A 72,089-nucleotide genomic window follows, 5' to 3' on the forward strand; every position below is an offset into this window, starting at 1 on the left:
CTCAGTGAGACCCGGGTGTGGCAGTAGCAGCAGCCAGTTTATATTCACAGCTTGGCTTCCCCTGGGAATCTCCTAGCTCAGCACAAGAGCAGCCATCTCAGATTGCTTTATAGCTCAGACAAGGCACCCTCAGCAAACATAGGTCGGGGCTGACCTTGGCTTATACCACCCAAGAAACCCCAGGGCCTGTACTCCCAGTGGGCAGCTACAGGCCACATCCCAGCACCACCACCCTGCCTCTGCACAGCTGACCCTCCATGGAGGGCAGTGTTTGGTTGTCAGTGGTCACAGCAGCTGACTGGCCTGGGTAAATCCCTCCCATTGATCTGCCAAGAGCAACCAAGCCTCAACTATGAGAGGAAAATGTACTCACATGAAGGGTACCCTTGAGTATGCAGCTCGGGACACAGGGGAAGCTGTGCCACTGGACCCAATGGCTCACCTACTACATTAGGCCACACTTCCAAGACACAGAGTCAAAGAAGCTCTACCTAATATGTAGAAAGAAAGAGAGGACGGTTGCCAAAATGCTGAGACAAAGAAACATGGCCCAAAGGAACGAACAGATGAAAACTCCAGAAAAACAGCTAAACGAGACGGAGATAACCAATCTGTCAATTGCAGAGTTCAAAACACTGGTTACAAGGATGCTCAAGGAACTTAGTGAGGATCTCAGCAGAATAAAAAAGATCCAGTCAGAAGTGAAGGATATACTAATTGAAATAAAGAACAATTTACAGGGAAACAACAGTAGAGTGGATTATGTGGAGAATCATATCAATGATTTGGAACATAAGAGACCAAAAAACAACCAATCAAAATCACAAGAAGAAAAAAGAATCCAAAACAATGGGGATAATGTGAGAAGTCTCTGGGGCAACTTGAGCAGGTCCAGCATTCCCATGACAGGGGTGTCAGAAGGGTTGAGAAAGAGCAAGAAATTGGAAATCTTTTTGAAAAAAGGAATGAAAGAAAAATTTCTGAATTTGGTGAAAGAAATAGACATGCAAGCCCAGGAAGCATAGAGAGACCCAAACAACAAGGATGCAAAGAGGCCCACTCCAAGACACATCATAATTAAAATGCCAAAGGTTAAAAGCAGGAAGAGAGAAGAAGTTAGTTACCTACAGGAGAGTTCCCATAACACTGTCAGCTGATTTCTCAAAAGCAACTTCACAGGCTACAAGGGATTGGCAAGAAATGTTCCAAGTCATTAAAAGCAGGGACCTATGCCCAAGATTGCTCTACCCAGCAAAGGTATCATTTAGAATGGAAGGGCAGATAAAGAGCTTCTCAGACAAGGAAAAAGTAAAGGAATACATCACCACCAAACCATTATTATATGAAATGTTACAGGGACTTATTTAGGAAAAAGAACACCAAAACTATGAACAATAAAATGGCAAAACATACATAACTACCAACAATTGAATCTAAAAAACAAACTAAATGAACAAGAAGAACAGAGACGGAATCTTGGATTTGGAGAGCACTTTGATGGCCGCTGGATGGAAGGTGGGTGTAGGAGAAAATGGGTGAGAGGTGAGGGGATTAAGCAGCACAAATAGGTAGTGACTGAATAGCCATGGGGATGTAAGGTACAGTGTAGGGAATGATGTAGTCAAAGAACTTCTACTCGTGACCCAGGGCCATGAACAATGGTGGGGGCATTTCCCAAGGGAGTGGGGTTGCTGGGTGCAGGGGAGTGAAAGGGGACAAAACAGGACAAGTATAATAGCATAATCAACAAAATATATTTTTAAAAATGGTACATACGTCAGTTCACCTGGGCAAACTCTTAGGGCACACGTCACTTACTGTATTTCGCCGTGTACAATGCACAGATTTTCGCCCAAATTTTTCAGGGAAAAATAAAGGTGGACATTATACATGGGTAGTTCCGGAAATACCTTGTATTTCTTCTTCTGTTTTATAATTACCTGTTACATAAAACTTGTTATACTATAATATGTTCAAAACTTAATGCTAAAATTCCTTTAGAGCACAAAAAACAAGTATCTAAATACAAAATAAAAAATGGATTTAAGAATTGAAACGAGCAGGTCCATTTTTAGTTTTCTGAGGAAATTCCATACTGTTTTCCACAGTGGCCGACCAGTCTGCATTCCCACCAACAATGTACTAGGGTTCCCTTTTCTCCACATCCTCTCCAACATTTGTTTGTTGATTTGTTTATGTTGGCCACTGTGACTGGTGTGAGATGGTACCTCATTGTGGTTTTAATTTGCATCTCTCTGATGGCTAGTGATGCTGAGCATCTTTTCATATGTCTCTGGGCCCTCTGTATGTCTTCCTTGGAGAAGTGTTTGTTCAGGTCCTTTGCCCACTTTTTAATTCAGTTGTTTGTCTTCCTGGAGTAGAGTCATGTGAGTTCTTCATATATTTTGGAGATCAGGCCCTTGTCTGGGATTATACCCTAAGAACCCTGAAACACCAATGCAAAAGAACCTATGCACCCCAATGTTCATAGCAGCACAATTTACAATAGCCAAGTACTGGAAGCAACCTAAGTGCCCATCAGCAAATGAGTGGATCCAAAAATTATGGTACATTTATACAATGGAATTCTACGCAGCAGAGAGAAAGAAGGAGCTTCTACCTTTTGCAATGGCATGGACAGAACTGGAGAGCAATATGCTAAGTGACATAAGCCAGACAGTGAGGGACAAATACCATATGATCTCACCTTTAACTGGAACATAATCAACAAAAGAAAAAAGCAAACAAAATATAACCAGAGACATTGAAATTTAGAACATTGTAACAATAGCCAGAGGGGAGTGGGGAGGGGATAGTGGGGAGAGGGGTCTATAGGAGCTACTATAAAGGACACAAGGACAAAATCAAGGGGGAGGATAGAGGTGGGGGAGGGAGGTGGGACTGACTGGGGTGGGGTGGAGGGATGGGGAGAAAATGCAGACAATTGTAACTGAATAAAAATAAATTAATTAATAAAAATAAATAAATAAAGCCTTCTGTGAGACCCTCCCTGATCACAGCCCCTTGCTAGCTATCTCCCCTCACATTTCCTATATAACCAATATCCTGAAATTGGGAATAATCATTGCCTGTTGTGTTTTTACAGTTTTACTAACTAAATGCATCCCAAAACAATATATTGTTTTGCTTTTCCTGTTTTTGAACTTTTTAATAAACAGAACCTAGCTGTTTGTATGTAAAAAAAAAAAAAAAAAAGAATTGAAATGAAAGATTTCTTTCAAAGTTTCAGCCAAAAACCTGGGTGCACATTACACTGGGCAAAACACGGTGTATAAATGCCTGGCCCAAATGCCTTGGTCTGCAGTGCGTCTTTCTCTCAGCCTGCACCCATGGGCCTGAGGGAGCTCCCGATGAGTGTGGGCAGGGGAGGGAAAGCCGTGGCCTGGTGTCCAGGTCATGTAGCATGATAGCGAGGCACCACCAGGAAGTGGACCTCTGCAACACGACAGACCATCTGGGGGACATTCGTGAAGGACGGATGGTCAAGAAAAATCTCCCATGGGAGCACATACCCCTCATCATTAATTTTGATAGGGAGCATAAATGACCAGTTATGCAAATGTATGATTTCTCTCCTCTGGCCAACATTTTACTTAATTTTTATTATTATTTTTAAAAATACATTGATTTTTAGAGAAACAAAGGAGAGACAGAGACAGACAGACAGACACAAACAGCGACTTGTTCCATTTACTGACACATTCACTGGCTGATTCCTGCACGTGTCCTGACAAGGGATCCACAACTTTGGCAGATGGGAAGATGCTCTAAACACCTGAGATACCCATCCAGGGACGGCCAGTATTTTCAATGAATATTTGGAAACTTCACTGAAACATGTTAGTTGATTTGACAACAAAACTGGGGAAGAGGTATGCAGAAAGACCTCTCTCTCCAGGGGCAAAAACCCAGGAGACACGTGTCTGTCCTGTGATTCCTATCACAGGGTGACCTCACAGAGGAGGACACAGGTAATCAAGTGGACCAGATGACACATTCTGTCCTTTCACTTCTATAAAAGGTATAAATGAAAACCACACACACACAACAGACATACTCACAGACACAGACAGCAGTACGGTTGAATACAGAGAAAAAGGGGGTGAAGAAGGATGAAGGGACTAAAGGGGTCAAACCCCAGGGGACAGAGGAGACCAGACTTTGGAGAGTGAGCACACAGAGTGGGCAGATGTCACATTACAAATTGACCACCTGAAGTTTATGTAACATTAACCAAAGGTATCCCAACCAATTTCATTCTAAAAAAAATTAAAAGAACTTTATTGGTCACCTCTGAATTACAAAAAGAGATGCTTTCTTTCCTTCAATAATAGAAGTATGTTTTGTTTACTTACGTTTGTTCACTAAGGACCAGGCAGGTGATGGGTGGAGACTCCGTAGTAGGAGGGATGCTGCACGGTTTCACCATTGGACAGATAATGAGCAACAGTGTCTGTGAAAATAAAGGAAAACTAATCAATAGAGTTCTAAACCAATTTCTGCTTCCAGAGTCCAGCCAATCAGGACACCTTCTGTGTCTTGGGCCACAGCATCATCTGATGCACGAGTGAGGCCCGCTGGGGCCACCCATGGGCTTCCTGCTCTCTAGTTCCAATGTCTGCGGTGACGGTAGAGACGTGCTGAGGAGTTTGTGAGTGGCCCACAGATGTGGACGTGGGACTGTTCTTTATAGTCACATGGGACGGTCTCTCTGATTTATATCCAAGACTGCACATTCAGCTTGAAGAGCTTCAGGAAAAGCCTTGTGTTCTCAATGGTCGAAGCCAGATGTTGGAAATCTGGGAATAGTTCATTGTAGAGAAGTCACTGATACTGGAGTAAACTAGAATAATTCAAGACTTGTCAAAGAATGGAGAATGTGCAAGAGGAAACACACAAGGGTAAGAATGGCAGTGACCTCTCCTGTGGCTGTGGCTGTGGCTGACCTGACTCAGGTCCCTGCAGGGCCCTAAAGGTGAGGGACAAAGAGGGAACCATGAGGAAGTGTGGTTCATTTCAAGAACTACGAGTTTTAGAAATATATACCAAAAGAGAAATATGCACTACATCTGCTAATAATCAACAATGTACATAATGTTAAAAAGAAACAAATTTGAGCCCTGGCTGGTGTGGCCCAGTGTATGGAGCACCAGCCTGAGAACTGAAGGGTTCACCAGTCAGGGAACACGCCTGGGCTGTAGGCCAGGTACCCAGAGAGGCAACCACACATTGTTTCTCTACCTCTCTTTCTTCCTTCTCCTTCTGTCTAAAAATAAATAAATAAATAAATCTTAAAAAAAAAAAGAAACATAAATTGGGCTTAAATGAAGTTTATTAGTTTGGGCCCACGAGGCAGAGACTCTGCATTTATATCTGCAGCTGTATCTGGACCAAAAGATGTGGCTCTGAATGTTTAGGGGATGGTTGGCTCAAGAAAGCACTCAGTGATGGCCCAGAAACTGTCACATGGGAAAGCTCCTGCTCCTTCCCTTGATGTGGAGGCGGGATTTCAAGAGCTTAGGGGCACTGGAATGATGGACTGGGTTTATCATTTAAGTCCTATTTCACAATCAGGGAGTGTCCAAATGCCATACTTTCCATGAGGACATTGAGAAATACATTTAGAGAAAAAACATAAAATATTTAAAGGCCTCTGGGATCACCCTTCTCTCAAGGTCACACCTAATGTACAGCTGTGGGGAAGGGCTTGATGGACAGCAGGGAGAGAGGTATGAGAGTGAGCAAAAAATAGGAAGATGAACTCACACAGAAAACACTTTGGTGTTTGTGGCAGAAGGGGGAGGAGGAGAGAGAAGAAGGGCATAGGGGTGAGAAATGGTAAAAACCAAAGACTTGACTTAAGATACTAAACACACAAAAGAATGTACAGATGTAAATTGTGCACCAAAGCCTGTGTCATCTTGTTAAACAGTGTTCCCTCAATAAATTCAATAAAGAGTAAATAATCGTCTGGCAACAAATTGGGTCCCTGGGTAGCAGGGGCCAAATGGCCTTGTCTCATTACCAAACTCTCAGTAGATCTAATCACCTAAAAGACAGCAAATAAAAAACCAGGAAATGAGTCTGACCAGAACTAAGCTGTGGGGTTGGTAATTAACCCCAGATTGGCTAGAAGTGAAGACAGCAAGCCTCCCACATTCCTATGTGATCTGTGTAAGTAGAAACATCCTGGAGGAAGTGAATAGTGGTGTAGCTGGAACCATAAAGATATTCAGTCTGTCCCTTAACCAATACCCTGTCCTGAGACAGTTACATTTTTAGAATTCTTCAGTGAAGGAATGACCTGATCCTGTGGACGACACCCCAGCAGACAACAGAACATTACTACTGTCAACCTTCCTTCATGCCTGACTTTATCCCCAAGAAAATGAGACCCTTCCCCAGGGTGACTGTGTATTGGAGAGAAAGCAGAGAAACAGTTAATCCACAGACAACAGGACCCTGCTTCTGAACTGCACTTGGACTAGGAATCCAGAGTCACCGTGTCCCTGCACTAACACCGGGAACTTTTAGGGGAGCTGACCAATGGAATTTTAGTCAGGACCATTTGGAAGTGGGTCCAATGTCATTGGGCCCAACTTGTCATCGTCCCCTCGATCTAGAATGCATAAGAGAAGTTGACATAGCATCTGAAAGATTCTCCCCACTGGTTTACTCGGCAGTGAGGGTTATGTGGTGGGAAAGTCTAAACAGAAGCCATGAGAACTTTCTGCACCCAGGACACTAGTGAGTCAGAACCTGTACACACGCCTGGGTGGACGGCAGAGGTTTGTGCTCTACACAGGATTCAGAACATGCACAAGTGCTGATTCCACCATACAAACATTCCACTTCTAATTAGACTGGTGCAAAAAAAAAGGAACGAGCAGGAGAGAAAGGGGAGGAGAGGAACAGGAAGAATGAGAAGACAGAGGAGAAGGAGGATAAGAAACTTAGAAAATGACAGTAAATTGAGGCAGACGTTACCTACACGTGACTCTAACTGCTGCGGCAGCCACGTGGTTACCCTGGTTGAGCAACCTCAGTCCAGGCATCTCCTGGTACCTGTATGAACCTAGTGATGTGCACATGCCTTTCCAGTCATGTGAACCAAAGGTCACCAAAGTTGTTTATACTCAGCCGGGAAGACCTGCACATCCTTCACTGTCCCACCTCGGGGCAGGTCTCCTCTATAGCCCTGTGTCCCCACCTAGTCTGCAGAGGCCCTGCTGCCTTTTCCATCCACAGCTCGTCCCTCCTGCTGCTCCACGAGGAGGGTGAGGTGACGCCGCCTGGACCCGTGACTGGGTACAGTGCTGCTAGGACTTCCTGACAGACACTGAGGGTCAGAATTTCAGAATAAATCTGATTCAAATTCAGGGTGGCTTCTCACTCAGTGAAATATTTATGGTCCAGTGATACTGAGTAGGACAGGTACAGCTACAAGGTAAACAGTCATTTGTGGAATGCAGCCCCTCCTGGAACACAAGATGAACAGGCCCAGCGTCCAGGGGGCCTCATTCCTCCACTGCACCAGGGTCTCCAGCCCAGGTGTGGGGGGAGCTGAGAAGCTGTTCAGTTGGAGACGCGCCTACAGAGACACAGAGGGCTCTGGGACAGGGGCAGCCTGCTGTGCCAGCTGCCCCGTGTGTTGCTGCAGACTTGATGGTCCTACAGGTTTCATTTGTGTATAGAGGTTCTATTTAGAGACTTAGGAGGACCTGCAGGAGAATCCCAGGGTAGATGCTCAGGAGTTTCAGCCAAGGTCTTGACATCACACACAAATAACTGCTGTGCTTTGGTTAAAAAAAAAAAACAAACCACTTGGAGTTATTTGTTGAGTAAAAATTGGCAAACATACTTCATCGCTGAAAAGGCAGCAACATGAGTAGGTCCACTACCTGCTTTTCTCAGAAATCATTTTCTCCCAGTGCACTAGAATCTCAGTGTCCCCAACCTCAGTCCCTCATGTCATCACTGAGAAAATGTGTGGAGGACGGACCACAGGGTTGCAAGCCCTCGAAGATGTCCTTACCTCTGAGTCTCAAAGAAAGAGCAGACACTGGGTCCAGATGCTGGGGAAGCTGATACTCAGGGGTTGCTGGGCTGTGGAGACCTGGGCAGGAATCTGTATCAGCAGGGGTCTGATCTCTGCAGGGTCCTCTCCACAGGGACCTGCAGGGAGGCAGGGCTTCCAGGCTCGGGCTGAGGTCTATCTGGGCATCACAGATGCATTCATCCCTTCTGAAACCCAAGCAGTCCCACCTGACAAGAGCAAAAATTCAGGGCTAAGTACAGCCATTGCCCTTCCAATTGAACTGTGATTTGCCCCTAAGCACTTCCTTGGTTTAACCAGGGCCACCAGGTTACCATGGAACCTGAGCTGTCCATTGTGACCTGTGTGATGTCACCCACAGAATCATACAGAGGACATGCACAGGAAGACCCCAGCACCCACTCACACTGGTCCCCAGAGGACAGCACCTGGGAAGACCCTGCAGGAGGAAGCAGCTGTGTCACCAGTGGCCCCAATGCTATGGGAGCCCACGCTGCACAGTGAGTGTCTCTCAGCCTCAGCCCCATGGGGCCCCTGTACTCTGTACAGGGAGGACAGAGAATCGTGTGGATGTGGATGAAATGTCAGAAAAGGGACAGCGGCAGCAGGACAGGCCATCTGTGCACATCCATGAAGGACAGTGGGTCAGGGAAACCCCTCCAGAGGGACATAAGTTCAGGCAGTTCAGCTCATCACTCCCTTGGCTGGGGAGGACTATGCCCGGATGCAGCATCCTAGGCTGGTCCACGCTCTGGGCTACAGTCTGTGTCAGTGATCAGGGGCCTGGGGGAACGTGATGCTGAGCATGCGGGCTCTGGACTCTGGGGGACAGGGGGGACAGGTCTCCTCAGTAGGCAATTGGACCCTGAAGACATTGTGTGTCAGGTGAGGCTGGGGCAGTGAGGCCTTGGAGAGGAAGATTTCCATTATCATGTGGACAGGGGGACACAGTCTGTCATTTCACTCAGATGTGGGATATGACACCAAAAGCCACAAAGATAATAAACACAATCAAAAACACACTCACAGATGCTCACACACTCACACATGGAATGGTGGGTACTAGAGGGGAAGGGAATGCAGGAGCACAAGGAGGGTAGAGGTCACATACAGCATAATGAAACAACATAGGACTTTTGGGGTGACCACACAGTAGAGAACGTAGGTGTTGTATACATGAGGTTCACACCTCACATTTTATAATGTTATTAACCAATGGCATGTACATGGACGACAGTGAGGTGACTGCCAGGGAGGAGGTTGAAGAAGTGATGGGGACAAATGGTGAAGGAAGGAGACTTGATTTGGGTGGTGAGCTCACAGTACAGGGTACTGATGGTGTGTTGTACATTGTGTGCCTGAAACCCGTGCAGTTTTGTCAATTCGTATCACTCACTGAATTCAATAAAAAGGAAAAAATATACAACAATAAAAAAATAGAGACATTGTTCTTTTTTAAAATAACACAAGACTGTTTTTGTGTAGTTACCTCAGTTCACTAAGGATCCAGTGGAACATCTGTTGAACTTGGCAGTGGACAGTGTTGTATGGTGTTTCCATCAGATATTCAATGAGGAAGAGTTTCTGTGAAAATAAAAACTTACAAAGCCTAAGAGTTAAAAAGGCAATTTATGTCAGACAGTCAAGAAGACTCTGTATGTCGGGGTGAGGCATCATCAGAGGGTGATGAGAACTGCATGAGGAGGATCCACTCAAGTCCCTACAGCACCCTGCAGGTGAGGGACATGGACTGAACCTTAGGAAGTGTGCGACACTTTCTGAGGACTTTCTGACTTGTCCAGTTCATACACTCACAAGTAGCGGAGTATGCGTGGGCACGTTTCCTGGTGGGGACAATGGAAGGAACACAAATGTCCATCAGAAGGACGTCACACATTTGAGTCAAGCACGCCGAGTTGCTGCGTTCATAGCTGCAGCTTGGCTGCTGGAAAGGTCTCTACCTGTTTGTTAGCACGTGTGGCTGAAACATGCATATGAAGATGGCCCACTGTGAGTTACGAAGGGCCCACTGTCCTGTGGTTTCACGTAAGGAACAGATATCACAAGCTCAGGGACGCTGACGTGCTGGAGTGGAGTTGTCATGGGGCCCCACTCACCACTCTGGCAGCTTCTAGAAGGTGTACCTTTCACTGTACATTGAGAACAAACCTGAGAGAGGGCACATGGCATCTTTGGAGACCTCAGTGCTTACTGTTCTCTGAAGGCCCAAGCACAGCGGGGACTGCTTCCACCGCACTGCAAACTCTACCTGTCGTCATAGAGGCTGCATCGCAGGGGCGCAGAGGCCAAAGTGCTTTGTACGCCTCCAGCTCCAGGTAGCTCTGGCTCCTGTCACGGCTGGCAAAGAGAAATCAGCACTGAATCAGTCAGAGTGGCTCTGAACTGCCATGCAGTGTCATTAATCACAGTGTTTCTCGAAGTATAAAAACACAGGAAGCCCACCAAACTCCATGTAAATTCTTACATGATCTGCAGGAGCAGAAATGACCTAGAGAAATGTGTAAGTCATCCCCTTAAGCAATTTTCAGATCTGAGCCAGTTTACATACCCTGGAATGATGGGGAAACCAGTCTAGGCAGGAAGGACCTCCTACACACACGACAAGTATTTGTGCTGCTTATGTTCCAGACTTCTCCTGAAGGAAGGACAGCCAGCCTTCTACACAGTCACTGTGTATTTGTGGGGAAGGAAATAATTGTACAATTCATGGATTCCATCACAGGGGTTCAGAAATGACATTGTTCCCATGAGATCCAAAAGTTGACTGGGACCCAACATCAAAGAGAAGACATTGAGGGCCAGCTGACCAGTGGGGTTCTGGCTCAGGTCTAACTTGTCTGTCCCAGACCCATCCTGATGTCCTTCCCTTGTTCCGGAAAGCACACCTGAGACAGATGTGGCACCTGACACATCCCCACACTGGACCGCAGGGCAGTGAGGTGCTGGGGTGGGAAAGTCTGAATGGAAGCTGTGAGAACTGCCCGCACCCAGGAAACTAGTGCGTCAGAATCTGCACACACGCGTGTGTGGACGGCAGAGGTGTGCGCCACCGTCAAGGATGATAAAGATACAGGGATGCTGATTTACACCACATTCTCATTCAACTCATTATTTGGCTTCAACAACAAAAAAATTAAACTAAGAGAGTGACGTCGATGAGCACACATTTGCACACAGGCCAGTCCCCCTGCTGCTCCGTTACGAGGATGTGGTCCCACTGCCTGCACCCAGCAGGGAGAACTGTACAGCTCTGCTCTACACTGGACACACATAGGGTCAGAAGTTGTGGGAAAATCCAGCTAAAACTCAGGGCTCTTCTCCCTTAGGGAACATGCACAGTCCCGTGTGCTGAGCAGGACAAGAAATGGCTTCACGGCAAACAGTGACTCATAACATCCGCTCTCTCCTGCAACCATCCTGGAGGCCCAGCACCCAGCGGTCTCTGGCTGTGGGATGCAGCGTGTTTCTCAGGACCACTGTCTACACCACGCTGTGCAGTGACCTGAGCAGCTGCGCAGTGAGAGTGGGACCAGGAACATGCAGGGCTCTGGCACAGGCCCAGGTGCTGTGCCAGCTGCTCAGTGACCCGGCCCATATGTTGTCCCAGATGTGGCGGTCCTACACGTGTCACTGGTGGACAGGCACTCTGTTTGGAGCCTCAGGAGGACCTGGAGGGGGTCACAGAGCAGATATACAGGACTTGGAATCCAGGACTCGCTCGCACAGAAAAAAGAATGACTACCTTTGAGTAAGAACTTGGTATTTCTAACTTCAGTCACATTTGGCAAACAGTTCTTTCATGAAAATGCGGCCGAGGAGTGAAACCGCCGCAGGCCAGCACTAAAATGCCAAAGTATTTGCCCGGCAGAAACGAAGGATGCAAGGACCCTGATCCTCTGTCACTGTGGTGTCACAATGAGAAAGCCTGGGGACGATGGACACAGGGCTGCAGCCCCTCTAGGAGGCCCTGACCTTGGGAGTCAGAGAAACAGCATGGCCTGGGCCCAGACGCTGCCAAACCGTGTCCTCGAGGTCACTGAGTGGAGAGAGTGGCACAGATGGAAGTCCCATTCCAAAGCTCCACAGGGACCCTGGCTCTGCAGGGGCCTGGGAGGAGCAGGAGCCCCAGACGCAGGCTGAGGACCATCTGGGAATCACGGGAGCCTTCATCCCTCTGAGGCCCAAAGCAGTCCCACCTCAGAGGGGCACACAGTCAGGGGAAGGGGCCCTCATCATCCCTCAAAATAACCTGAGATTTGTCCCACAGGGATTCCTTGATTTCAAAGAATAAACGCTGGACCATGGCCACCAGGTTACCATGGAACCTAAGCTGTCCATTATGACCTGGGTGTGATGCCACCCACAGGGAGACTACCGTGTCCATTTAAAGTGGTACACAGTGGTACACGGTGGTGATGGCAGCTTAGGAGACATGCCACAGCTCTTGGCACAACCACATCAAAACTATAACTAAAATATAGACCAACCGGCATTCAGAACTGTCAGAAATCAAATTGAATGGAAGTCTAACAACTATGGAATTAAAGAAACCACATCCATCCAGACTGGTAGGAGGGGTGCATGTGGTCCTACATCCACGTGTGGTGGATAAAAATCCGGAGGGATATCTCGGGAGCGAGGAGTCTAAGTCCCACACCAGACCACACAGCACAGCATTCCGGTGCCAGCAAGAAAAGTCCCCACAATTTCTGGCTACAAAAACAAGTCGGAATGAGTCAGTGGAAGAAACTTCTGGAGCCCCAAGCAGTTCCTCTTAAAGAACCCACACACATACTTACCTACTCAGACTCACTCCCTCTGACCTCCAGCATTTGGGTATCAGCTACAAAGGCACCAGTGGCATATGGGAGAAACTGAAGTGTCTGGCATCAAGGCGAGCAGAGGGCAATGTCCATTTTCTAAATGCTTGCCCCCAGAGATGGCAAGCTGGTGCATATCTGAGACTCCATCTGCTTGGCTAATTCTGTTTGACCTGTCTGGACATCCCCAGAGACTCTGCCCCACCCAACTTATGGGCCCACCCAAGATGCCTTTGCACGTGAATGGCTGGCCTGGCACAAGCTTCACAACTTCCTAAATCCTCTCCAACCAGCAGCAGCTGAACTCAGTGAGCCCCAGGCTTGGGTCTAGTAGCAGCCAGCCGAGATTCACAGTTTTGATTCCCCCGGGAATCTCCAAGGCTAGAACAAGTAGCAGCCATCTCAGATTGCTTTAGAACTAGGCCAAGGTGCTCTGGGAAAAACTCAGGTGTGGGCTGACCTTGGCCTGGGCCACCCAGGTTACCCCAGAGCCTACACACCAGTGGACAGCTACAGGCCATGTCCCAGCGCCATCACCCTGCCCCTACACAGCTGACCCTCCACAGAGGGCAGAGATTGGTCACAGCAGTGGTCACAGCCAGTCCTGGCAGCTGACTGGCCTGGGTAAATCCCCTCCACTCACCTGCCAACAGTAACCAAGGCTCAACTACAAGAGGAAGGTGTACTCAGCCCACAGGAAGGGTGCACCTGGAGTACCCACCTTGGGATATAGGGGTGGCTGTGCCACTGGACTCTACAGGACACCTACTACATGAGGCCACACTACCAAGGCACAGAGTCAAGCAGTTCTACCTAATACATAGAAACAAACACAGGGAGGCTGCCAAAATGAGGAGACAAAGAAACAGGGCCCAAAGGAAAGAACAGAGGAATCTCCACAAAAAGGTAAGTGATATGGAGACAAGCAATCTATCACATGCAGAGTTCAAAACACTGGTTCTAAGGATGCTCAGGGAACCTAGTGAGGGCCTCTCAGTGACGGCCCAGAAACTGTGACAAGAAAAGGTACTGCTCCTTCCTTTGATGTGGAGGCGGGACTCCAAGAGCTTAGGGGGACAGGCATGATGGAGTGGGTTTGTCTTTTAAGTCCTGTTTTGCAATCTGGGAGTGTTCCAATGGCACACATTCCACCAGCACATTGAGAAAATACATTTTAGAGAAAAAAGAAAATACGTGAAGGCCTCTGTGATCACTCTTCTCTCAAGGCCACACCTGGCATGGGAAACTGAGGCCTCTCAATAATAAAATCTAATGTGACAGGTAGAGAGCAGGTTCACAGCTGTGGGGAAGGACTCAATGGATGGCGAGGGGTGAAGGGTACGAGATTGAGCAACTAAAAGAGAGAAGGATTAATAGTCACAGAAAACATTTTGGTGAGTGCTCGGGGAAGGGGGAGGAGGGTGGAGGAAGAGGGAATAGCGATGATAAATGGTAAAAACGAAGACTTAATGTAGTAAACACACAATAAAATAGACAGATGTCGTAAAATTGTGCACCCATAACCTGTATCATTGTGTTAACTAGTGTTACCTCAATGAATTCAATAAAAAGCAAATAATTGTCTGGGGAGAACTTGGATCTTGGGGCAGCAGGTGTGAAAGGGCCTTGACCTATCACTAAACACTCGGTAGATCTTATCACCTAAGAGAGAGCCACTCAGAGCACCAGGAAATGAGTCTCACTAGAACTCAGCTGCAGGGTTGGCTCAGTCATCCAAGGGATCCTAGAAGTGAAGATAGCAAGCCCCCCGCACTCATATGTGATATGTATAAGCAGAAACATCCTGGGGGAAGTAAACAATGGTGTAGCTGGAATCATAAAGACATTCACTCTGTCCCTTAACCAATACCCTGTCCTGAGACAGTTACATTTTAAGAATTCTTCAGTGAAGGAACAACCTGATCCTGCAGACAAAACCCAAAGAGACAACAGAACATTTCTACTGTCCGCCTTCCTTCATGCCTGACTTCATACCTGGGAAAATGAGAGCCTTCCCCAGGGGGACTGTGCTTTGGAGAGAAAGCAGAGAAACAGATAATCCACAGACAACAGGACCCTGGGTCTGAGCTGCACTTGGACTATGAATTCAGTGTCACCATGTCCCTGCACTAACACTAGGAGCTTCTGAGGGAAGGCCAACAATGGAGTTTCAGCTCAGGACCATGTGGACATGGATCCAAATGTTGCGGGGCCCATCCTGTCATTGTCCTTTCACTGTAGAAGGCATAAGAGAAATAGACATAGCAGCTGACAGATTCCTCACACAGGTTCACTGGGCAGTGAGGGCTGCTGTGGCCGGGAAGTGTAAACAGAAGCCCTGAGAACATCCCGTACCCAGAAATCTGCTTGGACAGCAGAGCTTTGATCCTCTATAACAAAAATTTAGAATATGCAGGAATTGGACTACCACTTAACATTCCACTTCTAATTTGGCCTCTGGAAAAAAAATAAAAGGAGGAGGAAGAGTAGGAAGATAAGGAAGAGGAAGGAGAATGAGTAGGAAGAAAAGGAGAAGAAACAACTTAGAAAATGACAGTAAATTAAGGAAAACCTCTACTACAGGTGACTCTAACTGCTGCAGCAGCACTCATGTGGTTAAGGTGGTTGAGCAACCTCAGTTCACCCATCTCCTCTAAGCCGCAGCACCTACTGATCTGGCAGATGCCTTTCCTCCATCTGCATCCAAGGGTCAGAGAAGTTGTTTTTAATCAGCCTGCAGGGCCTAACCCTAGGCCCTAGGCATAACCCTAACCCTAACCCAACCTCAGGGCACGTCCTCTCTGCAGCTCTGGTCACTACCTAACCAGCAGAGGTCCTCCTGCCCTTTCCATCCACAGGACACCCCTCCTCCTGTTCCACAACAAGGATGATGTAATGCCTGGACCAGTGAGTGGGCACAGTACTGCTAGGGCTTCCTACAGACTCTGAGAGTCAGAAGTTCTGCTATAAATGTGCAAAGTATTCAGCGGCTTCTCACTCAGTGAACTATGTAGGGTCACTGAGGAGGAAAGGAAACAGCTGCAAGGTAAATAGTCATTTGTGGAATGCAGCCCCTCCTGGAACACAAGATGAACAGGCCCAGCGCCCAGGGGACCTCTGGATGCTGGAGGCAGCACATTCCTCCGCTGCACCGGGGTCTCCAGCCCAAGTGTGGGGGGGAGCTGAGAAGCTGCTCAGTTGGAGACGGGCCCAGAGACACAGAGGGTTCTGGGACAGGGGCAGCCTGCTGTGCCAGCTGCTCTGTGACCTGGGCCATGTGTTGCTGCAGACTTCATGGTCCCACAAGTTTCATTTGTGTATAGAGGTTCTACTTAGAGACTTAGGAGGACCTGCGGGAGAATCCCAGGGTAGATGCTCAGGAGTTTCAGCCAAGGTCTTGATATCACACACAAATAACTGCTGTGCTTTGGTTAAAAAAAAAAAACAACTTGGACTTATTTTTTGAGTAAAAATTGGCAAACATATTAATCGCTGAAAAGGCAGCAACGTGAGTGGGTCAACTACCTGCTTTTCTCAGAAATCATTTTCTCCCAGTGCACTAGAATCTAAGAGTCCCCAGCCTTGGTCCCTCATGTCATCACTGAGAAAGTGTGTGGAGGACGGACGACAGGGCTGCAGGCCCTCTGACTTGTCCTTACCCCTGAGTCTCAGAGAAAGAGCAGACACTGGGTCCAGATGCTGGGGAAGCTGATACTCAGGAGTCTCTGGGCTGTGGAGACCTGGGCAGGAATCTTTATCCACAGGGGTCTGGTCTGTGCAGGGTCCTGTCCACAGGGACCTGAGGGGAGGATGGGCTTCCAGGCTCGGGCTGAGGTCTATCTGGGCATCACAGATGCATTCGTCCCTTCTGAAACCCAAGCAGTACAAACTGAAAAGAACAAAAATTCAGGGCTAAGTACAGCCATTGCCCCTCCAAGTTAACTGTGATTTGCCCCTAAGCACTTCCTTGGTTTAACCAGGGCCACCAGGTTACCATGGAACCTGAGCTGTCCATTGTGACCTAGTGTGACATCACCCACAGTGTCATAAAGGCCAGGCACAGGAAGACCCCAGCACCCACTCACACTGGTCCCCAGAGGACAGCACCTGGGAAGACCCTGCAGGAGGAAGCAGCTGTGTCACCAGTGGCCCCAATGCCATGGGAGCCCACGCTGCACAGTGAGTGTGTCTCAGCCTCGGCCCCACAGGGGCCCCTGTGCTCTGTGCAGGGAGGATGGAGAATCGTGTCTGGTTTCTAGGTCCTTTCACAGGATGTGGGTGAAATGTCAGAAAAGGTACAGCGGCAGCAGGACAGGACATGGATGTGGACATCCATGAAGGACAGTGGGTCAGGGAAACCCCCCAAGGGACATAAATTCAGGCAGTTCAGCTCATCACTCCCTTGGCTGGGGAGGACTATGCCCGGATGCAGCACCCTAGGCTGGTCCACGCTCTGGGCCGCAGTCTGTGTCAGTGATCAGGGGCCAGCGGGAACGTGATGCTGAGCATGCGGGCACTGGACTCTGGGGGACAGCAGGGGGACAGGTCTCCTCAGTGGGCAGTTGGACCCCAAGACCTTGTGTCTCAGGTGATGCTGGGACAGTGAGGCCTTGAAGAGGAAGACTTCAGTTTTCATGTGGACAGGGGGACACAGTCTGTCATTTCACTCAGATGTGGGATATGACACCAAAAGCCACAAAGATAATAAACACAATCAAAAACACACTCACAGATGCTCACACACTCACACATGGAATGGTGGGTACTAGAGGGGAAGGGAATGCAGGAGCACAAGGAGGGTAGAGGTCACATACAGCATAATGAAACAACATAGGACTTTTGGGGTGACCACACAGTAGAGAACGTAGGTGTTGTATACATGAGGTTGCACACCTCACATTTTATAATGTTATTAACCAATGGCATGCACATGGACGACAGTGTGGTGACTGCCAGGGAGGAGCTGGGATGGTGGAGGAGGTGATGGGGACAAATGGTGAAGGAAGGAGACTTGATTTGGGTGGTGAGCTCACAGCACAGGGTACTGATGGTGTGTTGTACATTGTGCGCCTGAAACTCGTGTAATTCTGTCAATTTATGTCATTCACTAAATTCAATAAAAAGCAAAAGAAACATACAATTAAAAAAATAAAGACATTGTTCTTTTTTTAAATAACACAAGACTGTTTTTGTTTAGTTACCTCAGCTCACTAAGGATCCGGTAGAACATCTATTCAACTTGGCAGTGGACAGTGTTGTATGGTGTTTCCATCAGATATTTAATGAGGAAGAGTTTCTATGAAAATAAAAACATACAAAGACAAACAGTTAAAAAGGCAATTTATGTCAGACAGTCAAGAGACTCTGAATGTCAAGGTGAGGCATCATCAGAGGGTGGCATGAGAACAGTGTAAGGATCCACTGTGTTCCCGGGGCGCAGTCTCAGCATCTGTGGGGAGGGCAGGGATGTTCTCGAATCCCTGCGTGGTGCCCGCAGCAGCAGGTGCGGGGTCTGTGACCTGTAATCACGGGCACGGATCTCCTCCAAGATTCTACCCAAGTGCCCAGTTTCAGAAGAGCTTTATTTCTCAGTGATGCGAACTCAGAAGAAAGTGGAAGGGTCAGTTGGGAGGTGTAACCACATTGTGGAGAAAACTGGAACAATTCAGGACTCATCACAGATTGACAAAATGTGCAGAGAAAACACTCAAAAGTAAGAACAGTAATGGCCTCCCTAGAGCCAGGTGCCACGTTGACCAGACTCAAGTCCCTACAGCACCCTGCAGGTGAGGGACATGGACTGAACCTTAGGAAGTGTGCGACACTTTCTGAGGACTTTCTGACTTGTCCAGTTCATACACTCACAAGTAGCGGAGTATGCATGGGCACGTTTCCTGGTGGGGACAATGGAAGGAACACAAATGTCCATCAGAAGGACGTCACACATTTGAGTCAAGCACGCCGAGTTGCTGCGTTCATAGATGCAGCTTGGCTGCTGGAAAGGTCTCTACCTGTTTGTTAGCAAGTGTGGCTGAAACACGCATAGGAAGATGGCCCACTGTGAGTTACGAAGGGCCCACTGTCCTGTGGTTTCACGTAGGGAACTGAAATCACAAGCTTAGGGACGCTGACGTGCTGGAGGAGACTTACCTACACACCCAGTGGACAGCTACAGGCCATGTACCAGCGCCATCACCCTGCCCCTACACAGCTGACCCTCCACGGAGGGCAGAGATTGGTGGACAGTGGTCGCAGCCAGTTCTGGCAGCTGACTGGCCTGGGTAAATCCCCTCCACTCACCTGCCAACAGTAACCAAGGCTCAACTACAAGAGGAAGGTGTACTTAGCCCACAGGAAGGGTGCACCTGGAGTACCCACCTTGGGATATAGGGGTGGCTGTGCCACTGGACTCTACAGGACACCTACTACGTGAGGCCACACTACCAAGGCACAGAGTCGAGCAGTTCTACCTAATACATAGAAACAAACAAGGGAGGCTGCCAAAATGAGGAGACAAAGAAACAGGGCTCAAATGAAAGAACTGAGGAATCTCCACAAAAAGGTAAGTGATATGGAGACAAGCAATCTATCACATGCAGAGTTTAAAACACCGGCTCTAAGGATGCTCAGGGAACCTAGTGAGGGCCTCCACAGCATGAAAAAGAACCAGGCAGAAATGAAGGATCCACTGATTGAAATAACAAATTACAGGGAGACAACCTGTAATTTGGGTGAAGTTGAAAATCAAATCAATGATTTGGAACATAAGGAACCAAAAACCAGCCAATAAAAAAAAACAAGAAAAAAGAATCCAAACCAATGAGGGTAGTATAAGCAGCCTCTGGGACAACTTCAAGAAGTCCAACAGTGGCATCATAGGGATGCCGGAAGGAGAAGAGAAAGAGCAAGACATTGGAAATCGATTTGAAAAGTTCATGTAAGAAAACCTCCCTACTTTGGTGAAAGAAACAGACATGCAAGTCCAGGTCGCAGAGCCCCAAACAAGATGATGCAAAGAGGCCCACTCCAAGACACATCATAATTAAAATGTCAAAGCTTCAAGAGAGAATCTTAAAAGCAGCAAGGGAAAAGAAGTTAGTTATCCACAGGAGAATTCCCATAGACTGTCAGCTGATTTCTCAAAAGAGACTTTGCAAGCTAGAAGGGACTGGCAAGAAATGTTCATGAAAAGCAGGGACCTATAGCCAAGATGGCTCTACCAGAAAAGCTATCCTTTAGAATCAAAGGGCAGATGAAGTCTTCCCAGACAAGAAACACTAAAGAAGTCCATCATCAGCAAACCATGATTATATGAAACCAGTATTATATGAAATGTTAAAAGGATTTACTTAAGATCAAAACTATAAACAATAAAATGGCAAAAAATACATTATCTATCAACAACTGAATCTAAAAACCAACTAGCAAACAAGAAGAGCAGAGACAGAATCCTGGTTATGGAGAGCATTTTGATGGCTGCCAGGTGGGAGGGGGCTGTGGGCGATGGGTGAAGAGGTGAGGGGATTAAGAGGCACCAATAGGTAATTACTGAATATCCACGGGGATGTAAAGGACAGTATAGGAAATGGAGCAGCCAAAGAACTTACATGCATGACCCAGGGACATGAACAATGGTGGCGGGACTGCCTGAGGGAGTGGAGGTTGTGGGGTTCAGGGGTAAAGGGGGAAAAATCAGGACACCTGTAATAGCATAATCAATAAAATGTCAGTTTAAAAAAGTGGTGTATCCGTCATTTCACCTGGGCAAACACTTATGACACACATCACTTACTGCATTTTGTCATGTATAATGTGCACTTATTTGCCCAAATTTTTGAGGGAAAAATAAGGAGGCACATTATACATGCGTAGTACTGAATTACCTTCTATCTCTTCTTGTGTTTTGTAATTATTTGTTTCATAAAATTTCTTTTACCATAATATGTTAAAAAAAAACAAATGATAAAAATCCTTTATAATACATAAAGGGAAGAATCTAAATATAAATAAATTAAAACATTAAAACCAATTTTTCCTTCCTGAATGTTTGGGCCAAAAACATGTGTGAATGGCCCAAATGACTGTCTGCAGTCTGTCTCTCTCTCAGTCTGCACCGGTGGGCCTGGGGGGGCTCCCGATGAGTGTGGGCAGGGGAGGAAAGCCGTGGCCTGGTGTCCAGGTCATGTAGCACGATAGAGAGGCACCTCCAGGAAGTGGACCTCTGCAACATGACAGACCATCTGGGGGACATTCGTGAAGGACAGAGGGTCAAGAAAAACCTCCCATGGGAGCTCATGCCCCTCATCATTAACTTTGATAGGGAGCATAAATGACCAGAGACACAAGTACATGATTTCTCTCCTCTGGCTAATATTTTACTTCATTTTTATTACTATTTTTAGAGAGAGAATGGGGAGAGAGAAACAGAGAGAGACAAACACATCTGCACAACACATTCACTGGTTGATTTTTGAATGTGTCCTGGCAGGGGAATCAATGTGCAACCTTGGCCTATTGGGAAGCTGCTCGAACCATGGGAGCTGCCTGGCTAGGGATGGCCAGTATTTTCAATCAACACTTAGAAACTTCAAGGAAACAGGTTAATATGGTTGACAACAAAACAGGGGAAGAGGTATGCAGAAAGATCTCTCTCTCCATGGGAGAAAACTCAGGTGACACATGTCTGTCCTGTGATTCCTACCACACGGTGACCTCACAGAGGAGGACACTGGAAATCAAGTGGACAAGATGACACATTCTGTCCTTTTACTTCTATAAAAGGTATAAATGAAAACCACACACAACAGACACACTCACAGAGCAGTACGGTTGATTACAGAGAAAAAGGGGGTGAGGTAGGACGAAGGGACTAAAGGGGTCAAACCCCAGGGACAGAGGAGACCAGACTTTGGACAGTGAGCACAGACAGAGTGGGCAGACGTCACTTTACAAATTGTCCACGTGAAGTTTATATACATTAACCAAAGGTACCCCATACATTTCATAATAAACATACTTAACAGACCCTTTATTGAAGACATGTTTCATTTCTTCCAACAGAAATATGTTTTTGTTTACCTACCTTTTGTTCACTAAGGATCAGGTGTATCATCTGTAGACTCGGTAGTAGGAGGTGCAGTGTGTGGTGTCACCATTGGATGGTCCATGAGCAACAGTGTCTGTGAAAATGAACGAAAACCTATCAATAAGAATTAAAAACAAATTTCTGCTTCTAGACAGCCAATCAGGACAACATCTAAGTCTGGGGCCACAGCATGACTCGATGCAGCACTGAGGCCCGCTAGGGCAGAACCACGGGCGTCCTGGTCTCTAATTCCAGTGTCCGTGCTGACAGCAGAGACGAGCGGAGGAGTTTCTGAGTGGCCCAGAGACCCGAACGCTGACAGGCTCTTCAGAGTCACCTGGGACGGTCTCTGTGATTTATATGCAAGACTCCAGATTCAGCTTCAAGAGCTTCAGGAAAAGACTTGTGTTAGTTCTCAATGATTCCAAGCCAGATGTTGGAAAACTTAGAATCGTTAATTGTAGAGAAGTCACTGATATTGGAGTAAACTAGAATAATTCGGGACTTGTTATAGACTGGAAAATGTGCAAGAGGAAATGCACATGTGTAAGAATGCTAGTGCCTCTCCTGTGGCCCTGGCTGCCTTATCCTCAGGTCCCTGCAGGGCCGTAAAGGTGAGGGACAGACAGGGAACCATGAGGAAGTGTGCTCCACTAGAACACAACCTGCGTTTTGAAATCTGTAAGTCTGCAAATAATGAATGGTGTACGCTAATGATAAAAAGAAATATACATTTGATATAGATGAATTTATTAATTTGGGCCCACGAGGCAGAGATTCTGCATTTATATCTGTAGCTGTATCTGGGCCAACAGAGAAGGCTCTGAATGTTCTGGGGATGGTTGACTCAAGAAAGCACTCAGTGACGGCCCAGAAACTGTGACAAGAAAAGGTACTGGTCCTTCCTTTGATGTGGAGGCGGGACTCCAAGAGCTTAGGGGGACAGGCATGATGGAGTGGGTTTGTCTTTTAAGTCCTGTTTTGCAATCTGGGAGTGTCCACATGGCATACCAACCAGCAGCACATTGAGAAATACATTTTTGAGAACAAAGAAAATATTTGAAGGCCTCCGTGTTTACTCTTCTCTCAAGGCCACACCTGGCATGAAAATGAAGCCTCCCAATAATGAAATCTAATGTGACAGAGAGCAGGTTCACAGCTGTGGGGAAGGGCTCGATGGATGGCAGGGGGAGGGGTAGGAGCTTGAGTGAAAATATGAAAGATAAACCCATAGACAGAAAACACTTTAGTGTTTGTTGCTGAAGGGGGAGGAGCAGAGAGAAGGGCAGAGGGGTGATAAATGGTGAAAAAAAGACTTGACTTAAGGTAGTAAATGCACAACAGAATGCATAGATGATGTAAAATTGTGCACCAAAGCCCTATATCATTTTGTTAACCAGTGTCACGCCAAGAATCATCTGCGGATAAATTGGGTCCTGGGGTACCAGGGGGGCTAAGGGCCCCGACCTATCACTAAATACTCGGTAGATCTGATCACCTAGGAGATAGCAAATCAAAGTATCATGAAATGAGTCTGATAGGTACTGACCTGCGGGGTTGGCTCATTAATCCAGGAGCTCTTGGAAGTGAAGACAGCAAGCCCCCCGCATTCATATGTGACCTGTATAAGCAGAAACATTCTGGGTAAAGTGAACAGTGGTGTAGCTGGAATCATAGACATTCTGTCCCTTAACCAATACGCTGTCCTGCACCAGTTATACTTTTAGAATTCTTTAGGGAAGGAAAGACCAGATCCTCCGTACAAAATCCCAACAGACAACAGAACATTTCTCCTGTCAACCTTCCTTCATCCCCAAGAAAATGAGAGCCTGTACCAGGGGGACTGTATATTGGAGAGAAAGCAGAGAAACAGATAATCCACAGACGACAGGACCCTGGCTCTGAACTACACTTGGGCTAGGAATCCACAGTTTCACCGTCACTGTCCACTAACACTTGGAGCTTTTTCAGGCAGGTGAACAGTGGAATTTTAGCTTACGACCATTTGGAAATGGCCTAATGTTATTGGGCCCATTCTATAATTGACCCCTCGATCTAGAACACGTAAGAGAAACAGACATAGGAGCTGAAAGAACCCCCACAAGGTTCACTGGGCAGTGAGGGTCATGTGTGGGAAAGTCTACACAGAAGCCGTGACAACTGTCTGCACCCAGGACACTAGTGACTGAGAAGCTGGACACACACCTGGGTGGATGGGAGAGGTTTGTGCTCTACACACAAGGATTTAGAAGATGCAGCACTGCTGATTCCACCACATCGACATTCCACTTCCGAGGAGACATGTACACACACACAAAAAAGGAAAAACTAGGAGAGGAACAGAAACAAGAAAAATAAGGAGAAGAAGGAGGATATAAAACTTAGAAAAGAGCAGTAAAATGGGACAAACTTTAACTACACATGACTCCAACTACAGCGGCAGCCGTGAGGTTACCCAGGCTGAGCAACCTCAGTTCAGGCATCACCTGGTACCCACAGCACCTACTGATCTGCACATGCCTTTCCAGTCATGTGGACAAAAATCACCAAAACAGTTTTTACTCAGCCAGCAAGGACCACATAACTTTAACCCTATCACAACCTCAGAGCACACTCCTGTGCAGCCCTGTGTCCCCACCTAGTCTGCAGAGGTCCTGCTGCCTTTTCCATCCACAGCACGTCCCTCCCGCTGATCCAGGAGGATGTGATGCCCCGTGGACCACTGAGTGGACACAGTGCTGCTAGAACTTCCTGACAGACTCTGAGGTCAGAACATGAGAATAAATCTGACTCAAATTCAGGGGGCATCTCACTCAGTGAAATACTTATAGTCCAGACACTGAGCAGGACAGGTTAATAGTTGCAATGTAAATAGTAACTTGTGGAATGCGGCCCCTCCTGCAACACAAGATGAAGAGGCCCAGCACCCAGGGGGCCTCTGATGCTGGAGGCAGTACATTCCTCAGCTGCGCTGGGGTCTCCAGCCCAGGTGTGGGGGGAGCTGAGAAGCTGCTCAGGTGGAGACAGGCCCAGACACACAGAGGGCTCTGGGACAGGGGCAGCCTGCTGTGCCAGCTGCCCTGGGACCTGGGCCATGTGTTGCTGCAGACTTGATGGTCCTACAAGTTTCTCACGTGGACAGAGGTTCTGTTTAGAGACTGAGGAAGGCCTGGGGGTGAACAATGTGGTAGATGCTCAGGAGATTCAGCCACATCTTCACATCACACACAAAAATAACTGCTGTCCTTCTGAGTAAGACACTTGGCCTTATCTTTGGACTCAAAATTCGCAAATATACTTCACGTCTGAAAAGGCAGCAACATGAGTGGGGCAACCACCTGCTTTCACTCAGAAATCATTTCCTCCCAGTGCACTGGAGTCTCAGTGTCCCGCCCTTGGTCCTCGTGTCATGACTGAGAAAGCGTGTTGAGGATGGACCACGGGGCTGCAACCCCTGGAAGATGTCCTTACCTCTGAGTCTCAGAGAAAGAGCAGACACTGGACCCAGATGCTGGGGAAGCTGGTACTCAGGGGTCGCTGGGCTGTGGAGATCTGGGCAGGAATCTGTATCTGCAGGGGTCTGATCTACACAGGCTCCTGCCCACAGGGACCTGCGGGGAGGTTGGGCTTCCAGGCTCGGGCTGAGGTCCATCGGGCATGACAGGTGGGATCATCCCCTCTGAAGCCCAAAGCAGTCCGAGCTGAAAAGAGCAAAGAATCTGGAAAGGATACTGCCATTGCCCCTCAGATTGGACTGTGACTTCTCCAAAGGCTTTCCCTGGTTTCAAAGGAGGAATGTTTAACCAGGGGTTTCCCGGTTACCATGGAACCTGAGCTGTCCATTATGACCAAGGCATGATGTCACTCACAGGACAACTGTGACATCCATTTAAAGTGGTACATACACCATGACACCTGGGAAGACACTTAGGACACACATAAGGTATGTACTGAAGTGGCCCAGATGCCTTTCTCTGCAGTGTGTCTCTGAATCAGCCTGCACCTGTGGGCACGTGAGGAGCTCTCGACAACCTGTGAGCAGAGGAGGGAAAGCCGTGGCCTGGTGTCCAGTTCATGTAGCACAATAGGGAGCCACTACCAGGAAGTGGACCTCTGCAACATGACAGACCATCTCAGGGACATTCGTGAAGGACAGAGGTCAAGAAAAACCTCCCAAGGGAACACATGTGCCTCATCATTAACTTTGATAGGGAGCATAAATGATCACATATGCAAGTACATGATTTCTCTTCTTGGCCATTATTTTATTTCATTTTTATCATCGTTTTTAAGCAGTATTGATTTTTAGAGAAAGGACAGAGACAGAGACAGACAAACAGCGACCTGTTCCATTTACTGACACATTCACTGGTTGCTTCCTGCACGTGCCCTGACAGGGGACCAATCAGCAAGTTTGGCAGATCGGGAAGATGCTCTAAACACGTGAGATACCCGTCCAGGGACGGCCAGTATTTTCAATGAATATTTGGGAACTTCTTTGAAACATGTCAGTTGATTTGACAATAAAATTGGGGAAGAGGTATGCAGAGAGACCTCTCTCTCCAGGGGCAAAAACCCAGGAGACTCGTGTCTGTCCTGTGATTCCTATCACAGGGTGACCTCACAGAGGAGGACACAGGTAATCAAGTAGACAAGATGACACGTTCTGGTCTTTCACTTCTACAAAAGGTATAAATGAAAACCACACACAACAGACACACTCACAGACACAGAGAGCAGTACGGTTGATTACAGAGAAAAAGGGGGTGAGGAAGGACGAAGGGACAGAAGGGTCAAACCCCAGGGGACAGAGGAGACCAGACTTTGGAGAGTGAGCACACAGAGGGGGCAGACGTCACCTTACAAATTGTCCACCTGACGTTTATGTAACATTAACCAAAGGTACCCCAACCCATTTCATTCTAAAAATCTTAAAGACCTTTAGTTGATCACCTCTGAATTACAAAAAGAGATGGTTTCTTTCTTTCAATACTGGAAGTATGTTTTGTTTACTTACATTATGTTCACACGCCTAAGGTCAGGCATTTGATCAGTGGGGGCTCGGTAGTAGGAGGGGTGCTGTATCGTGTCATCCATTGGACAGGTAATGAGGAACAGTGTCTGTGAAAACAAAAGAAAAGGAATCAATGGAGTTCAAAACCAATTTCTGCTTCCACAGTCCAGCCAGTCAGGACACGTTCTGTGTCCATAGCATCATCTGAGCCAGGAGGGAGGCCCGCTGGGGCCGCCCATGGGCTTCTTGGTCCATAGTCCCAGTGTCTGCTGTGACGGCAGAGATGTGCTGAGCAGTTTCTGAGTGGCCCACAGCTGAGGACCTGGGGCTGCTGATCATAGTCACTTGGGACGGCCACGTGATTATATCCCACGCTCGAGATTCAGCTTGAAGAGCTTCAGGAAAAGACTTGTGTTAGTTCTCAGTGGTTCTAAGCCAGAGGGGAGAAACTGGGAATGGTTAATTGTAGAGTTGTATGTGACACTGGAGTAAACTAGAATAATTCAGGACTTGTCAGAGACTGGAAAATGTCAAGAGGAAACGCACAAGGGTAAGAATGGCAGTGACCTCTCCTGTGGCCGTGGCTGACCTGACTCAGGTCCCTGCAGGGCCCTAAAGGTGAGGGACAAAGAGGGAACCATGAGGAAGTGTGATTCATTTGAAGAACTATGTGGTTTAGAAATATATACCAAAAGAGAAATATGCACTACATCTGCTAATAATCAACGATGTACATATTGTTAAAAAGAAACAAATTGAGCCCTGACTGGTGTGGCTCAGTGTACGGAGCACCAGCCTGAGAACCAAAGGGTTCACCAGTCAGGGAACATGCTTGGGTTGCAGGCCAGATGCCCAGTTGGGGGTGCCTGAGAGGCAAACACATATTATTTCTCTACCTCTCCTTCTCCCTTAAAATAAATTAATTAATAAAAAGAAACATAAATTGGTTTTAAATGAAGTTTATTAGACTGAGCCAATCAGGTAGAGAGCTGTATCTGGGCCAACAGAGAAGGCTCTGAATGTTCAGGGGATGGTTGACTCAAGAAAGTGCTCAGTGACGGCCCGGAATCTGTGACATGGAAAAGCTGCAGCTCCTTCCTTTGATGCGGAGGAAGGAATCCATGAGCTTAGGGGGACAGGCATGATGGAGTGGGTTTGTCTTTTAAGTCCTGTTTCACAATCTGGGAGTGTCCACAGGCATACCTTCCACCAGCACATAGAGAACTACATTTTAGAGAAAAACATAAAATATTTGAAAGCCTCCATGTTCACTCTTCTCGCAAGGCCACATCTGGCCAGGGAAACTGAACCCTCTCAATAATAAAGACTAATGTGACAGGTAGAGAGCAGGTTCACAGCTGTGGGGAAGGGCTTGATGGATGGCGGGGGAAGCAAGGGTATGAGATTGAGCAAAAAAAGAGAGAAAGACCCATAGACACAGAAACTTTTTGGTGACTGCAGGGGGAAGGGGATGGAGGGTGGAAGAGGAGGGCATAGGGGTGATAAATGGTGAAAACCAAGATTTGACTTAAGGTAGTAAACGCACAATAAAATGTACAGATGGTGTAAAATTGTGCACCAAAACCTGTATGATTTTGTTAACCTGTGTCACCCCTTTAAGTTCAATAAAAGGCAAATAATCATCTGGGGATAAATTGGGTCCCAGGGTAGCAGGGGCCAAAGGGCCTTGACCTATCAGTAAACACTCAGTAGATCTGATCACCTAAAAGACAGCAAATCAAAGCACCAGGAAATGAATGTGCCTGGTACAGAGCTGTGGGGATTGGCTAAGTAACTCCTGGGCTCCTAGAAGTGAAGACAGCAAGCCCCCCGCACTCCTATGTGATCTGTGTGAGCAGAAACATCTCGGTTGCCATTGGTGTACAATGGTGTAGCTGGAATCATAAAGACGTTCAGCCTGTCCCTTAACCAATATCCTGTGTTCTGAGGCAGTTACATTTTTAGAATTCTTCAGTGAAGGAAAGACCAGATCCTCTGAACAAAACCCCAACAGACAACAGAACCTTTCTCCTGTCAACCTTCCCTTATCCACAAGAACATGAGAGCTTTCCCCAGGGTGACTGTGCATTGGAGAGAAAGCAGAGACACAGACAATCCACAGACAACAGGACCTGGTTCTGATCTGCACTTGGAGTAGGAATCCAGTATCACCGTGTCCCTGCACTGACACTAGGGGCTTAGGAGGGCAGGCACCCAATAGAATTTTAGCTGAGAAAGATTTGGAAATGGCCTACTGTCATTGGGCCCAACTTTTCTTTGTCCCCTAGATCTAGAATGCATAAGAGAAATAGACGTAGCAGCTGAAAGAAGCCCCATCAGGTTCACAGGGCAGTGAGTGTTATGTGGTGGGAAAGTCTACACAGAAGCCCTGACAACTGCCCACACCCAGGACACTAATGAGTCAGAAGCTGGACACACGCCTGGGTGGACGGCAGAGGTTTGTGCTCTACACACCAGGATTCAGAACATGCAGGAGTGCTGATTCCCACCACACCAACATTCCACTTCTAATTAGACTTGTGGAAAAAAAAAAAAAAAAGGATAAAGGAGAAGGAGGAGTTAAAACTTAGAAAATGACAGTAAATTAAGGTAAAGTTTAACTACACGTGACTCTAATTGCTGCTGCTGCAGCTACGTGGTTACCCTGGTTGAGCAACCTCAGTTCAGGCATCTGGTACTGATGTCTGAGCAGGCTGGTACCCGCAGCACCTACTGATCTGCACATGCAAAGTTGTTTTTACTCAGCTGGCAAGGACCATATAACCCTAACCCTAACCCAACCTCACGGGCATATCCCCTAGCAGCCCTGTGTCCCCACCTAGTCTGCAGAGGTCCCTCTGCCCTTTCCATCCACAGCATGTCCCTAACCCTGTTCCATGACAAGGATGAGGTGACGCTGCCTGGACCAGTGAGTGGGCACAGTACTGCTAGGACTTCCTGACAGACTCTCAGGGTCAGAATTTCAGAATAAATCTGACTCAAATTCAGGGGGCTTCTACTCAGTGAAATATTTATAGTCCAGTGATACTGAGCAGGACAGGTACAGCTACAAGGTAAGTAGTAATTTGTGGAATGCGGCCCCTCCTGCAACATAAGATGAACAAGGCCAGAGCCCAGGGGGCCTCTGGTGCTGGAGGCAGCACATTCCTCAGCTGCGCAGGGGTCTCCAGCCCAGGTGTGGGGGGAGCTGAGAAGCTGCTCAGGTGGAGACAGGCCCAGACACACAGAGGGCTCTGGGACAGGGGCAGCCTGCTGTGCCAGCTGCCCTGGGACCTGGGCCATGTGTTGCTGCAGACTTGATGGTCCTACAAGTTTCTCACGTGGACAGAGGTTCTGTTTAGAGACTGAGGGAGGCCTGGGGGTGAATAATGTGGTAGATGCTCAGGAGATTCAGCCACATCTTCACATCACACACAAAAATAACTGCTGTCCTTCTGAGTAAGACACTTGGCCTTATCTTTGGACTCAAAATTCGCAAATACACTTCACGTCTGAAAAGGCAGCAACATGAGTGGGGCAACCACCTGCTTTCACTCAGAAATCATTTCCTCCCAGTGCACTGGAGTCTCAGTGTCCCGCCCTTGGTCCTCGTGTCATGACTGAGAAAGTGTGTTGAGGATGGACCACGGGGCTGCAACCCCTGGAAGATGTCCTTACCTCTGAGTCTCAGAGAAAGAGCAGACACTGGACCCAGATGCTGGGGAAGCTGGTACTCAGGGGTCGCTGGGCTGTGGAGATCTGGGCAGGAATCTGTATCTGCAGGGGTCTGATCTACACAGGCTCCTGCCCACAGGGACCTGCGGGGAGGTTGGGCTTCCAGGCTCGGGCTGAGGTCCATCGGGCATGACAGGTGGGATCATCCCCTCTGAAGCCCAAAGCAGTCCGAGCTGAAAAGAGCAAAGAATCTGGAAAGGATACTGCCATTGCCCCTCAGATTGGACTGTGACTTCTCCAAAGGCTTTCCCTGGTTTCAAAGGAGGAATGTTTAACCAGGGGTTTCCCGGTTACCATGGAACCTGAGCTGTCCATTATGACCAAGGCATGATGTCACTCACAGGACAACTGTGACATCCATTTAAAGTGGTACATACACCATGACACCTGGGAAGACACTTAGGACACACATAAGGTATGTACTGAAGTGGCCCAGATGCCTTTCTCTGCAGTGTGTCTCTGAATCAGCCTGCACCTGTGGGCACGTGAGGAGCTCTCGACAACCTGTGAGCAGAGGAGGGAAAGCCGTGGCCTGGTGTCCAGTTCATGTAGCACAATAGGGAGCCACTACCAGGAAGTGGACCTCTGCAACATGACAGACCATCTCAGGGACATTCGTGAAGGACAGAGGTCAAGAAAAACCTCCCAAGGGAACACATGTGCCTCATCATTAACTTTGATAGGGAGCATAAATGATCACATATGCAAGTACATGATTTCTCTTCTTGGCCATTATTTTATTTCATTTTTATCATCGTTTTTAAGCAGTATTGATTTTTAGAGAAAGGACAGAGACAGAGACAGACAAACAGCGACCTGTTCCATTTACTGACACATTCACTGGTTGCTTCCTGCACGTGCCCTGACAGGGGACCAATCAGCAAGTTTGGCAGATCGGGAAGATGCTCTAAACACGTGAGATACCCGTCCAGGGACGGCCAGTATTTTCAATGAATATTTGGGAACTTCTTTGAAACATGTCAGTTGATTTGACAATAAAATTGGGGAAGAGGTATGCAGAGAGACCTCTCTCTCCAGGGGCAAAAACCCAGGAGACTCGTGTCTGTCCTGTGATTCCTATCACAGGGTGACCTCACAGAGGAGGACACAGGTAATCAAGTAGACAAGATGACACGTTCTGGTCTTTCACTTCTACAAAAGGTATAAATGAAAACCACACACAACAGACACACTCACAGACACAGAGAGCAGTACGGTTGATTACAGAGAAAAAGGGGGTGAGGAAGGACGAAGGGACAGAAGGGTCAAACCCCAGGGGACAGAGGAGACCAGACTTTGGAGAGTGAGCACACAGAGGGGGCAGACGTCACCTTACAAATTGTCCACCTGACGTTTATGTAACATTAACCAAAGGTACCCCAACCCATTTCATTCTAAAAATCTTAAAGACCTTTAGTTGATCACCTCTGAATTACAAAAAGAGATGGTTTCTTTCTTTCAATACTGGAAGTATGTTTTGTTTACTTACATTATGTTCACACGCCTAAGGTCAGGCATTTGATCAGTGGGGGCTCGGTAGTAGGAGGGGTGCTGTATCGTGTCATCCATTGGACAGGTAATGAGGAACAGTGTCTGTGAAAACAAAAGAAAAGGAATCAATGGAGTTCAAAACCAATTTCTGCTTCCACAGTCCAGCCAGTCAGGACACGTTCTGTGTCCATAGCATCATCTGAGCCAGGAGGGAGGCCCGCTGGGGCCGCCCATGGGCTTCTTGGTCCATAGTCCCAGTGTCTGCTGTGACGGCAGAGATGTGCTGAGCAGTTTCTGAGTGGCCCACAGCTGAGGACCTGGGGCTGCTGATCATAGTCACTTGGGACGGCCACGTGATTATATCCCACGCTCGAGATTCAGCTTGAAGAGCTTCAGGAAAAGACTTGTGTTAGTTCTCAGTGGTTCTAAGCCAGAGGGGAGAAACTGGGAATGGTTAATTGTAGAGTTGTATGTGACACTGGAGTAAACTAGAATAATTCAGGACTTGTCAGAGACTGGAAAATGTCAAGAGGAAACACACAAGGGTAAGAATGGCAGTGACCTCTCCTGTGGCCGTGGCTGACCTGACTCAGGTCCCTGCAGGGCCCTAAAGGTGAGGGACAAAGAGGGAACCATGAGGAAGTGTGATTCATTTGAAGAACTATGTGGTTTAGAAATATATACCAAAAGAGAAATATGCACTACATCTGCTAATAATCAACGATGTACATATTGTTAAAAAGAAACAAATTGAGCCCTGACTGGTGTGGCTCAGTGTACGGAGCACCAGCCTGAGAACCAAAGGGTTCACCAGTCAGGGAACATGCTTGGGTTGCAGGCCAGATGCCCAGTTGGGGGTGCCTGAGAGGCAAACACATATTATTTCTCTACCTCTCCTTCTCCCTTAAAATAAATTAATTAATAAAAAGAAACATAAATTGGTTTTAAATGAAGTTTATTAGACTGAGCCAATCAGGTAGAGAGCTGTATCTGGGCCAACAGAGAAGGCTCTGAATGTTCAGGGGATGGTTGACTCAAGAAAGTGCTCAGTGACGGCCCGGAATCTGTGACATGGAAAAGCTGCAGCTCCTTCCTTTGATGCGGAGGAAGGAATCCATGAGCTTAGGGGGACAGGCATGATGGAGTGGGTTTGTCTTTTAAGTCCTGTTTCACAATCTGGGAGTGTCCACAGGCATACCTTCCACCAGCACATAGAGAACTACATTTTAGAGAAAAACATAAAATATTTGAAAGCCTCCATGTTCACTCTTCTCGCAAGGCCACATCTGGCCAGGGAAACTGAACCCTCTCAATAATAAAGACTAATGTGACAGGTAGAGAGCAGGTTCACAGCTGTGGGGAAGGGCTTGATGGATGGCGGGGGAAGCAAGGGTATGAGATTGAGCAAAAAAAGAGAGAAAGACCCATAGACACAGAAACTTTTTGGTGACTGCAGGGGGAAGGGGATGGAGGGTGGAAGAGGAGGGCATAGGGGTGATAAATGGTGAAAACCAAGATTTGACTTAAGGTAGTAAACGCACAATAAAATGTACAGATGGTGTAAAATTGTGCACCAAAACCTGTATGATTTTGTTAACCTGTGTCACCCCTTTAAGTTCAATAAAAGGCAAATAATCATCTGGGGATAAATTGGGTCCCAGGGTAGCAGGGGCCAAAGGGCCTTGACCTATCAGTAAACACTCAGTAGATCTGATCACCTAAAAGACAGCAAATCAAAGCACCAGGAAATGAATGTGCCTGGTACAGAGCTGTGGGGATTGGCTAAGTAACTCCTGGGCTCCTAGAAGTGAAGACAGCAAGCCCCCCGCACTCCTATGTGATCTGTGTGAGCAGAAACATCTCGGTTGCCATTGGTGTACAATGGTGTAGCTGGAATCATAAAGACGTTCAGCCTGTCCCTTAACCAATATCCTGTGTTCTGAGGCAGTTACATTTTTAGAATTCTTCAGTGAAGGAAAGACCAGATCCTCTGAACAAAACCCCAACAGACAACAGAACCTTTCTCCTGTCAACCTTCCCTTATCCACAAGAACATGAGAGCTTTCCCCAGGGTGACTGTGCATTGGAGAGAAAGCAGAGACACAGACAATCCACAGACAACAGGACCTGGTTCTGATCTGCACTTGGAGTAGGAATCCAGTATCACCGTGTCCCTGCACTGACACTAGGGGCTTAGGAGGGCAGGCACCCAATAGAATTTTAGCTGAGAAAGATTTGGAAATGGCCTACTGTCATTGGGCCCAACTTTTCTTTGTCCCCTAGATCTAGAATGCATAAGAGAAATAGACGTAGCAGCTGAAAGAAGCCCCATCAGGTTCACAGGGCAGTGAGTGTTATGTGGTGGGAAAGTCTACACAGAAGCCCTGACAACTGCCCACACCCAGGACACTAATGAGTCAGAAGCTGGACACACGCCTGGGTGGACGGCAGAGGTTTGTGCTCTACACACCAGGATTCAGAACATGCAGGAGTGCTGATTCCCACCACACCAACATTCCACTTCTAATTAGACTTGTGGAAAAAAAAAAAAAAAAGGATAAAGGAGAAGGAGGAGTTAAAACTTAGAAAATGACAGTAAATTAAGGTAAAGTTTAACTACACGTGACTCTAATTGCTGCTGCTGCAGCTACGTGGTTACCCTGGTTGAGCAACCTCAGTTCAGGCATCTGGTACTGATGTCTGAGCAGGCTGGTACCCGCAGCACCTACTGATCTGCACATGCAAAGTTGTTTTTACTCAGCTGGCAAGGACCATATAACCCTAACCCTAACCCAACCTCACGGGCATATCCCCTAGCAGCCCTGTGTCCCCACCTAGTCTGCAGAGGTCCCTCTGCCCTTTCCATCCACAGCATGTCCCTAACCCTGTTCCATGACAAGGATGAGGTGACGCTGCCTGGACCAGTGAGTGGGCACAGTACTGCTAGGACTTCCTGACAGACTCTCAGGGTCAGAATTTCAGAATAAATCTGACTCAAATTCAGGGGGCTTCTACTCAGTGAAATATTTATAGTCCAGTGATACTGAGCAGGACAGGTACAGCTACAAGGTAAGTAGTAATTTGTGGAATGCGGCCCCTCCTGCAACATAAGATGAACAAGGCCAGAGCCCAGGGGGCCTCTGGTGCTGGAGGCAGCACATTCCTCAGCTGCGCAGGGGTCTCCAGCCCAGGTGTGGGGGGAGCTGAGAAGCTGCTCAGGTGGAGACAGGCCCAGACACACAGAGGGCTCTGGGACAGGGGCAGCCTGCTGTGCCAGCTGCCCTGGGACCTGGGCCATGTGTTGCTGCAGACTTGATGGTCCTACAAGTTTCTCACGTGGACAGAGGTTCTGTTTAGAGACTGAGGGAGGCCTGGGGGTGAATAATGTGGTAGATGCTCAGGAGATTCAGCCACATCTTCACATCACACACAAAAATAACTGCTGTCCTTCTGAGTAAGACACTTGGCCTTATCTTTGGACTCAAAATTCGCAAATACACTTCACGTCTGAAAAGGCAGCAACATGAGTGGGGCAACCACCTGCTTTCACTCAGAAATCATTTCCTCCCAGTGCACTGGAGTCTCAGTGTCCCGCCCTTGGTCCTCGTGTCATGACTGAGAAAGTGTGTTGAGGATGGACCACGGGGCTGCAACCCCTGGAAGATGTCCTTACCTCTGAGTCTCAGAGAAAGAGCAGACACTGGACCCAGATGCTGGGGAAGCTGGTACTCAGGGGTCGCTGGGCTGTGGAGATCTGGGCAGGAATCTGTATCTGCAGGGGTCTGATCTACACAGGCTCCTGCCCACAGGGACCTGCGGGGAGGTTGGGCTTCCAGGCTCGGGCTGAGGTCCATCGGGCATGACAGGTGGGATCATCCCCTCTGAAGCCCAAAGCAGTCCGAGCTGAAAAGAGCAAAGAATCTGGAAAGGATACTGCCATTGCCCCTCAGATTGGACTGTGACTTCTCCAAAGGCTTTCCCTGGTTTCAAAGGAGGAATGTTTAACCAGGGGTTTCCCGGTTACCATGGAACCTGAGCTGTCCATTATGACCAAGGCATGATGTCACTCACAGGACAACTGTGACATCCATTTAAAGTGGTACATACACCATGACACCTGGGAAGACACTTAGGACACACATAAGGTATGTACTGAAGTGGCCCAGATGCCTTTCTCTGCAGTGTGTCTCTGAATCAGCCTGCACCTGTGGGCACGTGAGGAGCTCTCGACAACCTGTGAGCAGAGGAGGGAAAGCCGTGGCCTGGTGTCCAGTTCATGTAGCACAATAGGGAGCCACTACCAGGAAGTGGACCTCTGCAACATGACAGACCATCTCAGGGACATTCGTGAAGGACAGAGGTCAAGAAAAACCTCCCAAGGGAACACATGTGCCTCATCATTAACTTTGATAGGGAGCATAAATGATCACATATGCAAGTACATGATTTCTCTTCTTGGCCATTATTTTATTTCATTTTTATCATCGTTTTTAAGCAGTATTGATTTTTAGAGAAAGGACAGAGACAGAGACAGACAAACAGCGACCTGTTCCATTTACTGACACATTCACTGGTTGCTTCCTGCACGTGCCCTGACAGGGGACCAATCAGCAAGTTTGGCAGATCGGGAAGATGCTCTAAACACGTGAGATACCCGTCCAGGGACGGCCAGTATTTTCAATGAATATTTGGGAACTTCTTTGAAACATGTCAGTTGATTTGACAATAAAATTGGGGAAGAGGTATGCAGAGAGACCTCTCTCTCCAGGGGCAAAAACCCAGGAGACTCGTGTCTGTCCTGTGATTCCTATCACAGGGTGACCTCACAGAGGAGGACACAGGTAATCAAGTAGACAAGATGACACGTTCTGGTCTTTCACTTCTACAAAAGGTATAAATGAAAACCACACACAACAGACACACTCACAGACACAGAGAGCAGTACGGTTGATTACAGAGAAAAAGGGGGTGAGGAAGGACGAAGGGACAGAAGGGTCAAACCCCAGGGGACAGAGGAGACCAGACTTTGGAGAGTGAGCACACAGAGGGGGCAGACGTCACCTTACAAATTGTCCACCTGACGTTTATGTAACATTAACCAAAGGTACCCCAACCCATTTCATTCTAAAAATCTTAAAGACCTTTAGTTGATCACCTCTGAATTACAAAAAGAGATGGTTTCTTTCTTTCAATACTGGAAGTATGTTTTGTTTACTTACATTATGTTCACACGCCTAAGGTCAGGCATTTGATCAGTGGGGGCTCGGTAGTAGGAGGGGTGCTGTATCGTGTCATCCATTGGACAGGTAATGAGGAACAGTGTCTGTGAAAACAAAAGAAAAGGAATCAATGGAGTTCAAAACCAATTTCTGCTTCCACAGTCCAGCCAGTCAGGACACGTTCTGTGTCCATAGCATCATCTGAGCCAGGAGGGAGGCCCGCTGGGGCCGCCCATGGGCTTCTTGGTCCATAGTCCCAGTGTCTGCTGTGACGGCAGAGATGTGCTGAGCAGTTTCTGAGTGGCCCACAGCTGAGGACCTGGGGCTGCTGATCATAGTCACTTGGGACGGCCACGTGATTATATCCCACGCTCGAGATTCAGCTTGAAGAGCTTCAGGAAAAGACTTGTGTTAGTTCTCAGTGGTTCTAAGCCAGAGGGGAGAAACTGGGAATGGTTAATTGTAGAGTTGTATGTGACACTGGAGTAAACTAGAATAATTCAGGACTTGTCAGAGACTGGAAAATGTCAAGAGGAAACACACAAGGGTAAGAATGGCAGTGACCTCTCCTGTGGCCGTGGCTGACCTGACTCAGGTCCCTGCAGGGCCCTAAAGGTGAGGGACAAAGAGGGAACCATGAGGAAGTGTGATTCATTTGAAGAACTATGTGGTTTAGAAATATATACCAAAAGAGAAATATGCACTACATCTGCTAATAATCAACGATGTACATATTGTTAAAAAGAAACAAATTGAGCCCTGACTGGTGTGGCTCAGTGTACGGAGCACCAGCCTGAGAACCAAAGGGTTCACCAGTCAGGGAACATGCTTGGGTTGCAGGCCAGATGCCCAGTTGGGGGTGCCTGAGAGGCAAACACATATTATTTCTCTACCTCTCCTTCTCCCTTAAAATAAATTAATTAATAAAAAGAAACATAAATTGGTTTTAAATGAAGTTTATTAGACTGAGCCAATCAGGTAGAGAGCTGTATCTGGGCCAACAGAGAAGGCTCTGAATGTTCAGGGGATGGTTGACTCAAGAAAGTGCTCAGTGACGGCCCGGAATCTGTGACATGGAAAAGCTGCAGCTCCTTCCTTTGATGCGGAGGAAGGAATCCATGAGCTTAGGGGGACAGGCATGATGGAGTGGGTTTGTCTTTTAAGTCCTGTTTCACAATCTGGGAGTGTCCACAGGCATACCTTCCACCAGCACATAGAGAACTACATTTTAGAGAAAAACATAAAATATTTGAAAGCCTCCATGTTCACTCTTCTCGCAAGGCCACATCTGGCCAGGGAAACTGAACCCTCTCAATAATAAAGACTAATGTGACAGGTAGAGAGCAGGTTCACAGCTGTGGGGAAGGGCTTGATGGATGGCGGGGGAAGCAAGGGTATGAGATTGAGCAAAAAAAGAGAGAAAGACCCATAGACACAGAAACTTTTTGGTGACTGCAGGGGGAAGGGGATGGAGGGTGGAAGAGGAGGGCATAGGGGTGATAAATGGTGAAAACCAAGATTTGACTTAAGGTAGTAAACGCACAATAAAATGTACAGATGGTGTAAAATTGTGCACCAAAACCTGTATGATTTTGTTAACCTGTGTCACCCCTTTAAGTTCAATAAAAGGCAAATAATCATCTGGGGATAAATTGGGTCCCAGGGTAGCAGGGGCCAAAGGGCCTTGACCTATCAGTAAACACTCAGTAGATCTGATCACCTAAAAGACAGCAAATCAAAGCACCAGGAAATGAATGTGCCTGGTACAGAGCTGTGGGGATTGGCTAAGTAACTCCTGGGCTCCTAGAAGTGAAGACAGCAAGCCCCCCGCACTCCTATGTGATCTGTGTGAGCAGAAACATCTCGGTTGCCATTGGTGTACAATGGTGTAGCTGGAATCATAAAGACGTTCAGCCTGTCCCTTAACCAATATCCTGTGTTCTGAGGCAGTTACATTTTTAGAATTCTTCAGTGAAGGAAAGACCAGATCCTCTGAACAAAACCCCAACAGACAACAGAACCTTTCTCCTGTCAACCTTCCCTTATCCACAAGAACATGAGAGCTTTCCCCAGGGTGACTGTGCATTGGAGAGAAAGCAGAGACACAGACAATCCACAGACAACAGGACCTGGTTCTGATCTGCACTTGGAGTAGGAATCCAGTATCACCGTGTCCCTGCACTGACACTAGGGGCTTAGGAGGGCAGGCACCCAATAGAATTTTAGCTGAGAAAGATTTGGAAATGGCCTACTGTCATTGGGCCCAACTTTTCTTTGTCCCCTAGATCTAGAATGCATAAGAGAAATAGACGTAGCAGCTGAAAGAAGCCCCATCAGGTTCACAGGGCAGTGAGTGTTATGTGGTGGGAAAGTCTACACAGAAGCCCTGACAACTGCCCACACCCAGGACACTAATGAGTCAGAAGCTGGACACACGCCTGGGTGGACGGCAGAGGTTTGTGCTCTACACACCAGGATTCAGAACATGCAGGAGTGCTGATTCCCACCACACCAACATTCCACTTCTAATTAGACTTGTGGAAAAAAAAAAAAAAAAGGATAAAGGAGAAGGAGGAGTTAAAACTTAGAAAATGACAGTAAATTAAGGTAAAGTTTAACTACACGTGACTCTAATTGCTGCTGCTGCAGCTACGTGGTTACCCTGGTTGAGCAACCTCAGTTCAGGCATCTGGTACTGATGTCTGAGCAGGCTGGTACCCGCAGCACCTACTGATCTGCACATGCCTTCCCAGTCATGTGAACCAAAGGTCACCAAAGTTGTTTTTACTCAGCTGGCAAGGACCATATAACCCTAACCCTAACCCAACCTCACGGGCATATCCCCTAGCAGCCCTGTGTCCCCACCTAGTCTGCAGAGGTCCCTCTGCCCTTTCCATCCACAGCATGTCCCTAACCCTGTTCCATGACAAGGATGAGGTGACGCTGCCTGGACCAGTGAGTGGGCACAGTACTGCTAGGACTTCCTGACAGACTCTCAGGGTCAGAATTTCAGAATAAATCTGACTCAAATTCAGGGGGCTTCTACTCAGTGAAATATTTATAGTCCAGTGATACTGAGCAGGACAGGTACAGCTACAAGGTAAGTAGTAATTTGTGGAATGCGGCCCCTCCTGCAACATAAGATGAACAAGGCCAGAGCCCAGGGGGCCTCTGGTGCTGGAGGCAGCACATTCCTCAGCTGCGCAGGGGTCTCCAGCCCAGGTGTGGGGGGAGCTGAGAAGCTGCTCAGGTGGAGACAGGCCCAGACACACAGAGGGCTCTGGGACAGGGGCAGCCTGCTGTGCCAGCTGCCCTGGGACCTGGGCCATGTGTTGCTGCAGACTTGATGGTCCTACAAGTTTCTCACGTGGACAGAGGTTCTGTTTAGAGACTGAGGGAGGCCTGGGGGTGAACAATGTGGTAGATGCTCAGGAGATTCAGCCACATCTTCACATCACACACAAAAATAACTGCTGTCCTTCTGAGTAAGACACTTGGCCTTATCTTTGGACTCAAAATTCGCAAATACACTTCACGTCTGAAAAGGCAGCAATGTGAGTGGTGCAACCACCTGCTTTCACTCAGAAATCATTTCCTCCCAGTGCACTGGAGTCTCAGTGTCCCGCCCTTGGTCCTCGTGTCATGACTGAGAAAGTGTGTTGAGGATGGACCACGGGGCTGCAACCCCTGGAAGATGTCCTTACCTCTGAGTCTCAGAGAAAGAGCAGACACTGGACCCAGATGCTGGGGAAGCTGGTACTCAGGGGTCGCTGGGCTGTGGAGATCTGGGCAGGAATCTGTATCTGCAGGGGTCTGATCTACACAGGCTCCTGCCCACAGGAACCTGCGGGGAGGTTGGGCTTCCAGGCTCGGGCTGAGGTCCATCGGGCATTACAGGTGGGATCATCCCCTCTGAAGCCCAACGTGGTCCAAGCTGAAAAGAGAAAAAATTCAGAAGAAGGTACTCCCATTTCCCCTCAAATTAGACTGCGACTTCTCCAAAGGTTTTCTTTGGTTTCAAAGGAGGAATGTTTAACCAGGGGTCACCAGGTTACCATGGAACCTGAGCTGTCCATTGTGACCTGGCATGACGTCACCCACAGTGTCATATAGAGGAGCACCCACTCACAGTGGTCCCCACACGACAGCCCCTGGGCAGACCCTGCAGGAGGAAGCAGATGTATCACCAGTGGCCCCAACGCCCTGGGAGCCCACGCTGCACAGTGAGTGTGTCTCAGCCTTGGCCCCACGGGGGCCCCTGTGCTCTGTGTAGGGAGGACGGAGAATCGTGTCTGGTTTCTAGGTCCTTTCACAGGATGCGGATGAAATGTCAGAAAAGGTACAGCGGCAGCAGGACAGGCCATCTGTGGACATCCATGGAGGACAGTGGGTCAGGGAAACCCCTCCAGAGGGACATAAGTTCAGGCAGTTCAGCTCATCACTCCCTTGGCTGGGGAGGACTATGCCTGGATGCAGCACCCTAGGCTGGTCCACGCTCTGGGCCGCAGTCTGGGTCAGTGATCAGGGGCCTACAGGAACGTGATGCTGAGCATGGGGGCGCTGGACTCTGGGGGACGGGGGGGGGGGGGGCGGGGACAGGTCTCCTCATGGGCAGTCAGACCCTGAAGACCTTGTGTCTCAGGTGATGCTGGGACAGTGAGGCCTTGGAGAGGAAGACTTCAGTTATCACATGGACAGGGGGACACAGTCTGTCCTCTCACTTAGATGTGGGATATGACACCAAAACTACAAATATAATAAACAATCAAAAACACACTCACAGATGCACACATGGAATGGTGGGTACCAGAGGGGGAGGGAATGCAGGAGCACAAGGAGTGTACAGGTCACATACAAGGTGAGAAAAGAAAATACCACTTTGAGAGGGAGCACACAATGAAGTAGGTAGGTGCTGTGTATTATAAAATTGTACATCAAAGATTAATATAATGCAATTAACCAATGTTACTTCCATAAATTTAATTATAAAAAATTGGAAAAGAATCCACTGAGTCCTCCTCTTGTTCAAAAAAGTGGAGACATGAGAATGGATACAGGGATTAAACAGCAAGAAGAAAAAAAAACAACTCATGGACACAGACCACAGTGTGGTTGAGTGCCGGGGAGGAGGTGGGGGTGGTGGATGAGGTTCCGGGGGGATAAATGGTGATGGAAAGACACTTGACATGGGGTGGCGCACACAGTAGTGTGCAGGTGGTGTGTTGTGAAATTGTGCGCCTGAAACCTGTACAATTTAGTTGACTTGTGTCACCCCAGTAGATTCAACAAAAAGGAAAAAGCACAACAATAAAAGAAACTGAAGACATTATTTTTTAGTTTACATAACAAAGAGCACTTTTGTTTAGTTACCTCAGTTCACTAAGGATCCGGTGGAATAGCTGTTGAACTTGGCAGTGCTGAGCGTGTTGTATGGTGTTTCCATCAGACAGACATTCAATGAGGAAGAGTTTCTATGAAAATAAAAACATACAAAGACGAAGAGTTAAAAAGCAATTTCTGATTCCAGAGGTGACACAGTCAAGAAGACTCTAAATGTCGGGGTGAGGCATCATCAGAGGGTGATGAGAACTGCATGAGGAGGGTCCACCGTATTCCTGGGGCGCAGTCTCAGCATCTGTGGGGAAGGCAGGGAGGTTCTAGAATCCCTGCGTGGTTCCCACAGCAGCAGGCGTGGGGCTTGTGATCTGTAATTATGGGTGGGGATCTCCCGGAAGATTCCACCAAGGTATCCAGAGGCAGCTTGAAAAGCTTCAGTAACAGAGTAGTTTTAGTTCTCAGTGATTTCAACTCAGAAGTGAGGAATGTGAAAAGTTATTTTGGAGAGTTGTTAACTAAATATGGAAGAAAATGATGATAACTCAGGATTTGTCACGGATCGGCAAAATGTGCAAAAAACATACCAGGGTCAGAGCAATAATGGCTTCGCCTGAGCCAGCTGGCACCTTGACTAAACTGAATTCCCTGAAGGGCCCCTAAAGGTGGGGGACAAAGAGGAAACCATGAGGAAGTGTGCTCTGCTTTCAATGACCTTTTTGAGTTTTCCCATGTCTACCAACAGAAAAATATAAAATATGTGTGGGAATGTTTATTGGAAGGCACATAAATTGGGGCCAGAAAGAATTCGTGGATTTGGACGCACAGGGAAAGATTCTCCATTTATATCTGCAACTGGGCTCATCAGAAAGGGCCCTAACAGTCTGTTCAGATGAGTAGCTGAAACATGCACCAAAGATTACAGTGACGTGGAATTTCCCATTCTCTCTTGGTTGGATACGGAGGCAGAAATCCAAAGGCTTCAGGAGACTGGGATGTAGGGTGGCTTTGTCATTGAAATCCTCTGCCACACCTGGGGCTGTGCAGATGGCAAAGCTTTCACCAGTACATTGTGAGACACATTTAACAGGAGAAACTTTGCAGAGGTAAGAAACTTGAAGGGCTCCCTGATTACTCTTTTCTGAAGGCCAGACCATTCGGTGGGTCAGCAGCTGCTCCACTGGAAAATCCACATGTGACAGAAGTAGGTGGATGCCCATGTGGCAGGGCCGAGAGCCCTTGCTCACTCACCGAAGCCGTGGTAGGTCTGGTTTCCCTGAAAGACAGCAAGTCAACGCTGTGTCCGACCAGTCTGCCTGGTCCTGGTCACAGCACTGGCGGAGGAGTCACGCTGTCCCTGGGAGTGAAGACAGCGAGCCCCCTGCATTCTTACGTGACCTGGACAAGCAGAAATTTCTAGGTGAAACGAACAAAGAAGTATGTGCAGCATAAAAGTCCTGAGTCACGCCCTTAACTAACTGCCAGGCCTGAGCCACATGACACTCCCAGACATTTCTGAATAACAGGGACATCCAGGTCCACTTGAAGAAGAACCCCAACATGTTAGCAGAAATTTATACCAATACTCATACTTCAAATCTTACCCCAGCAGAGGGACAGCCTCTCACCAGGGCAACTGTGCATTGGAAAACAGAAAGTGGCCAGAGAATTCTGACACTACGGGACACCTTCCCCAAACTGATACTGTTTCTGTGGGACCAAAAATGTCACTGTGACAATATTCAGAGAGGGACTTTGAGGGTCATGTGACCAATGAAGTTTGGAGCTTAACTCAGGCCCATTTAGAAGTGGGTCCTAACGTCCAGGCCCACCCTGAGGTCGTCCCTTCGTTCTGGAAATAGACGTAGCAGCTGAAGGATCCCCACACTGCTTGGCTCGGGAGTGAGGTGCTGGGGTTGGAAAGTCTAAACAGAAGCCGTGAGAACTGCCCGCACCCAGGAAACCTGTGCATCAGAAGCTGCACACACACCTGGGTGGATGGCAGAGGTGTGAGCCACCAGCAAAGATATGAGAGGTGCAGGGGTGCTGATTCCCACCATGTCTTTACTCGACTCTTCATTTGGCCTGGGCCTGAGGAGAAGAAGGAGAAGAGGAAATGCAGAAACTTGCATGAACGGATGCACAGTTCACCTGCAGGGGACTCCCACTGTGCTGCTGTACGCATGTTGTTTCACTGCTTGAGCAAAGTCACACGTGACCTGGGACCTGCATGCAGCTGCAGATCTGGCAAACGCTTTTTTCTTAAAGTTGTTCTTAGCCAGCAAGGCCAGCATATCCCCTCACTTCGGGGCACCTCCCCTCTGCAGCCCTGTGTCCCCACCCAGTCTGCAGAGGTCCTGCTGCCTGTTCCATCCACAGGATACCCCTCCTGCTGTTCCATGGCAAGAATGACATGACGCCGCCCGGACCAGGGAGTGGGCACAGTGCTGCTAGGACTTCCTGACAGACTCTGAGCGTCAGAATTTCAGAATAAATCTCACTCAAATTCAGGGCTCTTCTCACTCAGTGAAATATTTTTGGGCCCTGTGGTCCTAAGCAGGACAGGTAACGGTTTCAATGTAAACAAGAACTGTGGTATCCGTACCCACCTGCAACCGAGACGGAGGCCCAGCATCCTGTGGTCTCTGTGTGCTGGAGGCTGCACCTTCCTCAGCTGAGCCTGTGACTCAAGCAAACTGATGGAGGGACCTGAAAAGGCGCTCATTTTTGGGTGCAGCCAAAAAAGACAAGGCTCTGGGACAGGGGCAGCCTGCTGTGCCAGCTGCTCTGGGACCTGGGCCATGTGCTGATGCAGACATGACGGTCCTACAGGTGTCACTGCGGGACAGAGCCTCTGTTTGGAGCCTCGGGAGGACCTGGGGGTGAATCCCAGGGTAGATGCTCAGGATTTTCAGCCAAGGTGTTCACATCACACACAAATAACTATTATACTTGGGAGGAACTAAGCCTGACTTTTTTTTTTTTTTCAATCAATATGATGAAAAACGTCCTTTCTTGAAAACACAGCCAGGTTGTTGGCCCATCACTCAACCCCCGCAAGCATCTCCACCCAGAAAACGAGCATTTCCGTGTCCGCCTCTCCTCCCACTCGAGTGCCGTGACTGAGAAAGCACGTCAATAGCCGACACGGGTCTGCAGCCCTCAATGTCCTCCTTCCCCGAGTCACAGAGAAACAGCAGGGACAGGCCCCAGAGGCTGGTGACCTCAATCGATTTGCACTGCCGAGTAGAGAGCTGGGAAGAAGTAGCTCCAGAGGCAAAAGCTTCATAGGGACCCTGGCCCTCCAGGGACCTGTGTGAGGCAGCAGCTGCAGGCTCTGGCTGAGGCCCATCTGGACATCACGGGGGTTCCAACCCCACCAAATCCCTACGTACTCCTAGCCAGGAGGGGCAAACACTCAAGGAAATTACCTGTCATTGCCCTTGAACATAGACTCTGATTACTCTTAAAGGTGTCCCGTGGTTTCAAAGGAGGAATGTTTAACCATGGAAGCAAGTTACCATGCACCCTGAGCTGTCCATTATGACCTGGGCGTGATGTCACCCATGCAGTCACACAGAGGGCACGCACAGGAAGATCACAGCACCCATTTAAAGTGGTCCACACAGGACTGTACTGAAAGTGCAAGTAAGTGATATAAATAGTGATCCAAATGCCCTGGGTCCCTCCTGCTCTACAATGTGTCAATCAGCCCAGACCCGTGGGCCCACGGGGGGCTTACTGGGCCCTGCTGACAGAGGAAGGGAGGCCACAGCTCAGCTTGCACATCAGTTAGCCTGATGTCCACAAACGGCCAGGATGTGGACAGCAGCAGCACCACAGGCTACCTGTGAACATTCTGCAGGACAGTGGTTAAGGGAAACCGTCACCAGGGGCAGAACTGGGGGCGGTTCACCTCACCATCCACTTTGCTCAGATGACAAATGACCACACATGCTGATTCCTGGCTCTGGCCAATATTTTGCATCAATAGTCAGAGACATGGAAGAGACATGATTAGAAATTCTTCATAATTGGACATTTGGGAAGAGGTTTGTGGACGGTTCTTACTCAATGGGCAAAGATATACATAAAGATATTTGTATGTCTTGTGCTGCTTCTTACAGTGTGTCCTCAAATAGGAAAACTTCATTAATCAAGACAATACAGTGATACATTCTGCATTTTCCTCCAACTTGGAAATACAAAACTAAAAGCCACAAACAAAAAACCTCCTACATACAGAGAACAGAATGGTGGTGGTTAGAGGGGGAGGCACACGGGGGGAGGATGAAGAGGTCAGATACAAGTGATGGAGAGTGGGCTTTGGGTGGTAAGCACAGAATGGAGTACACTATGTTGAATTATAAAGCTGTACAGAGAAATTTCTATAATGTTATGTTACCCCAAAAGCATAATAATAAAAACTTTTAAACAGAACCTTTGTCAGTACCCGACTTCCTAAAAAAAATAAAAAACTAAAAAGGCATTCTTCTTCCTTATAAATAACATAAACATATTTTTGATACTTACCGTTTGTTCACTAAGGACGAGGCATATCATCTGTTGAGACTTGGTAGTAGGAGGAGCGCTGTATGGTGTCAGCCATTGGATAGTCCGTGAGGAATAGTGTCTGTGAAAAGAAAATCAATCCATGAGAGTTAAAAACCAATTTCCACTAACGGAGTCCAGCCAGTCAGGATAACGTCTAGGTCCAGGGCCACAGCATCACTCGACGCAGGAGTGAAGAGGCCCACTAGGCTTCCTGTTTTCTAGTTCCAGTGTCCATGGTGACGGCAGAGATGTGCTTAGCAGTTTCTGAGTGGCCCACAGCTGTGCCCTTGGACATGCTCTTTACAGTCACTTGAGATGATCTCCATGATTTAATCAAAGTCTCTAGATTCAGCTTGAAAATCTTCAGGACTTTAGTATGTTTAGTTCTCAATGGTTCCAAGCCAAATGTGAGAAAAATTGGTTAGGTTAATTGTAAAGTTCTAAGTGATACTGGAGAAAACTAGAATTCGGGGTTTGTCACAGACTAGAAAAATGTGCAAGAGGAAACACACAAGGGTGAGAACGGTAAGGGCCTCTCCCGAGGCCTTTGCCACCTTGACTAGACTCAGGTCCCTGCAGGACCCTAAAGGTGAGGGACAAACCATGAAAAAGTGTGCTATACATGTGCAATGCTTACTGGTGGGGATACCAAGGGAGGAACACAAACTAGAATCAGACTGAAAGCGTGAACTTCGGCCCATGAGACAGAGGTTTGACATTGTCCCCTGAAGCTCAGCTCACCACCACAGGCTCCCACGTGTTGTTGGCATGGGTGGCTGACACTTGAACCCAGAGATGGCCCCCTGGGAGTGATCAGGAGTGGCCTACTCTCCCTTGGATTAATGTCAAGGAGAACAGTCAAACACTGACAGAGGCTGAGGAACTGGAATGGCTTTGTCCCTTCAGTCCTGTCATGCCCTCTGGGAATGTCCAGATGGCACAGCTTGCACTAGTGCACAGAGATATATTTCAGAGGAGCTATGTGCAAAAGAAACTTGAGGAGCTCCGTGACAACTCTCACCTGGAGGCTACACCTGACATCAAAAACTGAGGCCTCTCGATCGTAAAATTTAAATGTGATAAAAAACTGGATTCCGGGGTGGCTGGGGCCAATGGGCTTTGTCCAACCCCTAAACACACAGTAGGTCGGCTTCCTCTAGAAGACAGCAAGCCAAAGCACCAAGAAATGAGTCTGACTGGCGCCGCCCTACAGCATTGGCTAATTAATTGCAGGTTCCCAGTAGAAAACACAGCAATCCCCCTGCATTCTTATGTGATTTGTACAGGCAGAAACATCCCAGGTGAAGTGAACAATGGTGTAGCTAGAATCATATGGACATTTGGCCAGAGACTTAACAAATTCCATAACAAAAGCCACTTACAAAAGCCAGAATTCTTCCACGAAGGAAAGACCGGATCCTCCTGGGGAAAGACCCCCACAGACAACAGAACATTTATACTGTCAACCTAACTATATGCATTTCCCCCAGAGAGCAATAGCTTTTATCAGGGTAAGTGTGTAACTGGGAGAAAGCAAAGACAGACAGACCACTCATGGACTACAGGACACTTGTTCCAAACTGAAAATGGTATAAAAATCAAAAATGTCACTGTGGCCCTATACTAAGAGTAGACATGTTTCAGAGTCAAGTGACCCATAGAGTGATAGCTCAGGCCCATTTGGAAGCAGGTCCTAATGTCCCGGACCCATCCTGTCATTGTCCCCTAGTTCTGGAAAGTATACCTGGATTAGACGTGGCAGCTGAAAGATCCCCATACTGGTTGGCTTGGGAGTGAGGTGCTGGGGTGGGAAAGTCTGAACAGAACCCGTGAGAACTGCCCGCACCCAGGAAACCTGTGCCTCAGAAGCTGCTCACACACCTGGGTGGACGGCAGAGGTGGGTGCCACCAGCAAGGATGTGAGAGGTGCAGGGGTGCTGATTCCCGCCACGTCTTCATGTGACTCTTTATGTGGCCTGTAGGGGCAGGGGAGGAAGAAGAAGAAACGTAGAAAGTTACAGTGAATTACTGCACAATTCACCTACAGGGGACTCCCACCGTGCTGCTGCATGCGTGTGGCTACACTGCTTTAGCAAAGTCACACGTGACCTGGGACCCGCATGCAGCTGCTGATCCGGCAAATGCCTTTCCTCTACACGCAACCACAGGTCAGTCACGGTTGCTGCCTCTCTGCTGGCATGGCCAGCACATCCCTTCACTGTCTCCCCTCAGAGGCGCGCCCCTCTGCAGCCCGTGTCCCCAGTAGCATTTCCCATCCCCCCTTCCCGTTGTCGTTGTCGTGTTACAAGGATGATGGTATGCTGACTGCACCTGACACACTTCTAGCATCTCCAGTTACAACAATAAGCCAGAGTAAGACTCAGGGCTCTTGTCCCTCAGGGAAGCGCTAACGGGCGCAGGGGTCCTGAGCAGGACAGGCAGCGGTTGCAAGAGGGAAACTGGTCACTTCTGGCCCCTTCCAGAGCCAGGATGGAGGCCCAGTGCCAGCGGCTCTCTGGATTTTCTCCTCAGCACATTGCTCAGTCCAGCAGGTGACCGCCGCAAATCTGTGCAGGGAGCTGAGAAGCTGCTCAGTATGTGTTGGGCCCAGGAAAAGACAGGGTTGTACAACAGGTCCAGGCTGTTGTACAAGCTGCTCTGTGACAATGTGTTGCCACAGACATGATGGTCCTACGTGTCACTGGGGGACAGAGCCTCTGTTGGGAGCCTCAGGAGAACCTGGAGGTGAAGCCCAGGGTAGATGCCCGGGATTTTCAGCCGAGGTCTGGTTGTCGTTTGCAATAACTACTGTTCCTTTGAGGAACAACTCTTGGCCTTTTTTGAATTAAATTGTCGAAAAACCTTTTTTCCTTAAAAATGTAGCTGCAAGGTAGACCCATCAATCAACCTTGAAACTCACCTCCTCCCAGAAAACAAGCATGTTAAGTGTCCCCCTCTTCTGCCGCTTCAGAGACATGACTGAGAAAGCGTATGGAGGATGAAGCGCAGGGCAGCAAGCTACTCCAAGGCGTTCTTTCATCCCAGCCACACAGGAAGGGCAGCTCCTGGACCAGATGCTGCAAACCTAATGGTCGTGGTTCCCAGGCAGAGCTGGGCGAGCACTAACTCTAGGGGCCGAGCTCCACAGGGGCACTGGCTCTGCAGGGACCTTGGGGAGGCAGGGGCCCCAGGCACAGGCTGAGGTCCATCTGGGAATCATGGGTACCTTCACCCCTCTGAAGCCCAAAGCAGTCCCACCTTAGAGGGGTACACAGTGAGGGGAAGAGGCTGTCAACAACCATCAAAATGGACTGTGATTTTTTGTGTCCCCAAAAGTTTCCTGGTTTGAAAGAAGACATGCTGAATCATGGGCCACCAGGTTACCATGGAGATGAGCTCTCCATTATGACCTGGGGTGTGATGTCACCCATGGAGTCACAGAGGCCACGTAGAGGAAGACCACACATCCATTTACAGTGGTCCACACAGGACTGCCCCTGGGCAGACCCTGAAACACAAATATATTATTTATGTAATGACCCAGTGGCCCTTGGTCCCCCTGCTCTACAGGAGACCCCTCTCTCAGCCCGGACCCGTGAGCTCACAGGGAGCTCCCTGGGCCCTGCTGACAGAGGAAGGGAGGCCGTGGCCTGGCTTGCACATTAGTTAGCCTGATGTCCACGAATGGCCAGGACGTGGACAGCTGCAGCACCCCAAGCCACATGTGGACAATGGAGCAGGACAGTGGGTCAGGGAAATTGTCACCAGGGGCAGAGCTGGGGCAGTTCACCTCACTTTGCTGAATGATAAGTGACCACATATGCAAGTACATGCTGATTCTTGGCTCTGGCCAATATTCTGCATCAACAGAGACAGAAAAGAGACATGATTGGACAATTCTTCACAGTGACATTCGGAAGTGTGTGGACAGATCACACTCCCTGGGAAACAACACAGATAGATACTGGGTCCCGGGGGATGCTGATCACAGTGTGGCCTCACAGAGGAGGGCTGCCTCAGTCAAGAGGTCAGGATGACCCAGCGGGCCAGGTCACCACTGTGAGGGAGAGGGAACAAAAAGCGCCACTCAAACCAACAAACAACAACCTCAAAGACACAGACAAGCACGATGGCTACCAGAGGAGAGGGGGCTGGGGCAGTACAGCGAGGGTAAAGGGTCAAATACACTGTGCAGAAAGGAGATCAGACTTTGGAAGCAGGGCACCTGGAGCATGCAGGTGTTAAAAAGTATTACCCCTGAAATGTATGCAATGTTACTAACCAATGTTATCCAAATAAATTTAATAACAAAGAAAACATTTTAAACCTTATTTAGTCCCCTCTTTTTCAAGAGAAGAAGAGGCATTCTTCCTTCTTTTGAATTCTATAAACTCATTTTTGTTTAGTTACCTCTTGTTCACCGAGGATCTGGTGAATGGCTTGTTGAACTTGGTAGCAAGGATATGCTGTTTTGTAGCCCTTGGAGATTTACAGAGGAAGAATTCTATGAGGACAAAGAACAAAAAAGATTAGTCATTAAAAAACAACTTATGATTCCAGATGTTATCCACTTAACAAAATTTCTAAATATTAGTGAAGAGCATCAACCCGACGGGTTTCCTGGTTTCTAGTCTCGATGTCTGTGGTGACGGTGTGGACGTGCTAGAAGCTTCCGAGAGGCCCACACAGTGGGGCAAGAGGTTGCAATTCATCCTCTCCATGGGGTGGGGCTTGAAGATCCTATCGCAGGGTCCAGGCTCAGCGTGAAGTGGTTCAGAAAATCGTAGGGTGTGTTCCAGGGGCTCCAGGTCACAAGTGCGGTTGTTGTGAAATGATAAGTTGTCACTTGCTAAACCCATGTGGTAATTCAAATACATCACAGGCAAACACAGAAGCTTGCACAGCTTAATAATAATTCTTATTATTAAGAATTTAGGGTTTTTTTTCAGTAATAAAAGCCCAAATAAAGACAATAGGAAGCACAGGAAATTATTATTATGTGTTTATAATAGGCTTTAATTTTTTTCTTAAAATACTGACATGTTGCTGAATGAAAGCTAAGCCTATTTCATGCCATTTTATTTCAATTCTTCATAGTCTGAATGATGGACTCTCCCGTCACGGGATCGTTTCAATCACGAGGTTACGTGTACAGACGTAGTACTGGTGTTTACCAGGGCCCGAAACACTGCTGACCCACAATCAATGGTGCATGTCTGAATGTCCAGGAAGAAGAGCTTCTCCCTTTCTGAAAAGGTCCGGAATGGCCTACAACTTCGCAGTTGATTTTGAAGGCTGGAATTGTCCTGCTTCGTTTTTCTTTAAATTTCAAGTAGTGTCTTCTTTTATCAAAATATTTTATCCACTGCTGGGGACAACTTGATTCAAACAAGAGTCTTAGCAGTTTTTAATTTTTAATGGACTAATGGGGCCCAATGGTCTAGGAGTCGAACTCACCACTGGCTCCCCGATCAGTAAGTCAAAAGTGAAGCGTCCCCCGCATTCCCGTCCAAACTCATCCCGGGCTCCGCAGCAGGCCTGCCTGTCCTTCGGAGACAGGGCTGCCCTCCTGGTGGACTCGAGCTCCCTGCCCCCCCAGAGCCGGTCCTCTACGTCCCGGCCGGAAGCGGGGGCAGCGCCGCCCACCCCCGCGGGGGGAGAATGTGGCGCGGACTCCTGGCGCCAAAGAAGGGTCGCCTCGCCTGCAGGCTGGGACTCCAGGAAATTATTTTAAAATATAAAACACCAATTTCTCAGGCAGAATAATTTAAATGTAAAGATCAGACATTTTTTCCAATTTTTTTTTGAAGAGCAGACTAATAGTGTAAGTAAACTTTGTGTTTTTAGCACAGAAAGAGAACCAAATCCTAGATTTGCATTCAGGTACTATTAATTCTAAGGAATAAAAGTTAAAAGCTTATAAATATATACATCCAATGTTAGCTAACTCTACCATACAAGATGGTGCCTTTTCCAAGATTTCCTTTCCCACAAACTTCCTACTTTTAAAAAATATATGCATTCAGTTTTGTGTTACTCTTCTCATTTCTCACTCTCATTGAGGGCAAAATTACTCTCCCTGAACCTTAACCAAAACACGTCCTTTCCTTAATAAAACCACGTTTCTGCCTGGCGGGGGGGGGGGGGGGTCGGGGTGCTTGGTGGAGAGGGACAAAGGGACAACTGTAATAGCATAAACAATAAATTACAATAAAAAACAAAACTTACATCTTTCTTTCCATGCCTACAGAAATATGAGTGTCTTTACATTATTAGTCCCAGTAGTTCCATGAACATATATTGACTACAATTGCTAACTAGTTGGGTAAATTTTAAAGGAGAAAACTAGGAAGGAAGCGGCTGTTAATAGCCTGGCACATGCAAGGTTTTTAATCTCTAATTAACATACTTATCTGATCCTTGTTTCTGCCAAATGGGATAGCTAAGGTTACCGATTCAGCAATACATGTGGAGGAGAGCTTTAAGTTTTTCTTTGCCTTGACTTGTAACCTCCTGCAGGCTGTGAATCAAGTTTAGGTAGGAGGCTGAGGAGACCCCTAGCTTCTGTCCTGAAGTCTCCAGATCCCATCAGAGTGGACAAAACATCCAGTTATATTCCATATTGGTTCCCCCTCCCCTCTTTAGCCTCAGGTGATTGCTTTGGAGGTCTCCTGTCCCTTGTGAGCCCTCCATGGAGGACAGGGTTCCTAAAATCAAAGTGACCTCAGGTTGCTGAGAGGCTGAAGGGGGGAGGGAAATGCCGGATGCAGGGACAGAGGAGGGAGGGGCTTGTCGAGGGGCTGAACAGAAGATGCAGGGCAGTAAAAGGAGGACATGGGGGCCGCTGCGAGGGGGATGGAGAAGTCTAAAGGTGCCGGCTGGGGAACACCTTAAATTGCCCAGAGAGGCCCTTAAAGCTCCAAACTGTCCTTAGTATAATCGTGCCCACAGGAAACGACACAGACAGGGCTGGCGGGGCACAGTTCCAGGAGCTTTTCGGTCCACGGAGACGCTCTCACGTTCTCACCAATGAAACCTTCATCTCATGAATAGAGAATCTTGGGACGGCTTGCGCCTGCCTGGCTTCCACAAACACAAACCCGCGTTCTCCTCCAGCCCCCCTTCGTCCAGGACCCTAAGCTGCCTTACACACTGCACGCAGTTCTTGAGAATCGACGAGATCCACGGTCTAGGGGTCCAACTCACCGATGGCTCCCCGGTGGGTCGGGCAGCAGTCAGGCACTGTGATGAGGGTTTCAAAGGCGCGTGCACGCGGAGGGTCCTGCGTGCGGGGTCCGGGGCTCCAGGGAGGAGCGGATCCTGTCTGGGTTGCAGCACCGTGTCTGTCGGGGAAAAACAAACAAACAAAAACACACACACAGAAAGAAAACATCGCCAGACATTAATTGAGGCGATCAAAACATTTTATTCAAGGCTAGTACGATGGGAGGACGGATGTCTCAGTATCGAACTGGGCTCAATTCTTGAATACGACAGAAAAAAAAAAAAACATAGGAATTTACAGCCCAAAAGACTGGTGGGCATCAGTTGATCGAAAATTACTAAGAGGGAACATCAGGGGTAAAAAGATTTCTGAGTAATCAACCAAACGGGAGACTCGCGAGCACAGAGCCCCCCCCCCACCGGGAGTCACGGGGTGAGCGGTGGAGGACTAGAGAGGCCTGCCTGGACGCAGAGGAGGAGGCGCCTGCTAAGCTGACCCAGCAGGGTTCTGTTTGCAGAGGGTTTACAGATGCGTGCCCATACGGGGCTCGGAGAAGCTCCATGAGCCTGCCTCAAGTTTGGTCACGCAAAGTGTCTTTGTCCTCGGCACAGGGAAATGGACAGTTACTCCACACTGGAGGAGGGAAGAGTATGTCTGGAATCCAGGGTTCCCCTGGGGGATTCTCTTAGTGCTACCATGTCCCGTGATTCAGGCCAGTGAGAAACTGCAACGACCTACTCCACGCAACACTAGGGATGGCCCAGATCCCTCAGGAATAGAAGATCTGGTCACCCCACCAGGTAAAGAACCACCACCAGCTGAGCAGCTTGCTGCAGAACAGGAGCATGGTTTTTAGTGCAAGAGAGTAAGTATAAATACCAGCAACTACTACATGAGCAAATAAAGAAACAAAGACTATAACTGTTAAAATTATTTCCTCGTTTTGTTGTGAATACGTTTGTATGTATATATGCATGCATTAAACAAATTTCTTTGTTTCCTTCCCTCTCTTATTTATCATGTAGCATGAGGTGTACTGAATTTGTAGCACAGTATTAAGTATTCTCAATTTTACATCCTACTATTTGTCACAGAATACCAATGACAAGAGTCAACTTCACTTGCTGGCTTTACCTGCTCTTGTGCAGGAGGGGCTAGAGTGTTTTTGGTGGAACGCGGGATCGGTTTGCATCCCTTCAGGCAGAACTGCAACCTTATCATGGCCTCTATGGGAACGGTCAGCGTGGTTGAGAGTGACGTCTGTAAGGGTCATGTTGACGAAGGGTGGACTTTTGATGGTGAGTTCTGTGTGTCTGCTCCATGGGGCTGATGCAAGCTAACACTGAGTGAAGAGATCCACCCTCACCAGGGCCTTCAGGGTCATCCAGTCTGAATAGAACAAAACCCCAAAACAACACAGGGCAGATTCCTTCTGTCTCTTACTGCGGAGTCCTCCTTCTCCTGCCTGGGGACGCACCAGTTGCCAGGTCTACCCCTTCCGGCGCCGCAGGGCCCTGGTTCCCTGGACGACATTATCCCAGCACGTTCAGGTCCCGCCGATGACGCAGCACAGGACTGCCGAGCCTCCGGGACTGTGCGCGCCAATTCCTACAGTGAACCTAATTACAGCTATAGAGAAAAATGTATCTATAGATATTGATTAGATATAAATATGTAGAAAGATATATATAGATATAGATACATAGATATAAATTTATTGTAAATAGGTACTATAGATGATACAGGTATAGATCTTCTACAGGTATTGTTTCTCTGGAGAACTCTAATGTTACATTTCATTGTGAATGAGTAATTATCTATTGAACAAAAGTGGCAATAAAATACTTCAAATATAATACAAAAAAATGAGAAGATTTCATTCACTTAAGTCATCTAGGGAATGACAACGGCAACATAAAATATGGATATTATTTTGAACATCAAATAATCTTTGTTCCCTAGGTAGACTACTCAAAAGTTGAAGAGTCTTTTACAATCTACTAAGAAACAAACAGTAATCTAAGAAACTGTCGTTTTAACAGAGAGAATATAAAACACTCAGTTTGGCCCTGGCTGGTGTGGTTCAGTGGATTGAGTGCAAACCAAAGGATCACCAGTTCGATTCCCAGTCAGGCACAGGCCTGGGTTGCGGGCCAGGTTCCCAGTACTGGGCACATGAGAGGCAACCACACATTGATGTTTCTCTCCCTCTCTTTCTTCCTCCCTTCCCCTCTCTCTAAAAATAAAGAAATAAAATCTATTTAAAAAGTAAAATAGTTTGTATTAATGCATTACTTGGCTGATTTTACATTGACCCTTATAAATAAATTCATTTAATTGTATGAAGCACAGACCTCAAAACACAAACTTCCTTGTCTGCAAACTATCCTCAGGTTTTATCCTATCTCTTCTTTGCTCTTATTTTTCTTACGAACAAAATTACTCCTACTTTTTCTTAAAAAATCCTACAGTCCTTACATCCTTTTCTTATAAAAACACATCTTAATATCCTGCCATACTAGGTATACAAAATTTTTGCTTTGCTCTTATCATTTCTAGTAGTTTTATTTTACACATTGATCATTCAACTTTAGCTATTAGTAAGCTCTATGTTGTAGAGACAACTAGGAAGTAAGCAACTGCAAACTGTCTTGATACCCAGACCTCATACTGTGTGTTACAGAGCACTGAGGAGAGGAGTGGGCTCCACTCAGTGATTTACCTCTTCTTCCGAGGAAGGGGCTAGAGTGTTTCGGTTGAATGCAGGATAGTTTTATCGTTTTAGCTAGAATTATGACCTTAGTAGTGTCTTTATTTAAATACTTAGCATGATTGAAAGTAATGCCGATAGGTGTCATTGATTAGCAGATTGTGTGAATGTACCACCTCACAATCTCTAGAAAGGTATGTTTTTATGGCACAGTTTTTTAAAAGATTTTCTCCTAAGAATTTAATTGTTTTATTTTTTATCTTAGGACCTATGATCCATTTTGAATTAATTTTTGGATACTCCTTCTTTTTATTTATTTATTTTTTTAATTGTTGTTCAAGTACAGTTGTTTCCAGTGGTGGCCGGAATATGGCACAATGTTTTTAATGTGACAAGAGCATGTTGATGAGCAGACCCAAATATTTTTAGCCTCTCTGTACTATATAAAAATAGGAAGCTAGAGGTATACAAACTTAAACTTACTCTTACTAATCAGTGTGTTAGTACTTTATATTACTTATAAATTATTTAGATTTTCAAAGGATATTTATTACACGACTTCGCATAGCTCTAAGGTTGCGAGTTCCCCAAAATATTGTGGAAACTAGATTTAGGTGGACATATTAGAAAAACACAATGATTGTTAAAATAAAGTTTGTCAGAATAATGACTCCATTGTATTAAAATTAAACATCATTTTTATAATCTTAAATACTCAGTAGATATAATTTAGCTGATTTGAGTAGTGAAGCCAAGGAGAATAGAAATATATGCTTGCGTTATATTTAATGTCGGTGGCCCTGAAGACCTACCTGTGTTACTAAGTGAAGAATATCAAAGTAGTCTCATTCAGCAAAGAATTTCCCAAGCATGTCCACATTTGAGCTGGTTCCTGTATATCAGGGAGTTTAAAAAGATGTCATTTAATTTATATTAAGTGCTTATTTCACTCTAAGCCAATTAGCATGAAACTCTTTTAAGAGATATTTAAAATTAATTAGGTAATACCATCAGGAGACAGGGAAATTATACATTTTAAAATGTATTATACATTTTTAAATGTATTAATAATAAATGTATTATTATACATTTTTAAATGTATACATATATGTATATAGATTATGTATGCATATATATATACCCACACATATACACACAGATACAAATACAGATCTTATGGTTTTCATTTAAAATTATTAGCTGTGAGCCCTGGCTGGTGTGGCTCAGTGGATTGTGTACTGGACTGCAAGGCAAAGGGTCACCAGTTTGATTCCCAGTCAGGGCACAGGCTTGGGTTGTGGGCCAGGTCCCCAGGGAGGGGTGTGCAAGAGACAACCACACATTGATGTTTCTCTCCCTTTCTTCCTCTCTTCTCCTCTCTCTAAATATAAATAAATAAAGTCTTATAAAATTATTAGCTATGAGCCAGGCATAAATAAAACAATACAAGTCTCACTTGTTCAACTTAAGAGCTGTTCCTTTTTTGACTTCATTTTGTATTATGGGACTGGAAATGTGTTTCGGGCAGGGAGAGTTCAAGGCCAGCTGTTCAATGTGAGGAGCAAGGCCCTTTACTGAGTTGCAGGAGAACTGTAAGATTTTCTTTGCTCTGATATGTAATCTTACCTTGGCTGTGAACTTCACTTTAGGTGAGACACTGAGGTGAACTCAAGCCGCTGTCTGAACATCACCAAAGCCTCATCTAAGTGGATAAAACATCCAGTCTGTTTCCAAATAGTCTTCCTTTCTTTTCAGTGTCTGGGAATTGCTTATGGGGGTGATGGGGTCCCTGAGAGCTTGTGAGCCTCTGATGGGACAGGAGCCCACCATTCTAGTGCCCCTAGAAGCTGAGGAGCTGGTCAGGACCAAAGATCCAGTGGCAGTAAGCAAAAGGGTAGAGGAGGTAAGGAAGGCCCACAAAAGGATGCATAGAAGTTGCAGGTAAGATCACAGGTGGTAAAGGCAGGGGTTGAGGGAACCAGAACAGACAGGCCTTGGAGGAGTTGGAGGGGGGAAGAGGGGTGGAGGGAAGAACATAAGTGTCCCAAAGAAGCCGCGTGACCTTTGGTGAGGTGACACCACGAAGGAGAGAAGCAGGGAGAGTTAGTGATGTGTTAGCCAGCTGCAGGTGCAGTTTGAGGAAGGGGCCTTTCCATCATCAAGGGGTTCCCGCGGGAGCAGCAGGATGGAATGGGGAGAACACAAACACTCCTCGTGCAGAGCCAGGAGCGCACAGGTAATGGAAATGAGCAAAAAGTTAGAAATAACAAGTCCTGGCGAGAGTGTGGAGAGAAGAGAACCCCCATGCACTCTTGGCTGGACTGTAAATTGTGCAGCCACTTGAAAAACAGTATGGAGGTTCTTCAAAAAATAATAATAAAAAAACCCCTGCCATGTGATCTAACAATTCCCCTTGGGGCATAAATCTGAAAAAGTGAAAATACTATAAAATGCCAATGTCATATTTTACAGATCTAGAAGAAATATTCCAAAAGTTTCTATGGAACCAAAACAGACCCTGAAGAGCATCATCAATCTTGGGAAAGAAGAACACAGCCGGAGGTACCACAATACCCGATGTCAAACTGTACTACAAGTGATCAAAACAACCTGGTACTGACATAAGAGCAGGCATACAATACAGACTGTTGGAACAGAAGAGAGAGCCAGGAAATAAACCCATGCCTCTATGGTCAATTGATATTTGACAAAGGGGAAAGGAGCATAGCATGCAGTAAAAACAGTTTCCTCAGGCTGTGGCTCAGTGGATCGAGGTCTGGCCTGCGAACCAAAGGTTGCCAGTTCGATTCCCAGTCAGGGCACGTGCCTGGGCTGTGGGCTGGGCACCCAGTTGGAGGCCTACAGGAGGCAACCAATTGATGTTTCCCTCCCTCTCTTTCTTCTTCTTATCTCTCTAAAAATAAATAAAATCTTTTTAAAAAGCTGGAATACACAGGGCACAAATAACTGACTGTGGAACCCCTTAAAAAAAAGACAGTCTCTTAAATAAATGGTGTTGGGAGAACTGGACTGGTACATGCAAAAAACGAAACAAGACCACCAACTTACACCACACACAAGAATAAACTAAAAATAGATGTAAGACTTAAGTATAAGTCAGAAACCATAAGAATTGTAGAAGAAAACGCATGCAGTAAAATCTCAGACATCTCTCGCAGCAGTATTTTTGCCGATATGTCTCCTAGGGCAAGGGAAACAAAGGAAAAATAAATGGGACTCCACCCAAGTAAGACACTTCTGCACAGCTAAAGAAACCACCAACAAAATGAAAAGGAAACCCACTGTTTGGGAGAACATATTTGCCAATGATACATCAAATTAGGGGTTAATTTCCAAAATATATAAAGAACTTATACAACTCAACAGCAGGAAGGCAAACAATTCAATTAAAATATGGGCTAATACCCTGAATAGACACTTCTCCAAAGAGGACAGACAGAGGCCAATAGACATATTAAAAAATGTTCAATGTCACTAATCATCAGAGAGATGAAAACCAAAACCGTAATGTGATATCTCCTCATACCTGCCAGAATGGCCACCATGAATAAATCAAAAAACAAGTGCTGGTGAGGATGTGGAGAAAAGGGAACCCTCATGCACTGCTAGTGGGAATGCAGACTGGTGCAGCCACTGTGGAAAGCAGTATGGAGTTTCCTCAAAAAACAGAACTGCCCTTTGACCCAGTGATCTCACTTTTGGGGATAAATCATACAAAACCTGAAATACTAACTCAAAAACATATATGCACCTCTACATTTATAGCAGTGTTATTTACAATAGGCAAGATCTGGGAACAGCCCGAGTGCCCATTGGTAGGTGACTGGATAAAAAAGCTGTGGTCCATTCACACAATGGAATAGTACACAGCCATAAAAAGAAGGAAACCTTACCTTTTGCGATGGCATGGATGGGCTCTGGACATTATTACCCTAAGTGAAATAAACCAGTCAGAGAAAGACAAATACCACATGATCTCACTTATATGTGGAATCTAATGATCAAAATATGATGAACAAAACAGAAACAAAGGCGTGGACACATGGAGCAGACAGCTGTCAGAGGGAAGCGGGGAGGGACCTGGGTGAAAGGGGAAAGGAACAGTGAAAGGGCATACAGGGAAGGGGGTGAGGGCTGCGTGGAAGGAGGCACAGGGGGGAATAAGAACATCCATAATAGTGTGAACAATAAAAAAATAAAGATGACAGGTGTATGCCTTTTTTCCCCATCCCTCCACCCCACCCCAGCACAGGCTGAGGTCCACCTGGACATTACGGGTGCCTTCATCCCCTCTGAAGCCCAAAACAGTCCCACCACGGAGGGGCAGACAGTCAGGGGAAGGGGTCTCATTACCCCTCAAAATTATCTGTGATTCGTCCCACAGGGTTTCCTTGGTTTCAAAGAATAAACACTGGACCAGGGCCACCAGGTTACCATGGAACCTGAGCTGTCCATTATGACCTGGGTGTGATGTCATGTACAGAGCCACATAGAGGCCATGCACAGGAAGACCACAGAGTCCATTAAAGTGGTCCATACAGGGTCCAACCTGGCAGGACCCTGTGGGCACACGTCAGTTACATGAATAGTGGCCCAGCGGCCCTCGGTCCCCCTGCTCTACAGTGGATCCCTCTCTCAGCCCGGACCCGTGGGCCCACAGGGAGCTCCCTGGGCTCTGCTGACAGAGGAAGGGAGGCTGTGGCCTGGCTTGCACATCAGTTAGCCTGATGTCCACAAACAGCCAGGAATGGACAGCTGCAGCACGATGGCCACCTGTGGACAATCGAGCAGGACAGTGGGTCAGGGAAACCACCACCAGGGGCAGAGCTCGGGGTAGTTCACCTCATCACTCACTTTGCCCTGGTGAAAAATGACCAGATACACAGGTATATGCTGACTCATGGCTCTGGCCAATGTTTTGTATCAAGAGTCAGGGACATGGAAGAAACATGATTGGTAATTCTTCACAAAATTTGAGAAAAGGTTTGTGGACAGTTCTTACTCCTGGGCAAAAATATACAAAGATATCTGTAGCTCATGTGATGCTTATCACAGTTTGGACTCAAAGTGGAGGATTTTATCAAGTGGATAAGGTGGCACATTCTGTAGGCTCTGTCACCTGTGAAATAGGGAACTAAAAGCTACAAACAAAACACACAAGGAAAAACCTCCAACATGCAGACACACAATGGTGGCGACCAGAGGGGAAGATGCATGGGGGGTGGGTGAAGGGAGTAAAAAGGGTCAAGTGCAAGATGAAGGAGACTGGACTTTGCGTGGTGAGCAAATAATGGAGGTTACTATGTTGTATTACAAAGTTGTACGTGTAAAATGTATATGATGTTATTAACCCTACTCACCTCCAAACTTTAATAATTACAAAAAATTTAAAAAGAAGCTTTGTCAGGCCCTGGCCAGGTGGCGCAGTTGGATGGAGTGTTGCCCCATACCTCAGAGGGTTGCAGGTTCAGTTCCTGATCAGGGCACATACCTAGGCTGTGGGTTCAATCCCAAGTCGAGGCACATACGGGTGGCAACAGATCAATGTTTTTCATGTCAATGTTTCTCTCTCTCTCAAATCAATAAACATATCCTCAGGTGAAAATTAAAAAAAAAAAACACCTTTGTTAAACCCTCTCTGGTTGAAGAAGAGACATTCTTTCTTTTGTTTCTTCTGAATAATGTAAATATAGTTTTGTTTACTTACTTTTTGTTCACCAAGGATCAGGCGTATCATCAGTTGAGACTCGGTAGTAGAAGGTGTGCTATATGGTGTCAGCCATCAAAAGGTTAATGAGGAATAATTTCTCTAAAGATAAAAGAAAATCAATAATTAAAAAACTAATCTCTGCTTCCAGAGTCCAGCCAATTAAGAAAATGTCTCAGTCCTGGGCCACAGCATCACTTGACGCAGGAGTGAGGCCCGCTGGGGCCGCCCATGGGCTTCCTGCTCTCTAGTTCCAGTGTCTGCGGTGACGGCAGAGACTTGCTGAGCAGTTTCTGAGTGGCCCACAGCTGGGAGGTGGGGCTGCTCTTCATAGTCACTTGGGATGGTCTCCGTGATTATATCCAAGACTGCACATTCAGCTGAAGAGCTTCAGGAAAAGACTTGTGTTAGTTCTCAATGGTTCCAAGCCAGATGTGAGAAAACTTGGAAAGGTTCATTGTAGAGCTAAACCAATACTGGAGAAAACTAGAATAATTCAGGACTTGTCACAGACTGGAAAAAATGTGCAAGAGGAAACACACAAGGGTAAGCACGGTAATGACCTCTCCTGAGGCAGGTGCCACCTTAAGTAGACTCAAGTCCCTGCAGGACCCTAAAGCTGAGGGACAGAGCGTGAACCATGAGGAAGTGTGCTCCACTTTAAGAAAACTATGTAAGTTTTGTGATTTATACAAGCATAAAAATATGGCATATGTGTGACAATAATAAACGGTGGGGATGTTATGTGAAACGTATATTTGGATTAGATGACTTTTATTAATTTGGATGCACCAGGCATAGATTCCGTATTTGTATCTGCAGCTTGGGTCAACAGAAAAGACTAAAGTTTAAAATAACGATGCAATGATCTTCCCATAAGTGCAACATGGAAATGCCTACTGTCTCCTGTTTCGATGTACAGGAAAGAATTCAAAAGCTTAGGGGACCGGAATATTGAAGTGTATTTGTCATTTAAGTCCTATTCCACACCCTGGGAGTGTCAACAGGGCATGTATTTCTCCAGTACATTGAGAAATACGAAAGGGTACCCACAAAACCTGGAATTGTCTTTGGAGGGTGGGCCCCTTGTAGTACATGCTTCCCCTGCTAGGTAAGTGTTTTAGGAACTCATCTGTGTCAGAGAACCAGCTGGTGTTGTTGTGAGAGGTTGTTGTGATTGAATTTTTTTTTTTTTGAAGACACTATCAGTGCGTTTGCCCATTTCATGATGGGTGATTTAAAAGCACACCTGCCCAATCCATGTTGAGTGTTCAGTAATTTTTGAACAAAAACAGCCTGACCCTCATGCCCCACCCTCTCTATTCACCCAATCTTGTCCCAGGTGACTATTTTTTTGTTTCCCTGGATGAAAAAAGTCCTCAAAGGGAAACATTTTGCATATGTGGAAGACGTGAAACAAAAAATGGCAGAAGCACTAAAAGACATCAAAATCGATGAGTTCAAAAACCATTGAGCAGTGGGAAAAACATCTTGCTAGGTGCAGCACATTGCACCAAATGGAGAGAATCTTGAAACTGACTGAAGTTTAAACACGTAAGAATAAATATGCAGCTTTTTATAAATAAATTCTGGGTTGGGGGCCCCCCTTGTATACAATATGAATATGGTTGTCATAAAAGAAGGAAATCCTGCCACTTGAGACGTGAAGTGAATGGACTTGAAGGCATTATGAGTGACATAAATCAGAGAAAGAAAAACAGTGCACGATCTCACTCACATGTGGAATTAGAAAACACACACGTACATGCAGAGAACAGATGGGCAGTTGCCAGAGGTAGGCAGTGGTTGAAATGGGTGAAGTGGCAAAGGGAACAAGCTTCCAGGTACCAGTCCTGGGGCTGTAAAGTACTGCATGGTGACTATAGTTACCAACTCTGTGTCTCACACCTGAAAGTTGTCAAGAGAGTAAATCTTCAAAGTTCTCACCACAAGAAAAAAATTGTAACTCTTTTTGGTGACAGATGTTAACTAAAAGTATTGTTTATAATCATTTCACACTAAAAACATAGATGCAATCATATGTTTACCCCTAAACCTAATACAATGTTTTATGTCAGTTACATCTCAATTTAAAATAAAAGAGCCAGGAAAACAAATTTTCTCCAGTCCTGCAGTGAGCAGCCCAGGAACAGCTTCCTTTCTAGCAAACACATTTTGCAGGGAGTCTGGGACTCAATTATAAGTGTATGCATCTGTCCTTCCCACGATGCCACGGACACTTGTCCAGAGCGTGGGGTCAGGAGCTGGACTCACCGGGAGACACCAAAAGGAGGAGCAGGAAGCACAGGGATGGGACAAAGGTCTATGGGCCGGTGACACAACCGGTTCTTGTGTCTGAATGTCCTGGTGGTTCTGGTCCACATCACTGTCAGAGATAAAGCCCAACGCCAGTTAAAGTGGTCAGGACAGCTTTCAATCAGAAACACAGGACATAAAGAGGGAAAAGAGACCAGCGTCAACTGAACTCAGCTTGGATTTGCTCTGAGGTGACTGAGCCTTTTAAGGGGAGAATGAGCCAATAGGGAGAGAGGTGAGTGGGGACTCGGGCGTCAGGGGAGTGAAAAGTTACAGAGACATGAAGAGGGTGGTCCACACGTGTAACCCATCTGGGTCTGTTCACATGCACTTATCAAAATCAGGCTCCTGCCTTCCCACAGACGGGGCGCATAGGGCTCTACCTTCAGGAGCTAGCGGCCCCCGTAACTTGTTTAGGCTGAGTTTGCTCAGGAGGCACTTTAGGGGCCCCAGGGTCACCCTAGGGGTGCCGCTGGAGCTGTTAGAACCTGGTAGCGCCTGTCCACGTCTTCGTAGGCCAACACTAGGAGTGCATGGACACGGGGCCCAGAGGAGCCTGGCTGAGGGAATCTTTGCTCCAGGTGACAGGCCCAGAAAGGGGGGGGGGGGGGACGCTGAGAGGGAGGAAAGAAGACGAAATGAGGAAGCTGAGAGCGATTAACGATCCAACAGAAGCGTGCCACTCTGTACTACATACTATTGATCCTCCTCGAAACATTACGTAGGAAATGACCGGTGTTAGCTTTGCTGACAGTGCATCCCGCCAAACCGCGTCGAAGACAAGGCAGCAGGAAAGCCCTCTGCGCGGGGCCACAAGGGACCCCAAAGGCCACTGAGGACGAGAGCCGCGCGCTGCGTAGGCGGGCGCCAGCGAGGTCGGGTTTAAAAAGCCCGCCCGCCGCCAAACCGCGGCACCTGGGCGCCCTCTGTCGGCCGCACCTGTCGAAGCGCTGCTCGCGACCCTCGGTTTGCGGCTGCGCACAAGCCATTTCCGCCGCTTCCGCTTCAGGCTGCACTTGGCCTTCCGCCTGCGGATGCCAAATGGCGCTGCGAGTTGGCCACTCTGCAATTTGTGGTCAATGCAACCATTTCACCTGCATGAGCGGCGACTTCCGCCACACCACGCGCACCTCCGACTTTCCTCCCCACCCGCGCAGCCCCACCAAGGCCGCCCCGCACACTCCTGAAGCCCTCACGTGTGCCTGTCCCGTTTCCCTCGAGAGCATCGGCCCCTTCACTGGCCCTTCCCGGAGGCGAGGACGCGCTTCTCCTCTCTCGCCCGCGGTCTTCCTCCCTCCAGCTCCCCGCATGGCTCATCCCCGCACACATGTCCTCCAAGGGGTCTCCACTGCGCGCCCCACTCCACGTCCCACTCCTGCCGCCCGCGTCCCGAGCGCAGCTCTGCACCCCCAGCTGCGGGCTCTGAGGGGCTGAGACCCTCTGGGCTGAACCTCAGAGAACATGGGACGTTCGAGGAGGTTCATCCTCCGTGAGCTCCTTTGCATGCACTGCGCATGGAGCGATGAAGACCCTCCTTTTACTGCAGGTCAAAAGCAAACAGAGCAATTTCAGCGTCTCACGTCTCTCACCTCAAGTCTTATTACCTTTCCTACAACCCCCCGATTGGGCAAAAAAAAGAGCGGGGTTCGGACCTGAAGATGCCTCTCAGGATCAGCAGACAGGATGGGGGTCCTGCCTGCGGGCTGAGCCAGCTCCTTCGCCAACCCTGCTCTGCTGGGAAATCCCTGGAATGTGCATTTCTTCGCTCCCATCCCCGGCAGCCACCGTTTGACTCTGGTGGGAAGTCTCACCTGGCTGGATCCGGCTTCACTCTGCCTGTGCAGAGAATTCCCAGAGCTCAGTAGTTGGTGCTCCTTCTAGAAACCATTTCAAACCTCGGTTTTGAATTTCATCACTTGCAATATGCAGCGTTTCTTCCATTTCCCATCCTAGGGAGAAAAAAAAAAAAAACCTTCTTATAATAAAGGGCATTTCCGGAAGCACATTATGTTTGTTTGCATATACACACATGGACTTGGTCTTAAAACCTGTCTTTGGCGTCGTCTGGCGAGAGCACCAGCACAAAGTTTTGCCGAACTGGCGGCAGCGTGGTGGAGGCAAGTCTCGGGGTAATGAAGTGGTGTTTTCACTAGGAAATGCCACATCACCGTCTCCAGTAAGGACACAAAGATACACCATGAAACATCACGAACTTCGATGACTCTGAGGCTACACCTGACTCTGAAGAATTGGATGCAGACTGTGAAGATACCTGTGGGAACCTAACTAATTGGTTTCATTTGTATGTATATAGAAGATATTTCTGTACAATTCGCAGAGGGCTCTTTGAATAAGAACAAACTGAGGACTATGAGCATTATGTTACATGCAACTGGGTGACTTTCTTTCATTAAGGAGCATCTGAAATAATGGTTCTTTGACCTGATGTCATATAAGCCCCACCCATTTTCCTTCAAAGGAAAACAGTGAGAATTCTAACTTTGACATTCCTATTTGTAACACAACTGCAAGGTGTTTGGTCTGTCTTCTTTTGTGGATTATACTTAAATCATTCTTTTGCCTAAACACTATTAAGCAAAAGTACAAAAATCTTTCAATGTTTGCAGAAGAAATGAATTAGAACATTGTCCAGAAATTGATTTTTAAAAGATGGGAAATTCTAAGGAGCTTTCTCCTGAAATACTTAGAATACCCTTTATGAATTTCAGAATCCTTGTATGAAGGAGTAAAACATATAATTATTCTAGTAATACTTCAAATGCCAACCAACTATTCTTGTGCCTTTACCTTGGAGATCCAGATGATTGTAAACCTTGAATTGATCGATTATTTGGGCTGAGCTACCACACCAGCTCTATCCACATTTAAAAAATATCTTTCTATATCTAATCATTCAGTAATGTATATTTGGTATAAAAACTGCTGTAGGCCCTGGCTGGTGTAGCTCACTGGATTGAGCACCGGCTGTGAACCAAACGGTTGTCGGTTCAATTCCCAGTCAGGGCACATGCCTGGGCTGCAGGCCAGGTCCCCAGGTGGGGGGCGCATGAGAGGCAATCACACAATGATGTTTCTCTCCCTCTCCTCTCTTTCTCCCTCCCTTCCCCTCTCTCTAAAAATAAATAAATAAAATCTAAAAAAAACCCCTGCTATAGGTCTTATAGAAAATGGTGATAAAGCTGTGGTCAAAAGTGAAGAATCAGCTGCACTTTATCCCAATAGCTGTCTGCACGCTCCAGGGCGAGGTTGTGTGAGCCCCCTTCTGTCAGTGTGCACAGTCTGTCAGAGAAGGTGTCTATTCAGAGGAAAGTCAAACGGAGAATGACACACACTGTCTGACGTCACTTGGAATGGAATCTAAAAAAATCCCAAGTGTGTAGAAACAGAGAGGAGGTGAGGGGGGCAGTTACCAGGAGGCAGGGACGGGGAAATGGGGAGATGCTGGCCCAGAGATACGGACATGCAGTAAGAAGATGAACACTTGCTGAGTGTGTAATGCTCAGCCCAATGATTATAGCTATCAAAACCATGCTGTACACTTAAAAATGGTTAAGAAACTAGATTTTAGATGTTTCCCCACCAAGAAGAAATGATGATCATGTGCTGGGTGGAGGTGTGAGCTGACTAGAGTGGTTGTCACACTGCAATATACACGTGTGTGAAATCAACACCCTGTGCATCTTAAACTTACACAACGTTACATTTCAATTATATTGTGATAAAAACCAGGGTTCATTTTAAACCCCCACAATAAAACAAATTGGACACGAACTTGCAAGAGATGCACTGGGCCACCAACGGCCACAGTGATATCGGGCACCAGGCTGCTGCAGGCAAGCCCTCCGTGCCCCCAGGCAGACCTGCGGGAATTCTCACCGTTGCCCCTGTTCGCCCTCTTGCAATTGAGCCAAGGAGGCACCCGGAGAGTGTGGCCCATTTTCACCTACCTAGTGTGCGCCTCCTTTCAGTGGGATGGGACATGCATGGGCTTGTACCGTCACATGTTTTCTCCATTCAAGGTCATGGCTGACAACACTGTCTCTGCTGACATCTTGAAAAGCCCAGGCGTCGTACCTTTGCTTAGAAAATTCCAGCTGCCTCCTGAGCACCACCTGGGGGCTCCCCTCCAATTTTAACGCCTCCCCAAGAATATTCTTCCCACAGTTTCATGCCGGCCCAGACAGGACACGATGCACAGGGTCTGGGCCAGAGTTCGAGTCAGCACGGCGCCTCAGCGTGTGCCTGTGGAGTGCACTGCTGTAAAACAGGAAGCTCACGCACAAACGGGGACCAACGAGAAGGTAAGACAGAGGAAAGAGCTTGAAGGGCCAGTAAGCGTGCCAGGTGTTCTGGGACGACAAGGACACTGAGTGCTCACTGGCAAGTTCAATGGTCTCTGCTGGCATCAGTCGACATCTCAGCCCTGCCGCTTGGGGCAGCTTCTTAAACAGCCAAGGTGGCCCCCTTCGGTCTCAAGTCACCTCACGCTTTGGAGTGAAACGTGCCCTTGGGATTTTTTGAGGATGAAAACAGAAAATGCATGGGAGATCTACTTCAAATCATAACGAATATTCACTGAGCTTGTGACAGATGCCCAACCCTGCTCACAGCCGTTCTCCTAACCTGTCAGGCCCGGCTGATGTGCTCCGCTGCTCTTTTTGAGCATCAGGGTGGATGAATGCCCCACGTGACTACGACTCCTGTGGGCACCTGATGGGAATCCCAGTTTCCTTCCAGGCATCCTCCGGAATCAGAGGAAGAAGGGAAGAGCTACCCATTGAGGATGCAGAAAAGCACATCAGGTGGATGCTGGGTGCATGAGGACATTCTGAAGCTTCCCAAGGGCCCTGACCTGCTCATCCTAGGATTTTCCCACGCAGGTAAACAATAAGCTCATTGCCTCTGTATATAACTGTGGTGAGGTATTTTACGCCTTGCTACTGAAGACATGCCCGTGTAACACCTGGACGGCAGTCTGAAAGCGACGACCCACATACGCAGCCGAGGCCCTTCCCCAGCAGTATCTCCCATCCTGCACCTCCACTGTGCCCTCCGGTCACACGCACCCTGCGGGGTGAGCTGAGGGCTGGCCCAGCGCTGCAGAGAGGTACGTGGTGTTCCGGTAGGAAACACAGAGAGGAGTGAAATAGCTAATAACAGAAAAATGATTGAACTGTTCACAAATTATATGTGAGGCGATATATTTATAAATATGAGAATGGGTCTGAATCCATCCAGAAAAACGAGCAAAGAGAATCAGGCCACCTTGTGACATCAAGGAGCTGTGACCGGCAGTTGGGCAGAACCTGCCGCTATCTGAAAGGAACACCTCCTGACCCTGTGAATCTCCCCAACAAAAATGTATGTCAGGGTTCAGTTCTATGTCTAGGGGTGCCTATTCCAGCATTGTTTCTTAGAGCGAGCAATGGTGAAAACCGAACAAAAATGAAACCTTGAAATACCAAGAAAAATGGTGAACTAGAAAACCACTGTGGCCCACAGATACAGTGAAACACTATGAAAACTTTTAAGAGCCCAAAGTTGAAAGGTGTCCACGACAAACAATTAGGGGCTTCAGAACCTCGTGGGGTGTGCACCCCAGCACAGTGGCGAGGGATATGAGTGTCTCTGCAGAAGCAACACAGGCTCAGTGTCCCGACTTCGGCACTTCTTGCTTCTGTGACTGTGCACGGAATTCCTCCTTATCTGTACACTTGACGTACTGTACAAGGCCCACACTGGTCGTGAGAACTTAGTAAAGGATGGGAGACATTTAAAACCAGTACTGTGACGTAACACGTTCTCAATAAATACTAGCAGTCAACATTACCCTAATTCTACAGTGTGCATCGACGGATGAGCGGATCAACGCATGACGCACGCGCATGCAATGAAATATCGTTGAGCCGCGAGAGAGGAGGAGACCCCGCCATCTGCAAACACTGACAGCATCACACTAAGTGAAACGCGTCAGACAGACCAGGACAATCCTGTGTGATCTTACTGGTGTGCGTAATCTAAAACAGCTGAGCTCAGAAACAGGGAAAAAAGTCGCAGGCACTAGGTACAAGCAGGCAGGGGCTGGAGAAATAGGGACAAAATCAAAGGGTACAAACTCCTACTTACAAGATGAGTAGGTTTTGGGGAAACATATTCATATGGCATAGTGATTACAGCTAGCGATGCCATATCATATACTTGGAAGTTGCTAAGTGAGTAGATCTTAAATGTTCCTACCACAAAAAGAAATGGTAATTATGTGACATGATTGAGGTATTGGCTAGCACTAAGGTGGTAATCATTTTGAAATACATACAAAAGGGTATTAAGTCAACACCATGTACACCTTGAACTTACATAATGCTATATGTCAATTATATTTCCATGAAGTGGATAAATTAAATCATTTAAAAATACATGTTTGCTAAAAGATTACAAGTAGACAACCATGAAAATTTTAGGTGTTAATTTTTCTTCCCTTTTAGCCAAATTTTATGTAATATGTTTACCTTAAAAAGAAGCTTTAGTTAATATGTTAATCTAGTGTGACTTAATTTAAAAAATACTTTGTCAGCAAAATGAATATTTAGAAATGCGGGTCCTTGAAGACATAAACTTCTGTATTTAATATGCAACCATTCATTCCATGGAAGACCATGAAAATTCAAGTTCAATTACAACACCAACAGCTGTAGAAACAAACATGTGAAGGATACAAAGAGGTGGCTAGAGTGTGCAT

The 72,089-nt window shown here is 47.3% G+C and overlaps 4 long non-coding RNA genes across 4 annotated transcripts; all 4 read right to left on the reverse strand.

The window, feature by feature from the left end:
* Positions 1-4,382: 4,382 nt before the first annotated feature.
* On the reverse strand, positions 4,383-10,421 carry LOC123479888 (uncharacterized). Its single transcript, XR_006655692.2, has 3 exons — positions 9,567-10,421; positions 8,057-8,286; positions 4,383-4,474 (listed from the first exon to the last, which is right to left on the reverse strand). It is a non-coding gene; the product is annotated as an uncharacterized lncRNA (long non-coding RNA).
* A 6,172-nt stretch (positions 10,422-16,593) lies between these two features.
* On the reverse strand, positions 16,594-23,623 carry LOC123479861 (uncharacterized). The gene is made up of 4 exons (XR_006655644.2): positions 23,553-23,623; positions 22,001-22,097; positions 18,120-18,214; positions 16,594-16,807 (listed from the first exon to the last, which is right to left on the reverse strand). It is a non-coding gene; the product is annotated as an uncharacterized lncRNA (long non-coding RNA).
* A 1,858-nt stretch (positions 23,624-25,481) lies between these two features.
* On the reverse strand, positions 25,482-43,315 carry LOC112305971 (uncharacterized). The gene is made up of 5 exons (XR_008425428.1): positions 42,833-43,315; positions 41,167-41,396; positions 37,463-37,566; positions 32,242-32,345; positions 25,482-27,124 (listed from the first exon to the last, which is right to left on the reverse strand). It is a non-coding gene; the product is annotated as an uncharacterized lncRNA (long non-coding RNA).
* Positions 43,316-47,349: 4,034 nt separating this feature from the next.
* Positions 47,350-51,830, reverse strand: LOC123479845 (uncharacterized). The gene is made up of 3 exons (XR_006655603.2): positions 51,761-51,830; positions 49,232-49,326; positions 47,350-47,429 (listed from the first exon to the last, which is right to left on the reverse strand). It is a non-coding gene; the product is annotated as an uncharacterized lncRNA (long non-coding RNA).
* Between the last annotated feature and the right edge of the window lie 20,259 nt (positions 51,831-72,089).

Source organism: Desmodus rotundus, chromosome 10 (genome assembly GCF_022682495.2).
Source record: "Desmodus rotundus isolate HL8 chromosome 10, HLdesRot8A.1, whole genome shotgun sequence".
In the NCBI taxonomy this organism is placed as follows: domain Eukaryota; kingdom Metazoa; phylum Chordata; class Mammalia; order Chiroptera; family Phyllostomidae; genus Desmodus; species Desmodus rotundus.